This window comes from Glycine max, chromosome 4 (assembly GCF_000004515.6).
Source record: "Glycine max cultivar Williams 82 chromosome 4, Glycine_max_v4.0, whole genome shotgun sequence".
Taxonomy (NCBI): domain Eukaryota; kingdom Viridiplantae; phylum Streptophyta; class Magnoliopsida; order Fabales; family Fabaceae; genus Glycine; species Glycine max.
Genome location: NC_016091.4, coordinates 43,061,431 through 43,127,660, shown reverse-complemented (window position 1 = coordinate 43,127,660; position 66,230 = coordinate 43,061,431). Strand labels below are relative to the sequence as shown.

The 66,230-nt window shown below is 31.9% G+C and overlaps 6 protein-coding genes across 14 annotated transcripts; 4 read left to right on the top strand and 2 right to left on the bottom strand.

Annotated features, from left to right (window-relative positions):
- The first annotated feature begins 7,424 nt into the window (after window positions 1-7,424).
- LOC100780801 (mannose-1-phosphate guanyltransferase alpha) lies at window positions 7,425-13,152 on the top strand. The gene is made up of 15 exons (XM_003523011.5): window positions 7,425-7,734; window positions 8,105-8,202; window positions 8,371-8,471; window positions 8,559-8,637; window positions 8,770-8,830; window positions 8,994-9,040; window positions 9,130-9,222; window positions 9,334-9,424; window positions 9,591-9,639; window positions 10,584-10,700; window positions 10,782-10,929; window positions 11,194-11,286; window positions 11,366-11,434; window positions 12,667-12,709; window positions 12,840-13,152. The coding sequence occupies exons 1-15, from the start codon at window positions 7,677-7,679 to the stop codon at window positions 12,938-12,940; spliced, it is 1,248 nt and encodes a 415-aa protein (XP_003523059.1). The 5' UTR covers window positions 7,425-7,676; the 3' UTR covers window positions 12,941-13,152.
- A 2,247-nt stretch (window positions 13,153-15,399) lies between these two features.
- Window positions 15,400-21,560, bottom strand: LOC100776170 (E2F transcription factor-like E2FE). Of its 9 annotated transcripts, XM_006578544.4 has the most exons (10): window positions 21,048-21,560; window positions 20,854-20,973; window positions 20,660-20,737; window positions 20,406-20,569; window positions 20,120-20,339; window positions 19,659-19,726; window positions 19,524-19,584; window positions 18,935-18,996; window positions 18,421-18,814; window positions 15,400-15,592 (listed from the first exon to the last, which is right to left on the bottom strand). In XM_006578544.4, exons 5-10 carry the CDS (start codon window positions 20,154-20,156, stop codon window positions 15,519-15,521), a joined length of 696 nt encoding a protein of 231 aa, XP_006578607.1. In that variant the 5' UTR covers window positions 20,157-20,339; window positions 20,406-20,569; window positions 20,660-20,737; window positions 20,854-20,973; window positions 21,048-21,560; the 3' UTR covers window positions 15,400-15,518. The 9 variants fall into 9 exon arrangements, with proteins under 9 accessions (XP_006578607.1, XP_006578603.1, XP_006578604.1 ...); XM_006578540.4 differs by having other exon boundaries at window positions 18,421-18,996; window positions 21,048-21,559; XM_006578541.4 differs by having other exon boundaries at window positions 18,421-18,996; window positions 20,406-20,493; window positions 21,048-21,559.
- Window positions 21,561-23,437: 1,877 nt separating this feature from the next.
- On the top strand, window positions 23,438-25,193 carry LOC113001430 (replication protein A 70 kDa DNA-binding subunit A-like). Its single transcript, XM_026128134.2, has 7 exons — window positions 23,438-23,578; window positions 23,663-23,930; window positions 24,030-24,114; window positions 24,205-24,346; window positions 24,438-24,526; window positions 24,605-24,755; window positions 25,179-25,193. Exons 1-7 carry the CDS (start codon window positions 23,438-23,440, stop codon window positions 25,191-25,193), a joined length of 891 nt encoding a protein of 296 aa, XP_025983919.2.
- An 8,068-nt stretch (window positions 25,194-33,261) lies between these two features.
- On the top strand, window positions 33,262-34,146 carry LOC113001429 (ATP-dependent DNA helicase PIF1-like). Its single transcript, XM_026128133.1, has one exon. It carries the CDS (start codon window positions 33,262-33,264, stop codon window positions 34,144-34,146), a length of 885 nt encoding a protein of 294 aa, XP_025983918.1.
- Window positions 34,147-53,243: 19,097 nt separating this feature from the next.
- On the top strand, window positions 53,244-57,995 carry LOC100500565 (SQR/QFR domain-containing protein). The gene is made up of 6 exons (NM_001249255.2): window positions 53,244-53,530; window positions 53,668-53,698; window positions 53,818-53,831; window positions 53,929-53,979; window positions 55,376-55,437; window positions 57,543-57,995. The coding sequence occupies exons 1-6, from the start codon at window positions 53,318-53,320 to the stop codon at window positions 57,817-57,819; spliced, it is 648 nt and encodes a 215-aa protein (NP_001236184.2). The 5' UTR covers window positions 53,244-53,317; the 3' UTR covers window positions 57,820-57,995.
- A 4,433-nt stretch (window positions 57,996-62,428) lies between these two features.
- On the bottom strand, window positions 62,429-64,049 carry LOC100500534 (uncharacterized). Its single transcript, XM_003523010.3, has 3 exons — window positions 63,772-64,049; window positions 63,580-63,668; window positions 62,429-62,744 (listed from the first exon to the last, which is right to left on the bottom strand). The coding sequence occupies exons 1-3, from the start codon at window positions 63,796-63,798 to the stop codon at window positions 62,591-62,593; spliced, it is 270 nt and encodes an 89-aa protein (XP_003523058.1). The 5' UTR covers window positions 63,799-64,049; the 3' UTR covers window positions 62,429-62,590.
- Between the last annotated feature and the right edge of the window lie 2,181 nt (window positions 64,050-66,230).

Below are 66,230 nucleotides of genomic sequence, written 5' to 3'. Positions count from 1 at the left end.
AACCGCCATGACTCTTATTGTTTTTTATCTTTAATTATGATTAATGATGAAGTCAATTTATCTAAAGTCTTTTAATGTGCATTATGATTTATGTAATTATTAAATCATAAAGTGTTATGGCATCACAAGAGTCAAGTGGGAGAATGTTAGGGAAAAAAATATTAAATAACATGATAATATGACTCATTTGAATTAAGGATCTAAACTTGATTTAATAAATTAAAGGGACCTATTGACAAATATAGAAAGTTAATAAACTTCTGATAACTAACTTGATGGAAGTTTGCTAATAAAAGGCAAAGGGTTCTATCTCTGTCATAAGGGTTTTTTTTCTCTAATTACCTATCAAGAACGTGAGAGAAAAATAAAAGAAGGAAAAAGATAGATTTGGACAAAGAAGATTGAAGAATTTATGTCTTTCATGGATCAAGGTAAATTCTACTCACTTTCAAATTGTATGAGAGAATCATAGATTCTAAGATCCTTACAATATGTAATAGATTCATTGAATATAAATATATGAAATCTATAACTAACATCTTCATGTTAGTTTTTTTTTTTACAAAGTTTAGATGCAAATTCTTATATGCTTTTGAGGTGTTTTCTAATTAAAATTGGAATTTCACTTAAGCAACCGATACTCATTTATAATGCATAGTTTTAGTGAAGTAAAATTTCTATTATGATTAGAAAAATAATACTAAAAATTCATAGTAAAACATTGTTACTAAATTGAAAATTTCCCTAAAAATGAAATAATTTGTAAAAGAAGTCCATAATTTGTTTTATTAGGCATTTGCTAAAAAAACAGGAGTCTCCACCGACTCCATTCAAAAGATGGGGTTAATTTTAGGGATGTAAAGTGAATTGTGCTCGACTTACGATCTTGCCTATTCCAATCTAATTTAGGATTGGATTGAGTCAATTAAGTTAGATTGAAATTTTTATAGGTACACTGTTACATAACAGGTTCGTGAGTTTTAAATGTAATGAATCCAACTTAACCCGACTAAAAAATAATATATGATAAAAAAAACTATGCATTATAAATGAAGGCGAGTAATGTGTGGGAAAAGGGTAGTTGGAATTTGGCTAAGTTATTCACCAACATAACGGAGGTTGTCGTAGATGCTATTCATCTTGTTCGTCCCATGATGGTGGAGGGCATGAGTAATGTGTGGGTCTGGGGAAATGAGATTTCAGGCACTTACACTACCAAGAGTGCTTATAAAGGTCCTTGATTGTTTTTCATCAATTCTGTAATGAAATAATCCTCATCAAGAAACTCATGGAGAAGGATTGGATTTGCACTTTGGAGCATACTTTAAGGGAAGCGAATCAAAGTGCAGATGTTCTCACAAAGATGGGGGCGATGATGGCGAACCCTTTGGTTATAGTGCATGAAGCACCCCAGTTGCTGAAACCTAAGTTGCATACTGATGCCCTCGGAGTTTTGTTTCCTCGCGGGTTTTAGCTAGTTTATTTTTTCTGCCTTTTTTCTTTTTCTTTTCTCATATGTAACAAAAAAAAATAAACATGTTTTGAGATAATTATAAGCATTGAAGCAATAATGATTTTATCCAACATATGTTATCTATTAATTCGGTAATATATTTTGATTATGTAAAATAACTTATTTTATGATTTTTTTTCTATTTTTATTTTGAATTTTCAGAATAAGGTAAAAAGGTACATGATGTGACAAGGTAAAAAGGTGATGTACTTTGATATTTTTTTAACTCTTTAATATGTGTAGTTAGCTTAACCTTGTAATGAATATTCATATGAGAGTTACAAGGTAAATTTAAGGTATCTCAATTTGAAGCGTCATTTGATTATCATAATGAGATACATATTAACGGTGCATATTTTAATAATATTAGTTGATCATCATATCAAACAATGTACATTAAAATAATAACTTAGAAAGTCACCCCTTTTAAGTTAAACTTTTTTGGTATTATGTTGGTTATCACTTGAATTAGAAGATAAAGAGAGTGATATTTAAACACCTCACTATTTTGAACATATCATTAATACTCCTTATCTTTTATATCTCTCCTATCACATCATGTTATCTATTATATTATACTTTTCTATTTTTTTTTCTTTTTCTTTCTCTAAAATGTCAACTAACATTTGAGTGTTCAAATATATTTTTCTAAAGATAAATTAACATTTCGTTGAGTTTGTAAAGAGATTGTGAAAATATTGAACTTTCACCCAATACTAGAGTCAATGGTTAATGAATTTATCCCTTTCATGCACAGATAGGAAACTTTGTGATACTATTGCAATGAAATATTCCTTAAAGAAAGTAGTTTACAATAATGTTGTTCCTTGTGAGGGTCCATCTAAGTGAAGATACAAATATCACTTTATTTATTCTTTAATTAGCATTTTTGTCATCCCAAAATGATTAATATTTAAGATTTTTTCACACAAACTAAGAAAATAAATATTTCAAGAGAATTAGCATTTATTAGGAGACAATTTTACTAAAATATTATTGTTCTCTCTCTTAATTTCAATAAATGTATTATAGCCTTTCAAGATAACATTATTTATTACAAGAAAAAATTGAAATAAATATTTGAATATCTCATTAAAAGATGAGAACATCAATCAATTTAATTTTATAAAAAAAAACTAAAACTTTAATTATTTTGGAACAGAGTGTTTTCTTTTATGTGAAAAAAATAATAATTTCACACATATTAAGAAAATTAGTTAACTTCGTCTAAATCTAAATTACATGAAAACAAATATTTTCCCAAATTATCCTATATTGAAATTTAATATTAATTATTAAACATAATAAAAGGTATTTTAAATGTAATCTCCGTTAAATTAAATAAAAGTAATCAATAGTTGATTATAAAAGAGAGAGAAAATTGTTTATAAGAGAGAATGGAGGGAGGAGGGAGTATTAGACTTTTGGGTCCACAGAAATGAATGCTACGTAGTTTGATGCTGTTAATGCAATCCATGGTCGTTTCGTTGCTTATTCAAGAAGAAAGAAAATTCCAGTTATTATTCAATCACTATTTTTCCGCTAAAGTAATTGATTGCGAGGTTGGGCATTAATGTCACATGAATGGGGTAACAATTTGTCTTTCTCGAGATTTAGAATCCGCACTTTCCTTTTCGCCATCTCTCTCGTGAAAACAACTTCATTAATAACCTGGTTTTCTTGATCTCTATGGGCTAGCTTAGCTAAAGCCTTCTCTTTCTCATTATTTCCCCCCTTTAGGCAAGACATTGCATGTAGGTATGAAAATGAGTCGAGTTTTTTATTAAGGGTCTGTGGCTCGACCTATTTAAAACTCGGTTTGGCTTGACTTGTTTATTATCAATATTAAATTTAAGCTTTTTAAAAAGTTTTTTTTTAAATAAAAAGGCCAAAGTCAAACTATAAAAAAAACTTGTTAAGTTTGACAATCCGACTTATTTAAATAATAATAATAATAACATTATGAATGACAGGATGAAGTAGCATAAAGTGTTTAGAGAGTTAACTTGTATGTGAAAAATTTTCAAAAAGAAAAAAAAATGTTAAAAGGATAATGCAACCAGATTAATACTTCCAAAGAAAATAATATTTTGTAAAGACATTTTCAGACAATTTAAATATTTTTATTTGACTATATTAGTATAAATAATCTCTAATTCATATATTTTTTTTAATATTATGCTCTCTTTTTTCATTTTCTTTTGATATACTTTGTGTTTTAATAACTTAAATTTAATATGATTTTGTTTATCAATTATTTTTGAATTTGTACATTACTTATACGAAATTTTATAAGTTTCTTTTTTTTAATTAGTATTTCACTAGGTTTTAAAACAATTAATTGATTAAAGACGTCTTTAAACAGACTTTTAAATAGACTCGTAGACCAAACTAGGCTTTTATTTAAGTCGAACTGAACCTTAAAAAAAACGATAATGAGTCAAGCTTAAACTTTAGCTATTCAATTCAAGTCAAGCTCAAACCTAATAAAGTTTGACTTGACTCATTTTTATCCCTAATTTGCATGGCATGGTGTGCTTGTTATATAGTTAACCATAATATTTTTTTGGTTTCTAGATAAAGTTAACATATATAATATGAAACAACTTTCATAATTTGACATAGATTGTTGAATTATTATTGTTATTATACGCACTTCGTGCCTTAACTATAAATACCTTCTATATTTTAGTTTTTTAATTAAAAATAAAAAGATGCATGGTTCAGAGATGTAAGATAACTATTATGTCTGTGGAGTTATTTTTTATAACAACATTTTGATACAGAATAGTTTTCAAAATTAGTTAAAAGATAAAATAGTCTAAAAATTGTGTAAACGAAAGATGGGATATTCTCTCTGTTATTAGTGTAAATTATTATTATTATTATTATTATTATTATTATGTCTGTTTACGTGTAATACTGTAATCTATGCCATAAAATTCTCCGGCATAAATTAACGCACTATTTTAGATTTTCATGGATAAATTAACAACTATACTCATAAATTTGTGTCGCACTTCAGAGCAGTTTAATTAAAAGAAGATTTGTTATAATTTCACTTTTTTGTCCTCTCTCTCTCCCTCTGAAATTATGAAGGATGATGGCAGGAAAATGTTATTAGCCGTTACTAGCAGGTAAGTTGTAAATTAATTATTCAATTTCCCCTTTATCCTTTTGTACGATACATCGAGACAGATTATTGCTCCTTCCTTTTCTTGTCCTAATCATTTGTGCGACTTCATAGCAAAATTTCAACCAATGCAATGATGCTATGTTAGGTTGAACTCAACTTCTATGAGTATGACCTATTGTGGTTTAATTAATTAATATAATGAACAGGAGAGAAATCGGCCCTAAAACCATATGGCATACAAATTAAGGGGTTTGATTCTTTAAAGCAAAGGAAATGTGTTTCAGAAAATAAAGTATAATAAATATCTAGTAATGAAAAAAAATTAAAAGTTGAATTTATAACTAATATTAAATTTTGTTATATATGCGTATTTAATTTTATTACAATTTTTAATTATTAATTTTCCAATCAGAAAATGTGAATTTAATTTATTTTTTTTATCATTTTAAAGAGATAAATATAAAATTAAGATTATTATGTTGGTAACTTACCACAAGTATAAAAAATGTACGGGATTGTAAAATGTGATTTTTTTTCCTACAAAAATACATAAAGATAAGATCCAAAATTAACCAATATGTCTATGGGCTTGTTTTGGATGAAAGACTAGCTGTTTTGGATCAAAGACTAAAAAGTCTTTTGGGGGGGTTTTGAGGATTCTTCTAAAAACAAGTTCTATATTTTTAATAAAAAAAACTCTAAAAACACTTATATCATGTAACCAAAAAGATCCTATACTGACAGCTTTCTAAACTTTTCACATTAGAGGATTCATTCCTGTATAAAATATCACACCCTTTTAATTTACTTAGAATATGTATATAAATAGGTTTTTTAAGAGAAAAGAAAGAGAGTATTTTTATTTTAAAACTAAGAGAGTTATTTAATGTTTATAAAAACAACAATTATAACATTAAATTTATGTTAAATAATTTTTATTTCTTTTAATTAAAAATATTAAATTAAAAAATTATTTAGATAAAAGCAATTGTGGAAAGATGGACAGAACCGTCTGTGGCTATATGTTCATTAGCCTCTGCATTGAAAAGCACTTGTGGTAGCTCTCTCTTGTTTTCTTCCCTAAGTCCCCAGTCCAAGTAAAAAGTGAGCTATATATTTTTATTTAGATAACAGTGAAATATAATTTTAAAATGTTACTATAACTCAATTAAAAAAATTGCATATATGATTATTTTCAAATACTTTCATCTTTTTGCATTATAAATATAATCCATTTCTTTTTTTTAGGAGAATATAATCCATTTCTGAAATTTTTAGTTTATTGAACACTTTATTTTATTTACACAAAAAATGAATTAGGTGACATACGACGATCAAAACATTAATAATGATATCACTATTTGAACACAAGATTTTGCAGCTCCTCAATGCAGCAAGGATAATTGTGAAAGAAATAGTAAACCATGTTTTGTCAAGATATGATAGGATATATGATAAGTTTTAATTCTTTTTAATTTTAGTACACAGGTAATAAATTAAATAATGATAATATATAATATAAATTTTTTTCAAATAAGAAAATTATTATTTCATTAAAATTACATATAAGTTTGCTAAAAAAATAATTTATTTTTAAAATTATAAAAAAATTAGTTTTAACTAAATTATACAAAATATATTTTATTTATGCAGTTAATTTTCGTAAAATTATAAACAAATTATATAAATTTTTTGAAATTATAATTATTCAAATAATTTTACTTTAAAAATATTACAATAATAATAATTTAAATTTAAATTTTGCATGTTAAAAATAAATTTTTATATTTTTTATGAGTGAAAGAAAGTTTAATATATAATTGTTTTTGATAAATATTTTTAATTATTATTTTCTCAATTAGTGTCACATCACGTTACACATTATCAGAAAATAATACATGTATTTAAAAATTTATTTATAATAATAAATTTTTGTTATGCAAACATTTATCAAATAAAATTATAGTTGAATGCTCACCTTTTATAAGAGTTTTAAGATAACTAATGTAAAAATAGTAAACTTATTATATATAATAATTTGTAATTGTGGGATTGTGTGTCATTGTATAAATTTTTTCATATAATTATTTAAAAATAAAATTTAATATAATAAATATTTTTAATTATTATTTTCTCGATTAGTGTCTTGATTAACATTTGCCAATAACTTATTCTTGTGATCTGGATTATAATCTGAGAAAAATTTTGTATTTAATAACTTTTTCAGTTAATTATTAGTTAAGGAGAATCTAATATATTAACTATTTAAAATTTAAATTTTAATATAATAAATGTTTTTAATAAATATTTGTAATTATTTTTCTCAATCAGTATCTTGACTAATATTTGCCAATAACTTATTAAAATGTTGTATGAGTGTTATACAGCATAAGTGTAACACTGTCAAAGTAAATAAACTCAGTGAAAAGAAACAAAACCAAAGGATCTACTCGAGTTTTGTAAACAGACATAATATCTGTCTTTTATTCTTTTTTTATTTATGTGATATTGTCGTAAATAAGACTTTAGGTTTAGTGATATCACAAAATATTCCTACAAACTTTTGGATTGGTTATACAACTAATCATTTATCAAAATTTAGTCAGATTCAAAAATGAATTTTGTAAGATTCGAACTGATATTTTCCACAAATTCAGTGAGCTTACCAACTCAATTACAAATAATAAAAAAATAAGCAGGAAATGAAACACGCAAAGCTAACAGTGTAATTTACTGAGTTGTGTCATTATGTGCTTTATATGTACCGACAACGAAACTTGTGATCTGATGTACAAATTCAACACAACACAACCTCATCTAAATCTAATCTAAGCCCCGAAAAACGAAACTACATTGCAGTTTCAGATATTTTGTTCGTCACTATCTCCCTCTCTGTGTCTCTCTGCGACAAACCCAAATTCCAAAAATTCCAATAAACTCAAGTGACCTCATTCTGAACTCTGAAACTCAACCTTCTTTCTTCTCTTCTCTCGCGTCTTAACTGTTAATTTCTCTCTGTTAGCCAAAATGGTAGCTGCAAATGAGAGGGTCGTCGCTGTGATCATGGTTGGAGGACCCACTAAAGGTAATTACATTTCATTCATAGCACAATTTTGCTTCACTCAATGCCACTTCACCATTCCACACTATTCACTAATTTCACTTCCCCCTGTTAGTCTCTTCAGTTGAGACCACACGCATTGACAAAATTGATTTCGAAACGATGTAATTTATGTTTGGATATTTTGGTTGTAAAGGCAACTTAGCAGTGAAACTCAGTTAAATTTTTTTATTCAATGCAAAATTTCAACTCAGAATCAATTCTTGAAATTAAATTTGTGAACATTTACTTAAAATCACGTTAACTGGTATCTTGACGTGATTTTGGAGAATGCTTCATTTATCTATGCTTGATAATGATTCCATACTTCTTGTTGTTATGTTTGCATTCACAGGTACTAGATTCCGGCCATTGTCGTTCAACATACCCAAGCCACTTTTTCCATTAGCAGGACAACCCATGGTTCATCATCCAATTTCTGCTTGTAAAAGGGTATACACAATTGGACACCATTCTGAATTTTTTTTTTTTTTAAATATAACAGTAATAATAATAATAATAATAATAATAATAATAATAATAATAATAATAAATGATGTCATGTCATGTCATGTATTTATATATAATCTGGCAAGTAACTAACTGTTGTTTGTGTACCAGATTCCTAATTTGGCTCAGATTTATCTGCTTGGTTTCTACGAGGAACGTGAATTTGCCTTATATGTATCTTCTATCTCAAATGAGCTTAAAGTCCCTGTTAGGTGTGTTGTCTTTTCTTTCTAATCATCTTTTTCAAACTTTTTTTCACTTAAGATTGGTCACTTATGTCATTTGTGCTGTAATATTAGATACTTGAAGGAAGATAGGCCACATGGTTCGGCAGGTGGTCTTTATCATTTTAGAGATCTGATCATGGAAGAGGATCCGGTTCTTTTCTTTACCTATGACTTTGTCCATGCTTGATTCTAAGAAACTTTCTTACATGTGATTGTGTGTTCAGCAAGTTTTGCTGTTGTGTTATATGTGTTTTTATAGTGTTGATCATGTTTTGTATGGCAGTCACATATTTTCTTGCTGAACTGTGATGTATGCTGCAGTTTTCCACTGCCAGATATGCTGGGTAATTTCTGTTCTGAAATAGATTATATTTTCTTCTACTTGCAACTGTTTGATGCCGGAGTTTCTTTGCTGAATAGTAACCTTGAGGTTCCTTGATATCTCTTAACTGTTATGTGACTACAGCAACAATTAATTGCTGCTTTTTCTTCCATCAATACTTGCAGATGCTCACAGAAGATATGGTGGGATGGGAACAATACTAGTTGTGAAGGTTGGAGAATACATGCACACTGTATTTTTACCATTAATTTTTATTGATTAGCATCCAATTTTATTTTTTATTCCTTCCCCCTTTTGAAGGTTTCTGCAGAGTCAGCGAGCGAGTTCGGGGAATTAGTAGCTGATCCAACCACTAATGAACTATTGCATTACACAGAGAAACCTGAAACTTTTGTATGTTAATCATGTGGTTATGCCTTGAGTTACTTAACTAAAATTTGAAAATTTATCTTCTCCTCCCTGTTATTGTTTACTGTCTTTCACTTTTAGCTTACATGAATGTAGGTAAGTGATCGAATAAACTGCGGTGTGTACATATTTACACCCAATATCTTTACAGCCATTGAGGGTGTTTCTACTCAACGGAAAGACAGAGGTCAGTTAGATATCTTAGACTGGACCATATGGATTGTTTTCAAAAAAATTGACTTGACATTTAACTTCAAAATGTGAAAATGTTCATTTTATTTCATTATTCTGGATATAAGTAATTGAAGATAACTGGAGTTTGTCCTATTGTATGTTAACTCTTTTTTTGGCAGCTAATCTAAGACGTGTCTCCAGCTTTGAAGCAATGCAGCCAGACACAAGGTTTGTACTTATGAATAGTCAAAAGATCATTAATGACATCTACTAGAGAAATTCATGCGATGAGCTGAAGCTTAAATTCTAGTCAAGGAACCCTGTAGTATGCATACACTTGACTTTTCGATATATTCAATATATAACATTTATTGAAGCTGACAAATAATTGTTGAAATTAATTGCTGATCAATAATGGTCTGTTCACTTGGTCAAGCTCGTCATTTGTCACAGAAAAAGCATTTGAGGATGAGCTTCCTGCACCTATTGACTCCCAACATAAGCAAAGTTAAAATTGGAAATTATATCACTTGGAAATATTTCCAACATGATCCTACCTGAATGAAGAAATAAAGTATGAAAAGGAATTTTAAAAGTTATTACTTCTAACCTAGTTGATCATATGGTCTATTGCCTTGAGTTTATTTCTGAAAATTTAGCATACGTTACATATTTGGTCAGAAATAGTATTTCTGATATGAAGTTATAATATGCTTTCTTGTTAATCATGCATAATAGTATTGTGCCTTTTGGAACTTGTCTTTTTTTGGGTGGATTTTACTTGCAATGCAGAGGGTTCAAAATCCACCAGAAGCAACTTGTGACCAGGGCGGCAACGCCCAAATAGTGTGAGGATAACTTGTGATCTTACCAAAAGTTGTCAAAAAACTATTAAATTAGGGGTTTAATAATTCTGGTCTTGCATACCTAAGTCATATTTTCAGGGCCACCTCAGGATCCATGTTGCTTTTCCTGCATCTGAAGAATTGTCTTTCTTCTTATTTCAAAGCCATTTATAATTATACCTTGCATATATATTGTGTGCTTTTGGTGCAACTTAGAAGCATTTGGAAGAAATATTGATTTAAATAAATAAATACACATACGGCATGAGAATAAGGGTACTTTACAAGGTTTATTGTATCAGCTGATTCTGAAGAGTTCTGCTGCAGGAGTCTTCCAGTCAATTATGTCAGATTGGATCAAGATATCCTCTCACCTCTTGCGGGGAAGAAGCAGTTGTACATTTATGAAACCAATGACTTTTGGGAACAAATCAAAACTCCGGGGTAAGCCTGAGTAATATGTTACATATTTTCATCATTTCCTTCATGAGCAATTATCTTCATGTGTTGACTTAATGCTTGTAGGATGTCCATAAAATGTTCCGGCTTGTATCTTGCCCAATTTCGTTACACATCCCCCCATTTATTAGCAAATGGAGATGGTATTAAGAAAGCCAGCATCACTGGTGATGTTTATATTCACCCATCAGCGAAAGTGCATCCATCTGCTAAGGTGAATCTGTTTTTCCTTGATTACTAACTAGAGGTGTTCACAATCATCTTTGTTTCTTTGTTTCAGTCATGATATAGTACTAATTTTAAATTTTGCAACAGCTTAAGGATATTATTTGTACTTTTGATGCATGATGTATGCAATTTTCCTATTGAATTTTATTCATGTTGGTCCCCAAAAAAAATGAAGAAGAATAAGAGAAGAAATTGTAGATGACATTTAGATACCACATGATAAATGACTTTTGTAAATGTTATTGAACAGATTGGTCCAAGTGTATCAATATCTGCAAATGCTCGTATAGGAGCTGGTGCAAGGCTCAAACATTGTATCATCCTTGATGACGTTGAAATCAAGGCAGGTGTACAGTTAATTGGTTTGAAATGCATGAGTATTTTTGGAGCTCAATTTTTTATATTTCTATTTCATCTTACAGGAAAATGCTCTTGTTGGTCATGCAATTGTTGGATGGAAATCATCTATTGGTCGATGGGCCTGTGTTGAGGCAAGTTTAGAAATTTTAATATTTAATTAAACTGTTCCACCATCTAAAATGCATGTATTGTATTTCCTGCTACTTATCTATAGCTCTCAAGATTGCTCAGAAACAGTTATAATGATGCATTCCCATCTCATTAACTAGAAAACATGTATTTACCTGTATGACTAGCATTTTATATCACGTCTATACATTTTTTAGTATCACTTGGTCTATTATCAGATCATATAGCAATATACCATTATGCATAGTCTTAAAGCACACACTTGGAGACTTAAATGTCAATTAATTAAAAAAGAATCCTTGGCTGATTTGGTTTTCGTTTTCATCAAAGATATATTTAAACTATTGGCATTATCAGCATATAATTTTAATATGAATTTAACCATCACAGTTATTACTAGTTTGACATCAGAAGAAGATAAAAATCTGAGTTTGGATGAGTTTATTCGTCCCATCTATTCTTCAAATCATGGTTGTTGTCACTGCCCTCGATTTCAGTTGTTGCTTGTTGTGCTTTGGGAGTCATCTTTCATGATGAAAACTAGGAAACTATACTCTCACTGTCCACTTTTATCAGTCCCATTAGAAAATTTTCATTGTCCCATTTTAATGTCATTATAGAAAATTAATGAGTCATTAATTACTCTTTTTACTAACTTTACGCTTGATTTTAATAAGTGAGAGAAGATTGGTATGATTTTTTATTTTTTTTGAGCCAAGATTGGTATGATTAATTTACTTAATAAAGGGTTATATAGTTCAATACAATTACTTTTTGACAAAATAGTGGTGCAAGGTGTTTTGGGTGTTGTTTTTCTATTAGAATTAAAGTTTTTCCTCAGTAACCAGTGCTGACTTTAAATGTCAATCTTTATTTTGCATATTACCAAAATAAAACTCTAATTTAATGAGAGAATAACCCAAAAACTCCCAAAAAATTACACCTAAGTTTTGTCTATTCCTGTATATTTCCCATTTAATTACTTTCTTAAGTATTGTATAACAACCTTGAGGAAGTAAACATATAGGCCCTGAACTGGCATAGATTTACCCTTTAGCAGCCTCTTACATTTTCACCCATCTTGAGGGTAATGTCACCAACTAAAGCATTTATCAATTATGCTACTTGTTGTGCTTACATTGTCATTTTCTATCTTTACATTTGATTTCTTTTTTTTGGTAAATACTTTGATTTTATTGGCAATTTGTTTGCTAAATTGGATAAATTAAATCAGGCTAGTGGAGATTACAATGCAAAGCTCGGGGTCACAATACTTGGTACCTTTCTTAACCTTGTCTACATTTTGTCTCTTATTTATTTATTACTATTTTGTATTTTTATGGAGAAGTATGAAAAGGCAAAGTTAAATTACTAACTACGCAATTCTTGTTCTCTTGCTGAGACCAGGTGAATCTGTGACTGTTGAGGATGAGGTAGTGGTTTTTAATAGCATTATTTTGCCACATAAGACCCTAAATGTGGGTGTTCAGGATGAGATTCTTTTATAGAACCTCCACAGCTCCCATTGTTGGCTTTCTATTTTCCTTTTGATTGTATTTGCAGTGACTTATGTTTTAATATCTAGTTTGGAGGCCCCAAAACAGTGGATATAATCGATTTTTGTCTCAAAATTGACTGTTTTCGGAGCAAAATATTCATTGTTGTACTTGTACACACACATCAACATTGCTATTTTAATAAAGAAATGAAAGTATATCAAGTATTAAGTGTGGTATAAATATATTCTATTGTGCAAAAGGGGCATATATGAGTATATGACATCATAACTGCCAAATTAGCGTAAGAAACACAACAGCATCCCATACGAGCCCATGAGCAGTTCAAGGATTAGATTTAGTTATTTACAGAATTTAAAAAAACAGTTAATTATGTCTTTTATCTCACTTTTAATTCCTAAATAAAAATTTTAGGAACAGAAAGTGAAATTTCTCTTTTCCAACTAAGGCTGATCCTTGAATAAAGAATAATTGCATTATGATCACAAGCCTCAATTGTCAACTCATCAGCAGCATCTACATTCAGTTGTTGTTCCTTTGAAACTTCAGAACAGTCTCTACAATTTCCTTCTGAAGAACTTTAGAAGCATCTTCAATGCCTTGTTAATCTTTTATTTTCTACAAAGATGGTGATGGGCTGGATTCTTCAATTTTTTGAGAAAGTGTAAGCTGAGCCAATGCCTCAATAATTATTTCAATTCAAGTATCCTTGTTCTGAACTTCAGAATGCTATTATTTTTCTGGGGCTTCATCAGCAGGTTCTTCAGAAAGCAATTCTGCAGAGTTTTCTGAATAAGCATCTCCTTCAAATACAACTTTATGAAGCTTCCTATGGAGTAGTGAGGGGTTTTCCCTCCTTATCTTTGTTTTCACCACAGATACTGGCTTCATCCATTTTGTGGTAGATTTGGCTTCTCAAGTTCGTCTTCTTAGACTGCTACATTTCACTTATTCCATCAGAACATGTCATTGTCCCAAGTGACACGTCCACCATCATTCCATTTTAGATGAACTGGAGTTGCTTTAGTTTCTCGTCATAGATATCAAGCAGCAGCCACTCTCCATGAACATGAAGCATTGTCCTCTTTTCATGTGTCTAACAAATAACCCTGCATCATAATATAAAATATTTTGGTGGCAAAGTCATATTGGGTCCTTAAGGGTTAGTTTTCCTTCCTCTTAGAATATATGTATTCATATTGTAACACTTACTCAACCATGTTACACCATAAACATTTATCCTAGGCCTTTTGAGCATGAGTGAAAAATTATAACTATTGTTTCTACTCAAAGAAAAATGCATTTGATTGTGCTTGTGATTAAATGTTCATTTAAATTGAGAGAGAAAAAAAGGTTGTACTCATTAAATACAACTTACCCTATAATAGTATTTTTTTTTTTTTTTACAAAAACTACATTAGTTTGATATTTTTAAAGTGAATTACAACAATTTAGTAAAAATAATCCCTTAGATTCAAGCTACCACTTTAAGCAAGGCAAGTTAGATTGACCCACGGTTAAAAATGAGTTGGAAGACATAAAATAGTGAATTGACCCACCAAACCCGTCAAATATTTATTAAAAAAAATACTAATTCATTCATCCATAATTTATTATAAATTTCTGATCAATCAATCTCAATACAAGTTATGAACAACAATGAAACCCTAATAAAAATTTTAAGGTAAGATATGTTTAAAATACATATAAAATTTGAAAAATATTAATTTTATCTTTAAAAAAATTTATATCAATTTGATTTCTGTAAAAATAAAATATAATTTTACTAATCTTTAATGATAGTTTGGAGGAATCCGTCTGAGGAGTTCGCGTCTGATTAGCTAGTTGGCGAGACAATAACTTTCCAAGGCGACAATCTTGATCCAAGAGACCAAGACGATGATCAGCCACACTGGAACTAAGACACAGCCTACACTCCTACAGGAGGCAGTAGTGAGAATTTTCTACAATGGACGAAAGCCTGACAGAGCAATGCCACGTGAAGGTAGAAGGCCTAGGGTGAATTAAACAATTTGTTAGACTAAAAATCACTCAAAAAATTGCAACATTTGCATCACTTTCCGGGAAATAGGTTCCGGTGTCTTAGAAAGGTAAACAAATTTTTAACAAAAAAATGCATTGGATCAACCAACCACAACCTACCTTTGACTCACCAACTTGGTGTGTTAAGCAAGATTAGCTAGGCATATGAATCTAGTAGGTTCATCATGCTTTGTTACCCCTAATTCAAACCTTTTAATACCCCACAAACTTTGTAATCCAAAACAACTATGAATTGAAAGTGTAAACATACAATCAGAAACCATTATTTATGATCAATTATTAATTATTAATTTTAATAAAATTATCTTAAAAGTCATGTTAACAATAATTTATAATTTACAAAATCGGCATACGGCAGCAATACGCTAAAGCATGGAGAACATGCATTCAACAATGGATCCTTTTCTATTGAGAATACACTAAAGCATGTAAAACACACGTTCAGTAATGGATCATTTCTTTTTTTAGAAAGCTGCAATTATCTGACTGACTTTGGACAAGTCAATTATAAAGTTTTAGCAGCTTCAGAGTACCAAGATTTCCATGCTTCCATGTAGTGAGAGAATAGATCTTTCAAAGCTGCATCATAAGAAACTCAATCGTCAAATTAATTGAATTTTGAAAAATAAATTCAAATGATGGTAAGATGGCAAATAGAAATGTCATATAACAACCAATTTTCCTACCATAATTTGTCAATACTACAAAAAGTAGAGATCTATACTTGTACACCCAAGCCCAAACTTATTTAAATGTATTTCCCCGAACTAAACTTCAATCTTAAAGTCGGTAGATTGATTAAGCTAATTCGTTGTGGAATGTTAGGATCTTTGTAAGGTGTAGGACTTAGTCTTACAACAACTAGGTATTCCATTTTCAATGTAGAATTTATAAGGTCTTGGACACTCCAACTACAACAACTAGGTTTTGTTGTGTGATTCTTCGTAAGTTTTATCAATCTAGTTGTAGAAAGAATGACCATGCAATTGATTAGGTCTATTCCTCTTCTAACATAACTAACTAACGGGTAATATCATATAAGAAAATGGAATACAGGTAAATTATTGTGCAATCAAACAATTGAATGTCATAACCTATGTAAGAGTTTATTCGAAAAGGGCCAAAGTACCCTTGGGAAATGGGAATAGCTTAAGTTTGATCTTTCAAGCTATAAACTTGACCCTTTCTACAAAGGTGAGATGCCTACAGTTAGAAATAACAATATTTCTAGCTTTGTTGAGTGTGATGGAGATGGCACTTGAGTTGTTGTAGCGTTTGGTCCCTATCAAGTAGCACCTTAGCCACTATTTCCACCATAGTTTTGCCAATAAAAATATTTCAACCATAGTTTTATGTTTCACCAACCTATCAATCCTCCTGAAGGGTGATGCAAGTCATCTTTATTGAATCAAGGGCACAATGAATGTTACTACTTTTTGAGTTGAAAGTTGTATTTTTTTAAAACTGAAATCGTAAAATATTTTACAACTTCAATTAAATTTTTATTTAAATTTACAACTTCTAAGTCGTAGGCTAATTGCTTTTTGTTTTTACAACTTTAAAGTCATTTAGGTTTTATTTAATTTTTTATAGAGGTCATAAATTAATTTACAACTTCTATTTTTTTAGTATATTTTTTAAAAAATTAGAAATAATTTTGTATATATTTTTTTACATAGTTTTATTTAATATTGTTTTATATTTTTTAAATATTGTTTTATTTAACATGTTTTCTAAATTTTTTAAAATGGTTTTATTTAAAATTTTCTTAACTTTTGGTATATTATTTTATTTAATATATTTTTTATATTAAATTTTTTTCAACAATGAAAAATATTTTGGTACTCAATTGACTGCCATTGCACATCAAAGTACCATCTTGTCCCATCATTTAAATTTAAGTCTTTTTAAATTTGGGGTGTCTTTTGCATTATTTTTTTAATTTACAAAACAAATAATAATCCTTAAGTAAAAAAATATAGAAAATATTAAATACAATAAATATATTAAATAAAATAATATATAAAAATATAGATAATATTAAAAATATATATATATATAGAAAATATATTAAATAAAATATTAAATAAAACCATTTAAAAAGTTTAGAAAATATATTAAATAAAACAATATTCAAAAAATATAGAAAATATTAAATAAAATTATGTAAAAAATATATACAAAATATTAAATAAAATTAAAAAGGTAAAATAAAAAAAAAAGATTTCTTTAATAAATAATTAAATTAAAAATTTATTTATAATTTTTTTATAAAAATATACGGAAAAAAAGAAGTCATAAATGAATTTACGACTTCTATAAAAAAAATAAAAAAAACTAAATGATAAAGTCGTGAAAACAAAAAAAAAATGGCCTACAACTTATAAAAAAATATAAAAGTCAAAACAATCCCAAATGATAATTAACAAAAAAAAATGCCCCCATTTGGTCGTTCCCCCCCACAGGAGGAGGAAAAATTAAAGGTTAGCTTATCTAATGGTAGTAAACGAATAGACAGAACAATTTTCAAGAAATAAAAATTAGACTTTAGTTATAAACATAGTACATATATAAATTTGATTCTATTTCAAAAGGTTAAGCATGATTGAGATGTCACGCAGATTTGTGATTCTGAAATATGTAAGTAAATTTAAATGAAATTTGGAGAAACAAGAAAGCATGTTTTCACTTTTCAGAAGAAAATAAATACAGTATTAGTCAAGTTGTAAGCTTTGTTCCACATTGGCAAATAAAATTGCAACTTTACACTTGGTAAGTCACACTCATTGTCATAATCCACACAAAACACATAATTGAGCCTACAAATTTCTTTCCCAAAAAGAATATGTAAATGGAGTGGAAAACATTTACATCTAGTACAATTACACTTTGTTCCACATTGGCTAATAAAACTTGGTAAGTTACCTTCATTGTCATAGTTCAAACAAAACACATAATTGAGCCTACAAATTTTTCCAAAAGAATATGTAAAATGGAGAGGAAAATATTTACATCTAGTACAATTATCTTTGTTCCACATTGGCTAATAAAATTGCAACTTTGCACTTGCCAAGTCATACTCACATTCATTGTCATAATTCAAACAAAACACATAATTGAGCCTACGGATATTTTTTCCCAAAACAGTATGTAAATGGAGGGGAAAATATTTACATCTAGTACGACTACACGTTGTTCCTCATTGGCATATAAAACTTGTTAATTATATTCATTGTCATAATTCAAACAAAAAACAAAAATGAGCCTACTAATTTTTTTCCCCAAAAGAATATGTAAAGGAAGGGGAAATTATTTACATCTAGTACATTTACTCTCATGCAGAAATACAAATATATACCAAACAAAATTCCATATCTAAGTAATGCAGAGAAGGAATTACCTCTAACCTTGGTTTTGATATTGAGGACGATGCTCCTGTGCGAGGCTTTCCCAGTCTTGCACCTGTTTCACACTATTATTTTCAGAGGTTCCAACTTTGTGCACATAAGCTGGAGCGAAAGGGCCAAACTGATAGCTCATTGAAGTCTGTTTTGCATCTTTTTTTAAGCTTTTTTTCTCCAGCTGAGCTCTGGGACTAATATTTTCCTGTTGGTTTTGCGTTTTAAAGTTCTGGCCATCCATGGACAAATCAACTTTCCTTTTAAAATTTATGTTTGTTATGTCAGATCCAAACATCCTTTTCTGTGACTCTTTAACATTTGTCTGAGCTGATTCACTCCATGTTTTCCCTCTCACACCCAACCACCTAAATGCTGGTTTTCTTGTGTTTGTTGTATGGGTCTGCAACCTTCGTAAACTCATCATAAGCTTACTGTAATTTATTAGAACAGAATACAGAAAGCAACACTTCCATTGTAATGCTCTATGGGGAAATTTAAAGTGAACTGAGGAGAATATCACCTTCTCAATTAGGTTCATGGAGGATAAAACGTTCGCAATATCGTATAGGCGTCTAACTTTTGCTGTAAGATAAAAATCATACAAGTAAAGACTGAGAAAGTTAAATGCTTCTTCCTCCATTGTCAATGAATAATGAACAGGTATAAAGGTGTATTTGGAAGAGCTTTTAGACTTATGACATAAGCACTTATGTAAGTGTTTGAGAAAGCTTATAAAAATAAGCCATGACATGTCCATAAACTGTCTTTTAACTTATTTCAATTTTAAGAATAACTTATAAAAAGGATTTGCAATTTATATAAAAGAGAAACGCTAGCCACACTCCATAACACACTCATGATAGTTTCTCTGTTGACTGAAATTTATTGAAAATCACCAAATTTTGTGAGTTCCACTTTCTATTTAATAAGCCTTGCTCATGATTTTGTAGTTCAAGTAAATTTTAACCAATAACAGTGTGTTGATAGCACTTCTCTTATATCTCTTATATAAAAATAGTTTATACATGAATATTTATAGGATAAGCACTTGTTCAAGAAGTGTTTTATTAAGCTATTACCTAAACAGACCAGAGTTTAGTATCACTCACTTCTATTATTGGCATTTCCAAGCAACAACTTTGCAGCTTCATCAAGGGAGATCATTTCAAACTGAAAAGTCGACATATTAACACGTTATCAAATTGGAATGTCCAAGAAATGTTCAAGAAATTGGTGATACTCACATTAGAGCAGACAAAAAGCTTGACAAAATTCTGTGTAAGCAATGCCAGAGATTTTTCCCTTCTGTTTTCTGCAAAACGTGAAGCAGTGTCAATACTCATAATATCACAATGCTCCATTTGTAAATAGCTCACCTGCCTTTTATGTTTCATATTTCAAAGAAAATGAATACTAATGAAATATTTTTTTACCAACTTTTGACAATTTTTTTTACTTGCAAAAAAAATTTTATAATGTCAATAATCAATATCTCTCCAACTCGCATGTCATAGATTTAAGACCTTTGTTTCCAGCTCAATGCTTCTTCTGTTATTTTTCTTCAAAAAAACAACACAATTTGTATGTTTCACCAGTACATATGAATGGTCAGTAGTAAAAAAAAATGCATGGATCTAAACCATTATAATTTTAATTTTAATATATAAAAGAGGGAAAAGCTTGCATGAAGGGTGAGATCAGTAACTGTACAGCGTGCAGTTCTTTCTCAAACAGAAGAACATCCATCCATTCACAATCACAAATCAAGACTTAAAACATATTAACTCAACCATTGCTCTTTAAGTGCAGGTCTGGAAATGGGTTGGAATGGTGCTGAACGGAAGTTTAGTACTTTTGAATGAACAAACGGAATAGTATTGTGAATGATGATGAATTGAGTCCAACATGGGATCAATTAGACGTAACTGTAATTCATGCACACCATGAGTCAGTTACATATTCCAAAGTAAAGGAAAAAATTTGAAACATACCATTCTTGGAGGAGGATTTGACCATAACATTCTGACTCCCAGTATTAATGTTGGGAAACGTTTCTTCTTCGTCCTCATCATCATGTACCTAAAACGGTTAATACTAAATTAATGGATGGATTGGAGTCATCGGATGATCCAGGATTCTCCTTCAAACCCTCATCCTATACAAAATCAGAACCCTAGGATCAAAGTTAAATCTTAAATTATTTTGGTGTCAAATAAACACATTTAATCCTTCAAACAAGAAAAACCTTAAGTTCTTGCAAGGCTACATGAATTGCAGAAAACCCTTTCCAGGTACATTGATTCTTAGCTTTTCTAGCTAGCACCTGAAAAAAAAAAAGAAACGCCCACACAACAACATGTGAGCACAACATGTGAGCAATCCAATCAGAAATAGCATACTTAACATAGTCGTGTCTGAGAAGATAAAACAGAAACCTACCCCACACTCTCTAAAATGTTAACGATGTCGTAGATCCTTCGTCTTTCTACTCCTAATCGTGAAGCTGCATCATCCAAACCGATTAATCGCACACCTTCCTTGTTGTACAAACTCAAAAAACTGCAATATCAAGAGGCGCGTTAAAACTAGACGATCGATTAAATTGAACTAAAAAGAGAAGGAAAGAGAGAGACTTGGTGCACAGGAGGCCGAGAGATTTTTGCTTTCGGCTATAGGTGTGATGCGTAGACAAAGAAGACATGGAAGTGCAGGGAATCGATGGATTTTTTTTCGTTTTTTGTTATTTTTGAGTCAGGATAGATGGGTTAGGATAGAGATGGAGAGTGAAAGAAACGTCGTTTCCCTAGGGATGGGGAAGCGGCAGGGTGACCTATTTCAATTGTTGAAGAGCGGGAATTGACTGAGGAGGCGCTAGGTCATCACATTTCCCTAGGGATGGGGAAGCGGGCCCGACCCAACCTACATGAGCCTGAATTGACACCAAATTGGATCAACTCATCTCACACTCTTGTCTGTATCATCTATCATTATATAAATAAGGTCCTGGATGGCCTACGTGTCGCGCTGTGGTTAATTCACTTTCCCGTTCAAAAATGTCACATCCTAGAATGGCCTACAAAATGATGTGTTTTCAATAAACCTTTCGTATACCAATGCGTTTTCATTACCCATGCTTTTCGAATACCAATGCTTCTCGAATATCGACAACAATTATGACCAGTTGACAAGACGTTTGCTTTTGCAGATGAATGAAGGGTTTTGGTTATACGCTTTGTTTCATTTGTTTTATTTTCCTCCTGGGTTTATACGCTTGGTTTCCTTTGTTTTCGTTTCCTTGCATTTGGCTCCTACTTTACACATGATGGAAGCTTGCTTGTGGGGCTTCTATGGAAGCTGGATCTTTGAGCTTCAATGAGGTCCTTTAATGGTGATTTTCCACCATGGAGATGCAGCGGAAGACAAAGGAGAATAGGTGAGAGGAGGCGCCATCCACTAGGGAATAAGCCATGGAAGAAGGAGCTTCACCACCAAGATGAGCCTTGGATAAGAAGCTTGGAAGGATGCTTCAATGGAGGAAAAGAAAGAGGGAGAGAAAGAGAGAGGGGGGAGCACGAAATTGAAGGAATAAAAGAGGGAGAGAAGTGGAACTTTGAAGTATGTCTCACAAGACTCTCATTCATCAAAGTTACAACAAGTGTTACACATGCTTCTATTTATAGACTAGGTAGCTTCCTTGAGAAGCTTTCTTGAGAAAACTTCCTTGAGAAGCTTCTTTGAGAAAACTTCCTTGAGAAGCTAGAGCTTAGCTACACACACCCCTCTCATAACTAAGCTCACTTCCTTGAGAAGCTTCCTTAAGAAGATTCCTAAAGAAGCTAGAGCTTAGCTACACATACCTCTCTAATAGCTAAGCTCACCTCCTTGAGATGATAAGCTAGAACTTAGCTACACACCCCTAATAATAGCTAAGCTCACCCCCATGACAAAAAACATGAAAATACAAAAAAAAAGTCCTTACTACAAAGACTACTCAAAATGCCCCGAAATACAAGGCTAAAACTCTATACTACTAGAATGACCAAAATACAAGGCCCAACCGAAGGAAAAACCTATTCTAATATTTACAAAGATAAGCGGGCTCATACTTAGCCCATGGGCTCGAAATCTACCCTAAGGCTCATGAGAACCCTAGGGCCTTCCCTTGGATCTCTAGCCCAATCTACTTGGAGTCTTCTACCCAATGCCCTTGCGGGATAGGATTGCATCAACACAGGTGCATTTGAAGAAGAAAGATTCATTTGAACAACAATAAAGGTGCATTTTTTCTACTTTCCATGTGTTAGATTAACATGTATATGTTTTCTTTTTTCTTTTTTGTTTTGCTTCGACTTTACCTGTGAAAAAAGAAATTTGTTGCTGCATGTGTATGATTTCATGTTTTGTTTTTGCTTCTTCTTTGTTCTTTGGATTTTTTTCCTACTTTACACAGGTGCATTTCAAGAAGAAAGGTTCATTTGAACAAGAAAGGTGCGTTTTTTCCTACTTGCCATGTGTTACATTAACACGTATTCGTTTTCTTTTTTTTTTTTGGTTCGCCTTTACCTGTGAAAAAAAGATTTAGTTGGTGCATGTGTATGATTCCGTCTTTTGTTTTTGCTTCTTCTTGGTTATTTGTTTTTTTTTCGTACTTTACACAGGTGCATTTCAAGAAGAAAGGTTCATTTGAACAAAAAAGGTGCGTTTTTTTTCTACTTTCCATGTGTTAGATTAACACGTATTCGTTTTTTTTGTTTTCTTTTTCTTCTACTTTACCTGAGAAAAAAAGTTTTTGTTGGTGCATATGTATGATTTCGTGTTTTGTTTTTGCTTCGTCTTTTGGTTTTGGTTGTTTTGGTTCTTCGTTTTCTTTTGTTTTGTTCGTTACCTGTCTATCATTTTCTTATTTGTGTGTGTATTTTTTTTGCTTCCATGTGTTTATTGGTTTTTTTATACTATTTTTAAAAAAAAACTTTAATGCTCTGTTTGATACGTGGTTCATGATGTTTCTTTTGACATTGTAGCGATGTCTCGAAAAGAAAATCTTATATCTGAATTGCATCCAAGGAAAGGGACATGGAAGATAGCGGTGTGTATAACCGATATGTGGGATGTTAAGAAGCACAATGGGAGACAAGCGATTGACATGGTCTTAATAGACCAAATGGTAATTGTTATGTTATTTGCTTTCATTTTACTATGTAGCTAGTGAAGAAGGTATTTGTAGTTATGGATTGTTTATAACTTTCAGGGTGTAAAGATTGGGGCAACGCTATGGCAAGAGTTGTTCCCTGAATTTCAACCGAAGTTAACTTTAGGTTGTTCCTATTTGATCCAAAACATCAAAGTTGTGGACAATCAATCTGAATATAAAGTAAGTCCAATTCCATATTTGCTTTACTTTGTGAAAACAACATCTGTGAAGGAGGTTGAAAGACTTGAAATTCCTGCTAATGTACACGTGATAACTGAAATTGCTGATATTATTTCTGGCATTGCACCGCGACATACTTTAGTTGGTAAGTATATTATAATGTTTTACATTACATATTAGTTTATATATTCAACCTATGTTCAACACAAGTTAATTCTATTCATTTATGTTGGTTTGAAAATAGATTTTGTGGGTGTTGTCGCTGAAGTTATTGAACGAAAAATAGTGAATCCTGCATACAAGGTTACGGTGAAGTTGAGAGATAATAGGTTATTTTCATTATATTTTTAAATATTTAGAAAAACCATAATAAAATATGTTAAATCACAAATTAGTATGTATGTGTTATGTCCTGTTAGTGATGCTGAGATCCTCATGACACTGTGGGAGGATTATGCTCTTCAGCTAGATGATGCTATTGAAAAAAACCATTTTGTTAGGGAGTCGTTGGTGCTTATGTTAACATTGGCTAAGATCAAAGATGCCAAAGGTGAATATAATGTATTTTTTTATTACTTCTTACGTTTGCGAATCAATGTTATTTGGGACTGCATATTATTTCATGTACCTATAATGTTTTTTTGCATACAAGTATCCCCTCAGTGTCCAAAATATAAAAAATGGTTCCAAGTTGTATGTAAACTCCGATGATATTGCTGAGATAAGGAAATTTCGTGATAGGTATGATAATTGCAAACAAATTAAGTTATATATTTTGTTTATAATAATACTCTAATGTTAGGACCTTCCTCCTTGCAGTTTATGTGTTCCATTTTATGTTGGTGGACTAACAGAAGAAGGGAGTGGTTCGCAATCCCAGTATACCAGTAATTCACAAAGAGGTGATCGTGATAAGTTCTTGCATAATGCTCAGATGACCAGCTTAGGTGACATAAGCAGACTGAGAGAGGTAAGAACAACAAATTTTAAATGAAACACCATTTGGATTGGATATGGTGTGGTTCCCGAATTGGATTTGGTGTGGTTGCCGGTCGTTTATGGTGAAAGTATTGTTGTTGTTGTGTATGATTTTTTTTAGTACCTTTTAAATTTGTGTTGTTGTTTTGTTACAATTTTTCCGTTATTTGTCACTTATTTGATGTTATATATGCATGGTTGGGCAATTCAATATGTATTTGTGTATGATTATGTATTTTTTTTATTTCTTCGTTATCTATGTATGAGTCCTTTTAAATTCGTGTTGTTGTCATTTTACAATTTTTGCAGTTTTACCATTTTTGCCCATTTAATTTTTTTTGGTTTGATCTGTCCACTTTCATTTGTTATATATTTTAATTCAATTAGGACTATTTCTGTTTGACCGTTGCTACAGTGGATGAAATCCTAATTGATACACCATGGAGTTATGATAGTTGTCCAAATTGCACTACAACGTTTGATCCATTAAAAATAGTGGGTGCCTGTCGTTCATGCCAAAACCAAGTTAGTCATACAGTTCCCAGGTAAAATGTATTTATTCCCAAATGAGTTATAGTGTACTTAACATTCGAGTCTTTACTCACATGGATATTGTTGTGTTAGGTATAAATTAGTTGTGAAAATGGAACACAATGGAGAGAAAGCTAACTTTCATTTTTGGGATGCAACGTGTATCAAAATGTTTGGTAAGACAACCGAGGAATGTAGACAGGAATTGATTGCGGTATGTATTGTAACATACCCTGATGGATGACATGACAATTCAATATGAATTTACTATATTACAATTAAATTTATTTGTTTAAATTTATTCATGATAATAAAATTTATTTGTTTAAATTTATTCATAATAATTAGGGTGGTGACGAGATCAAAGTGTTCCCTGAGTGTGTGGATGATTTGGTTGGTAAGACATTGGCACTCAGGTTCAAGTACCGTGTAAACATGCGCCAGTCTTCTGTGATGGATGTTAGCCAAGAAGAACATCATATCCAGACATTGACTTTCAAAATTGTTCTACAGGTAATAGTTAACTTATTGTAAGGGTGTATGCGGAAATTTAAAAACATTTGATGTTGCCTCTTAATGTGGTATATGCAGGATGAACAAACTATAAGGAAGTCACCTGCATCGTGTGATGAGACTTCATCAGGGGATTACCATCCGAAGGTATGTAAATTTGTTACACCTTTCATTAAGTAATTAAGTACAAATTTGGTCTAAATATGTTATTGAGGCGTCATAATAATACTTTATATTTGTTTTGCAGCCTTCATTGTCCCAGTCAGCTAACTATGACCCTGGGAACACTGCCTTCATCACCCCTGCCAAAAAATTGAGCGGTCAACAAGCCACAAATGAATTTGATTCTAAGGATACTACTGCGTATGAGCTATCCACAAACAAACATATTAAAGCTGAGTAATCAGTTGACAATTTAATTATATATTGTATGCTTAAATTTTATATACGTTTGTTGGGTTATTTTGGTTTAAGTTTGTTGGGTTATTTTGGTTTACGTTTGTTGGGCTATTTTTTGGTGATGTTGTACCCACTTAATTAGTCACGTATGGACAATGAATTCTATCGACATTATTTCGTATGGTTAAATTTGATATCAGTAATCGTTGTCCATTTAAGATCGTGATGGGAACTATATTGTTAATGATTAAAACGGTGTCTTCGAATTAAAATCCAGACAACTAACATATGACTAAATTTTGTCACCAATGGTCATATATTTACGTCTTTGAATTTGAAATTATCAATTGAAAGAAAACAAAGTTTTTATCAATTCTTTAAACCATATTATGCATGTTTACTTAAGGTACATTGTAATTGTTGTTCTATACACATGCATAATTAGTGGGGTTAATTTGCTAAATTCAAATAATGTCATTTGTATTTGTGAAAAAGTAAAACAGTTGTATTTTGTAATTAATGATAACATTTAGTATGATTTCTTGCAGGTTGACAAGCCAGGATTAGCTTCTGGACTTACGACGGCTTTAGTACAGTACATTGTAATTATCATTTGAATTTGTAATTACATCTTTCAATTTGTAATTATCAATTATCAATTGAAAGAAAACAAAGGTTTTATGAATTCTTTAAACCATTTTATGCATGTTTCCATAACGTACATTGTAATTATTGTTTTATACACGTGCCAAATTAGTGGGGTTAATTTGCTTAATGCAATTAATTTCTTTTGTATTCGTAAAGAAGTAGAACAGTTGTATTTTCTAATATAATGATAACATTGTGTACGATTTTGTTGCAGGTGGACAAGCCACTATAAGCTTCTGGACTTATAACGCCCTTATGACGGTAACGTATACACTTATACAAAATCACTGTCATATAAATTGTTAGAATTTGTGCCAAAGCAGATACTATTTAACCTAATACTTTATAGTATATTATTTGCCATATTAGTGTTAGATTATACTGTGGAGTACCTTTCACATATAATACAAATATATATTAGGTATTAGACATGACCTGACCTGCATATTCCCAATACCCGGTACATCGAAAAAATTAATATGTGATTGAAAGGAGGAAAGTAATGTATGATTGAAAGGATTTCACCAAAATGTTAATATGTGAATAATTAATATCTAATGCATTTAATTAAGGGTTATCGGAAGAGTAAAAGGGTGTCCATTAATATACACAGTATTCGAGTATATGTTATGTGCAGTTTCCAATACCAAGTAACTGCTACGACAATTACATTAACTACTCATTACCTATTTTTGTTAAAATAATTGAATCATTATCAATTGCAATATATACAATTTGTATGTGGTAATTACAAAATCTTCATTTGTCTCTCCTTCTCTTTCTCCTCTCAACATGAGTACACAGACATCTATGAGCTCCAATGTTGTAAGTCTGTCTACTTTTGCTTTCTTCTTCTTTTGCTTTTTATATGTGAATGTTGAATGTAGTTTGATCATTCATGTTGGTGATTGTCATGCTCTCAGGTATGATGTTGATGCTTATCTGTGTCATATTTCCAACATGTCATTATGTTATACTTTTCCAAAGTTTACACTATTGGGAACTTGCAATGTGTATGTATAGAATGCTTTCAACATTGAACTTCATATTTGTCATGACAATCTGGGACGACATATTTGTGTTTTTGTCTTCATCTCATTTTTATGTTGTAAGTCTGTCTACTTTCGCTTTGAGGATTTTTTGTTTTTTATATGTTAATGTTGAATGTAGTTTGATCATTCATCTTGGTGATTGTCATCCTCTTGGCTATGATATTGTTCGTACTTTCATCATTTTTCCAACATCTAAGATTGTTATACTTTTCCAAAGTTTACACTAATGGGAACTTGGAAATGTATATGTTTGGAATACTTTCAACATTTTTGTGTTTTTGCCTTTATCTCATTAATAATTCTGTGAAAAGGGTATAATTTATAATATTTATTTGGGGAAATTTTGTCATTCAGGCCCCACCTAAATTCTTGGGATGCACAGTCATATATCAATTTCAGGCTGCATTCCATGTTGATAGAGTAAGTGTTTCCCCACGTAATTATTTTATCATTCCTGTAATTTATATTGCTATTGTGATATTGTTGAATCTTTAATTGCAGAAATACATTGAGATACCCTCAAAATATCATGAGCAATGGGCTCCTGATTACCCACCTAATGTTCTATTTGATTACAACGGCCACAAGCACATTATACAGATTAGAAAAGATAATAACAAATACTATTTTGCTGATGGGCTTAAACAATTTAGAAGACAGTTGGATATATATGAAGGTGTCATGGTTCATTTTATGGCACCCAACAATAATACAACTTTTCATCTCCATTTCACTCCACCATTGGAAAGACAGACATGTGGAAGGCCTCATAGATCCACCAGAAATTATGTGTTCACCATAGACATTACCCAACCTATGATCTCACATGCTACCCCATTGGTATGACTTTATTGATGTCATAAGTGTTTGTTTTGTTTATTAATATCATAAATCATAAATGTTTGTTTTGTTTATTAATTAATAATGACCTTGCAATCATTAGTGATTGCTTTGCTTTAAATGTAGTTGCTTTAAATGTTGTTGTTGTGTTTAAATTATGTCAACTTCCCAATTGTTATATTTAACTTACGATGTATTTGAGTTACTTTTTTAGGCAGACACAATTTATTTTAGATTAAGCAAATAATTTTGGTGTCATATAGATTACTCATTTGACGACCCACCAACAGAGGATGATGCAACAACTGATAAAAATGGGAATATGGACACACCATATGAAAATCAAAATACAGGTTTAGGCAATCAACTTTCCACTTTGATGGTGTTTTGTTTAATTCCTTTTGGTTGATGGTTGAATGTAAACTTACACATTAATGTACACGTATAGGTTACAAAGATGTTGGAGATCCAGTTTGGCAATGCAGACATTGTAAAGCTATGATATGGTATGATGAGAGGATTAACAAAGACAAACAAACCAAAAACCCAAAGTTTGCATTATGTTGTGGTGATGGAAAAATACAAATGTTTGTGTTAGAAAATGCTCCACAACCGTTGAGGCAACTACTCTTTGATTCTAACGACTCTCAAGCTAAGAACTTCCAGCAAAACATTCGATCATATAATGTAATGTTTGCATTCACATCACCCGGTCTCCAACTTGACACAAGGTATAATACAGGAAGAGGGCCTCCTACATTCCGCGTACATGGTCAAGGTCATCATCTTATTGGAAGCCTCCTACCTTTGGCAAATAAGTCACCAAAGTTTGCACAACTATATATTTATGATACAGACAACGAAGTTAACAACAAGCTTTCGCAAAACCCGTAAGTGTTACAATCCAACCAATAAATGTTACATTACATATTTTTAAATTATCTTTTAACAATGTATACCATTACCACTTGCTTTTACTCCTTCATCAATGTATAGCAACAAAGATGTTCTTGATGAAGACATTATCATTGCAACGAAGAATATGCTAGATAATAACAACCATTATGCGCAGAAGTTTAGAATGGCAAGGGATAAACTACAATCTTCAATAGTCTCTGACCTAAAGCTTAAACTGATTTATGATAGACAGTCAGATGGAAGATTATCCAATTTGCCAAATACTGCTGAAGTTGCTGCTTTGATTGTTGGTGACGAGCACACAGGTAACCACATGGATATCATAATAGAAAAGCAAACAGGATTGTTGAAAAGAATCAATGAACTTCATCCTGCATATTTGCCTTTACAATATCCCTCTGTTGTACCCTAGAGGGGAAGATGGCTATAGGCCAGATATTCCTCATAAGGATCATCCAAATATCCATGCAGCAAAGAGAAAAAAGGTTACCATGCATGAATATTTTTGTTACAGGCTACAATCAAGGAACAATAAAGCTCAAACAATACTGCATTCAAGAAGATTGTTTCAGCAATGGATTGTTGATGGTTACTGTATGATTGAGTCGCAAAAACTAAATTATGTTAGGCAACATCAACAGCAACTCAGAGTTGACAAATACATCAATTTGAATGACTGTAACAATGCCACTGAAACACTTGGCAATGAAAAAGGTAAGAGAGTTATACTACCCAGCTCCTTTGTTGGTAGTCAGAGGTATATGGAACAACTGTATTTTGATGGCATGGAAATTTGTGGCCATATCAAATTTCCAGACCTATTTTTGACATTAACGTGTAATCCCGCATGGCCTGAAATACAAAGAAAGGTTAGGAAATCCAATCTCACACCTCATGACTGCCCTGATGTTGTCTCAAGGATATTTAAATTGAAGTTAAATCAATTAATGAATGATCTCAAATGTAGACATGTCTTTGGTCCTATTCTGGGATGTAAGTAATTACCATTTCAATCAATGTGTTCTTACAATTGCAATGTTAAACTATAATTACAATTATTCATTATTAATGTGGCTACTAATATTTTATGTTCATTGCAGTTATTTACACTATTGAGTGGCAAAAAAGAGGATTACCTCATGCTCATATTTTAATATTTTTGCAACCTGCAAACAAGTATCCAAATCCATAAGACATTGATAAAATTATTTCTGCAAAGATACCAAATAAGTACACAGATCCATAATTGTATGAAATTGTCTCTAAACATATGATTCACGGTCCATGTGGACTCCCAAATAGAAGTGCACCATGTATGGCTGATGGGAAGTGTATTAGATTTTTCCCTAAGAAATTCAACGAAGCCACAATTGTAAACCAAGATGGATTTCCAATATACAGGAGAACAAATGACGGACGTATGGTTCAGAAGCATGATATTGAACTTGATAATCGCTTTGTTGTACCATACAGTCCACAATTGCTACTCAAATATAGGACACACCTTAATGTCGAATGGTGCAATCAGAGCACATCCATCAAATACATGTTTAAGTACATCAACAAAGGTTCTGATTGAATTACAACATCTATTGTTAATGTGTAGAACCAAAATGGCAGACAACATCAGGTTGACGACGAAATTAAACAATATCTTAATTGCCGGTATGTGTCAAACATATCTTCTTAAATGCATAACATTCATCTACACACAACACACCCTTCGTATGCTTTTCATTGTCTGGATAGTCTTCTTTTGCTTTTTATATGTTCAACTTCCACATTTTTGTGTTTTTGTCTTTATCTCATATATTATGGTGTTCTCTAAAAGGGTATAAATTACTATATTTAATTCAGAACATTTTTGTCTTTATCTTTCAACTTCAACATTACTCGGTAGAAATTACAATATCAACCATATGTTCATTAAATGCATAACATTGACCTATGCACAACACATCCTTTATTATTACATTAATTGACCTACTTCTTATGTGTTTATGTTTTACTAATCATCCTCTAGGTATGTTTCGCCCCCTGAAGCATGTTGGAAGATTTTTGCGTTCCCTATGCATGGACGTGCACCAACAGTTGAGAGTCTCTATTTCCACCTGGAAAATCAACAGCCAGTTTAGTGGACAGACAACCAACAAATTGGGATAGTACTATCTAAAAGTACCATCAAAGAATCAATGTTTACAGTTTGGATGCATTCAAATAAAATATACCATGACGAAAGGGATCTTACTTATCCTGAATATGTGTCCAAATTCGTTTATGTTGCACACAAGAGATGTTGGCAGCCAAGAAAACAAGGAAATACAATAAGGAGGCTGATATGGGTACCCCCTTCAACTGGAGAGTTGTTTTACATGAGGATGATGATTTCCTCTGCTAAAGGCTCACAATCTTACAAAGATATCAGAACAGTAGATAATGTTGTCTACCATACTTTTAGAGAAGCATGCTTTGCAAAAGGTTTCCTAGGAAGTGATCAAGAATTTGTTGGTGTTTTGCAAAAGGCTAACACGTGGGGAACTCCACACTTCCTTCGAAAGTTATTTGTCAACCTGATATTTATCAATACAATGGAGAGACCAGAATATGTGTGACAATAAACTTGGCGGTGGATGGCAGATGATATTGTATTTAATCATACAAGTCAAGGTAATTTCATAAATCCTAAATAACTATATACCATTCATAGGAAACAATCTAACAATGTGATTATTTTACTATTCATAGGCATTCAACTCACTGACAAAGAAACAATGCATCTTTGTTTGACTCAAATTGAAAACATGCTACAAGCCAATAAGAAAAGTCTACGAGATTTTCCTTCAATGCCATATCCTATAGGCTATGTTGCCAACCCACACCAAAATAAGCTCATCTACAATGAAATGGCTTATGACAAGGAAGTTTTGACTGTCTAATTTAACAGATGTTATCACTCAATGACAGGTACGTACACCCCATTTCAGTTTTAACTCACAAAATATTCATTCCCAGCAATCCTTACTATTAATTATAATTTTTACATTACTAATTTCAGATGAGCAGACTTCTATTTTTGATAATATTATGCGTGTTGTTGCAAGTCAATTAAGGGGAGTTTATTTTCTCTATGGATATGGTGGGATTGGCAAGACATTTATGTGGAAAACTTTATCATCTGCTGTGTGCTCTAATGGAGGCATTGTTTTAACTGTTGCTTCCAATGGGATTGCTTCATTATTATTGCCTGGAGGTAGAACAACACATTCTAAGTTTGCCATACCTGTGCCTGCAACACAGAATTCAACATGCAATATTCATCAGGGGAGTGACTTAGCTGAATTGTTGCAGAGGACAAAGTTAATAATTTGGGATGAAGCTCCAATGTGTCATAAATTTAGTTTTGAGGCACTTGACAAAAGCTTAAAAGACATGATGCACAATGACAGACCTTTTGGGGGTAAGGTTATTGTTTTTTGTGGTGATTTTTGACAAATATTACCTGTTGTGCCAAGAGTTAATCGCTCTGATATTGTCCATGCATCTCTAAATGCATCATACATTTGGGATCATTGTCAAATTCTAAAATTGACAAAAAATATGCGCTTGCAATCCAATCCTTCTAACCATAGCAGCACTCATGAACTCATACAGTTTTCTGATTGGTTACTAGACATAGGTGATGGCAAACTTGGCCAACCTAACAATGTACATTGCGAAATCACCATCCCAGATGAGTTTCTTATAATGGTTTTTGAGGATCCTATCCAAGCAATTGTTGATGCAACGTATCCAGATTTATTACAAAACTACAACAATGCAGATTTCTTGCAAAAGAGAGCTATCCTAGCCTCTACAAAAGATGTTGTTGACAAAATAAATGACTATGTCCTGTCTTTGATTCCTGGTGACGAGAAAGAGTATTGTAGTGCTGATAGTGTTGACAAATCTGATGAACTACTCAATCCTACTTTTGGAGTACTAACACCTGAGTTTCTTAACACCTTGAAAACATCAGGGATACCTAATCACAAGCTAAGAATCAAGATTGGTACTCCCATCATACTACTCCAAAATTTGGACCAGGCAGATGGTTTATGCAATGGAACTCGACTAATTGTCACCAAACTTGGAACCAATGTAGTTGAAGCAGAGGTAATAGCTGGACCCAATATAGGTCATAGGACATACATACCAAGAATGAATATGTCTCCTTCCGATTCTCCATGGCCATTCAAATTAATTAGAAGACAGCTTTCATTCATCGTTTCATTTGCAATGACTATAAACAAGTCTCAAGGACAGTCCTTGGCACATGTTCGATTGTATTTGCCAAACCCAGTATTTTGTCATGGCCAACTATATGTTGCACTTTCACGAGTGCAAAGTAAAAAAGGACTACGTATTCTTATTCATGATAAACAAGGCATTGCAAAAAATACTACCATTAATGTGGTATACAAAGAAGTATTTGCAAACTTATAAACAGGTATGCTTACCAAATTGCTATACTTACAAGTCCTACATCTTTTGTTGCTTTTTCTAAACATATGTCAACATTATTATCATACAAATAAACATCGTTATTGAACTTTGCACATGTGTTGGTAATATTGAAATAGGAGTATGAGCTCGGGCGTCGGCACGGGCAAAAGATTAGTTAGTGTTAGTTTTGATCTAAATTTTGAAATTAAATTAAAATGGTCCTAATTTTTTCACTTAATCCTTTTGTTGTCTCGGTCACTTGATTTAATCAAATCTCGTAACAATATCTCAGTTTTAATTATAGTTGTTGAGAGTATATTTACATCTTAAAATTGTGGGATCAATTTTTATGATGGATAGAATATAATCTATTATGGCATAGAGTCCTTAGTTTAAACCCATCTGAAAACAATATTCATTCCTCCTAGAGTGAGTGTGTTAAAGACTATAAGTATTCATTGTAGTTAAAACTGAGTGTTGCCAAATTTATTTGTTGAATCATGGTTGGCTGGAGGTTAGTCATTCTAATTGAATTAAATATAATGTCATGTTATTTGTGGTGTACAAATTTATCATTTGTTATCAGAGCCAAGTTTGCCTCTGCCTAGCTGATTGTACGAATTTATGACCATGTGTGTCCAAGAGGAAGGGAAACTTGCTCAGAGATTAGTGAAGGTGCTCCCACCATGATATCTAGATAAGGGGGAAAAGGAAAGGAAGAAAAAGACTCATACACCTCTTATTGCCAAAATTAAGAATGAGTCTAGTTGTTTTTTCCTATAAGAAGAAAGGGGCACATGAAGAAGGATTGCTATAAACATAACGCTTGGCTTGGAAATAAGGGTAATTTTCCTTTGTATGTTTTGAATCTAATATAGCTTATATTTGTCCTGGTACATAGTTTATTGACTCTAGATCTACGATTCATATTTCTAATACCATGCAGGGCTTCTCAAGCCAAATGAAGGTGAACAGTTCATCTGATCTGGGAATTAGATGCGTTCACATGTGGCGTCTATTGGCACATGTAACTTAATTTAGGATCTAGATTTGTTTTTGAATTGAATAGTCTTTTATATTCCTAAATTTTCTAGGAATTTAATTTTTGTTTCTAAACTTGTTTCTTTGGGTTATTCAATAAAGTTTAACGCATTTGAAATTGATTTATTGTTAAAGTCTACTATTATTAGAAATGGTGTGCTGAATAACAGTTTGTTCAAAATTAATTTATCTAACAAGACTCCATATAGTTTGATGGCTATGCAAGAAAACGTTGGTATTAAATCTTATATCATGGATAAAAAAATCATCAAAATTATGGCATAAGAGACTAGAACATATCTCCATAGAAAGAATTAAAAGGCTAGTGAATGATGGAGTACTTAAGACTTTTGACTTTACTAATTTTAGCAATTATGTGGATTGCATAAAGGGAAAGCAAAGTAACAAGACAAAGAAAAATGCTAAGAGAAATTCAAATATATTAGAAATCATACATACTGACATTTGTTGTCTCGATATGGACTCGCATAGCCAAAAAATATTTCATCTCTTTCATAGACAATTACTCACGATACATGTATTTTTACTTGTTTCATAATAAATATGAAGTGTTGTATGCCTTTAAAGTTTTCAAGGCAAAAGTAGAGCAACAATGTGAAAAACAAATAAAGATTGTGAGGTCAGATAGAGGAGGCAAATTTTATAGCAAATACACTAAAAATGGACAAGCACATGGTCCTTTTGCAAAGTTTCTTCAAAAGCATGGTATTGTGGCCCAATACACCATGTCTGGCTCACCGAATCAAAATGGTGTGGCTAAAAGAAGAAATCGAACATTAATAGACATGGTAAGAAGTATGCTTAGCAATTCCAAACTTCCTTATTCAATATGGAATGAGACTCTTAAGACAGTTGCGTACATACTAAATCGGGTTCTAACAAAGGTGGTCCCTAAAACCTTATTTGAATTATGCCCAACTAAAGTTAGGATTTATAATCCAAATGAAAAGAAGATGGACCCAAGGACCATTAGTACATATTTCATTGGTTATGTTGAAAGGTTTAAGGGGTATAGATTTTATTGTCCAACTCATATCACTAGAATTGTTGAGTCAAGAAATGCAAAGTTTCTACATCAAGGCATTGGTCTTAAGAAAAATCAATGTGAAGGAACAATTCCTACATCAAGTTACAAGCTAGTGGTTTTTGGCGATACTCACCAAAATTGAGTAACATGAGCTCCACATCAAATTGATCATATTCTAGAAGATCCAGTTGAACAACATCAAACACAAAATGTTGAGCAACTTGTTGAACAATATCAAACACAAGATGTTGAGCAACATGTTGAACAACAACCAGAAGGTCAAAATGTAACATTGAGAAGATCAACTAGAATAAAGAAACCTGCAATTCCTAGTGATTATCAAGTGTATTTACAAGAATCCTAATATGAATTTGGAGTTGAAAATGATCCTGAGTCATTTTTGCAAGCGATTAATCATTGTAGTTCTAAGTTATGGTATGATGCTATGAAAGATAAATGGGAATCTATATCAAATAATAAAGTTTGGGATTTTGTTGAGTTGCATAATGAGATAAAGCCTATTGGATGTAAATGGGTTTTCAAAACCAAGAAGGATTCGTTAGGTAACATTGAGAGACACAAAGCCCAATTGGTTGCCAAAGGATTCGCTCAAAGGGAAGGAGTTGACTACAGATAAATCTTTTCTCCTATATCCATGAAAGATTCCTTATGCATCATAATGACATTAGTTGCTCATTTTGACTTGGAATTACATCAAATGGATGTGAAAATGACTTTTGTAAATGGTGACTTAGAAGAAGAATTTTATATGACATAACCTGAAGGTTTTTCCTTTAATGATGGGGCTCACTTGGTTTACAAACTCAAGAAATCAATATAAGAACTAAAACACGCATCACATCAATGGTATTTGAAATTCCATAGTGTCATCTCATCATTCAGTTTTGCTGAGAATAGTATGGATAAATGCATATACCACAAGGTCAGTGGGAGTAAAATAATATTTTTAGTCTTATATGTGGATGATATACTTCATGCAACCAATGATTTTGGGATGTTACATGAAATGAAACAATTCCTTTCTAATAATCTTGACATAAAGGATATGTGTGAGTCAACATATGTGATTAGCATAGAGATCCATAGAAACCTATCTCAAGGGATTCTCAGGTTGTCTCAAAAAGCCTATATTAATAAAGTTCTAGAAATTTTTCAGATGAAAGATTGTTCACCCAACATGGCACCTATTGTGAAAAGTGATAGATTCAATTTGAATCAATGTCCTAATAATGAGCTTAGAAGTGAACAAATGAGAAACATTCCATATGCTTCCGTTGTAGGAAAATTTATGTATGTGTAGGTGTGTACAAGACCTGACATAGCTTTTGTGGTTTGAATGCTTGAGAGATATCAAAGTAATCTATGAATAGAACATTGGACAACTGCAAAGAAAGTGTTAAGATATCTTCAACGAACCAAAGATTACAAGCTTTATCAAAGATTTGATAATTTAGAAGTTGTTGGCTACTCAGACTTGGATTTTGCTGGTTGTGTTGACTCTCGCAGGTTGACATCTGGATACATCTTCATAATGACTAATGGAGCAATATCTTGGAGAAGTGCAAAACAATCATTAGTTGCTACTTCTATCATGGAGGCTAAGTTTATTTCATTATTTGAAACAACATCACAAGGTATTTGGTTAAAAAGTTTCATAAGTGGTCTACGAGTGATTGATTCCATTCCTAGACTGTTAAAGATATATTTTGATAATTCAGTTGCTCTTTTTTTGGCTAAAAACAATAAAAGTGGAAGTTGAATCAAGCACATTGACATTAAGTATTTAGCCATGAGGCAACGTGTCAAAGCAAATGAAATAATCATTGAAAACATTAGTACTAAACTAATGATTGTAGATCCATTGACAAAAGGCATGCGAACAAAGTCATTTAAGGATCATGTTAAGAGTATGTGACTTGATTATGTCATATAAAGTTCCTTTTGTAGTGAAACTTTAGTTATTTGTTTGTTTTCTCATTTTGCTGTATACATTTTGTTAAGAAAGACATGTAATTTGGACTCAATAAATATTGAACATTTATAGAGTGATTACATTGTTGTTTTTACTAAGAGTGATTACATTGTAATACATGGAAGGTAATAATCATTTTTAGAGAACATACTGACATGATTCATGTGGTTAGCATCTTGGGTGTGAGCTTAAAGTTATTAGTATTATAGATATCATAAAGTATGAGAAACATTGGACCAAGTGTGAGAAACATTGATTGAAATTTTGAAATCAAATTAAAGTGGTCCTAATTTTTTTTACCCAATTCTTTTGTTTTCTCAACCACTTGACTTAGTCAAATCTAGTAACAACATTTCAGTTTTAATTATGAAGTTGTTGAGAATATATTTGCATCCTGAAATCGTGGGATCAATTTTTATGATGGATAATAGGCACAGAGTCCCTAGTCTAAATACATCAGAAAACAATACTCATTCCATCTTAAGTGAGTGTGTTAAAGGCTAGAAGTATTATTTGCAATTGAAACTATGAGTGTTATCAAATTCATCTGTTGAATCATGGAAAGAGCTATGGCTGGAGATTAGTAATTCTAATTGAATTAAATATATCGTCATGCTATTTGTGGTGTACAAATTTATCAACATGAACTTAATATATTGGTCTGTGTGGACCTCTCGAGTCATACAAGTTGGTTCGTAGTGGCGGTAGCATAGTGGTGGCACGATGGTGGCGCGGTAGTGGCACAACGAAAAAGATAGATCGAGTTGTGGTGAGGAGATTCGCATGGGGAGAACAAAGCGTGAGTTGCACATGTATGAGGAGGTGTCAACGCTGATGTCACGATGGTTATGTTCGTGAGGCACGATGTGCAACGCGAAAGTAGTGACGGAGAAGAAGGAACGACATAGAGGGAGTGAGGAGAAGAAACGACATAGAGGGTGGGAGTGAGGTACAACTATGTTGTTTTGTTTTAGAGCATTATTGTGTTACGCGTTTAAGATTTGGGTGCATTGCCGTGTTGTGCGTTTAGGACTTAGGTTGGGTTTGGCTAGTGGTTGTGGGTTTACGGGCTAACCCGTGGACCACACGATCCAAACCTGCACAACCCGTGAATTAGGTGGGATGGGCCCAAAATCTTGCATAACCATGGATTCTTAAAAGATTTTTGGTTTGTAGCTCGCATAGACCACAACTCCCGCGAGCAGGTCCATAGACTTGAACCTATTTACCTACCCGTATATTTCACATTTTTTTACTTCCACTGTTACGTCTAAAATTATGAGCAAACTTCTTCTGTTGATCAACATCATCCCTTACGCCTAAAAACATCCTTTTATGTATGTATACACGCAGCCACTGTCGTAAGTACTATGGTGTTTTTGAATAAATGATAAGAAGTGTCATACCTTCTAGTCTTTCACGACCACAACCTATACCCATAGTTATGCTTAACCCACCACCAAGATATAGTCTATGTTCTCCTCGTTTGATAAACATTCATTTAAGCATAACGGTGTGGTGGGTTAGCCCATCACCTTAGGCCCTCTGTTTTTCTCCTTTTCAATAGTTACAATGTAATTTATATAATGTATGGTTATGATGGAAGCTTGCTTGAGAAGCTTTTGTGGAGACTGATTCTTTGAGCTTCAATGAGGTCCTTCAATGGTGATTTTCAACCATGGAGATGCAACAGAAGATAAAGGAGAAGAGGTGAGAGGAGGCACCATCCACTAGGGAATAAGCCATGGAAGGAGGAGTTTCATCACCAAGAGAGTGCCTTGGATAAGAAGCTTAGAGAGAAAGCTTCAATGGAGCAAAAGAATCAGAGAAAGGGCATGAAATTGAAGGAGAAAAAGAGGGAGAGAAGTTGAACTTTGAAGTGTGTCTCACAAGTTTCACATTCATCAAAGTTATGACAAGTTTTACACATGCTTCTATTTATAGCCTAGGTCACTAACTAAACGAAAGCTTCCTTGAGAAGCTAGAGTTTGTTGGATCAAGTGGCCTTGGAATAATTAAGAAGGGGGGGTTGAATTAATTATTAATGAACCTTTACTAATTAAAAATTTATCCTTCTTAATGTTACTAAATTCAATTAGGTTTTTACTATAATGTTAAGAAAGTAAAGAACAAAAATAGAAACTTAACCAAAAGTAAAAGCGATAATTAAAGTGCACAACGGAAATTAAAGAGTGTAGGAAAGAAGAAGACAAACACAAGAATTTATACTAGTTCGACAATAACCCATGCCTACATCCAGTCCCCAAGCGACCTGCGGTCCTTGAGATTTCTTTTCAACCTTGTAAAAGCCTTTACAAGCAAAGATCCACAATGGATGTACCCTCCCTTGTTCTCTTTGAACAACCAAGTGGATGTACCCTCCACTTGAACTGATCCACAAGAGATGCACCCTCTCTTGTTCTCAGTTACAACAATCCAAGTAGATGTACCCTCTACTTGTACCACAAAGGATGTATCCTCCAATGTGTTAAGACAAAGTTCTTAGGCGGTTAGTCCATTGAAACTTTGTGAAAGGGAAAAAAAAGATATCTCAGGCGGTTAGTCCTTTGAAATATTTTGTTTAAGGGAAAGGGAAGAATCAAAAGAATTCTCAGACTGTGTCGTTTTGAATTCTTTGAAAAGGGAGAAGGGAGACACAAAAGAATTCAGGCGGTTAATCCTTTGTTCTTTTGGAAAAGGGAGAAGAGAGACACAAAAAGAATTCAGGCGGTTAGTCCTTGTCGAATTCTTTTTGGCAAAGGGAGAAGAGAGACACAAAAGAATTCAGATGGTTAGTCCTTTGTTCTTTTGAAAAAGGGAGAAGAGAGACACAAAAAGAATTTAGGCGATTAGTCCTTGTCGAATTCTTTTTGGCAAAGGGAGAAGAGAATGAAAAAGATGAATAACACACTTTTGTTTTCTTTGAAAGAACAAGGTTTGGAAACCAGAAAACTTAGAAAGCTTTTGGCAAAAGAAGAAGTTCAAGAAGATGTTCAAAAAGTTGTGTAAAAAGTTATATCAAGTCCATTAAATGCAAGTCAAGGTCTTGCTTTTATAGACTCTTCATGTCTGGTCAAGAAAACCATTGGAAGAGTTATAACCTTGAGAAAATCTTGAGAAAACCATTGGAAGAGTTACATCTCTTGATTTTTATTCAAAACTTGTCACTGGTAATCGATTACCAAAACCATGTAATCGATTACACAAAGCATTTTATGAAAAGATGTGACTCTTTACAATTGAATTTGAATTTCAACATTCAGATACACTAGTAATCGATTACCAATATATTGTAATCGATTACACCATTTAAAAACAATTGGAACATTGCAAATTCAGTTAAAAGCTTTTGAAATCAAACTTTGCCACTGGTAATCGATTACAGGAAACTGGTAATCGATTACTAGAGAGTAAAAACTCTGGTAACTTAGAAAATTTTGAGAAAAACTCTTTTGAAAAACAAAATTGTGCTATGTTTGTTTTTTGAAAAATCTTTTCAATACTTCCCTTGTGAAGTCTTCTTGATTTCTTCTCTTGAATCTTGAATTCATCTTCTCTTGAATCTTGAAATCAAACTTCTCTTGATTCTTGAATCTTCTTGATTTCTTCTCATGAAACTTGAAATTAAACTTGATCTTGAACTTGTTGACTCAATCTTGAAATCATTCTCTTGGGCTTTTTGTCATCATTTTTGTCATCATCAAAACTACTTGAATCAACTTGATTCATCATCATGAAGCTTGTTTCTATAGAGTTTAGCTACACACCCCATCCAATAGCTAAGCTCACCTCCTTGAGAAACTTCCTTAAGAAGCTTCCTTGAGAAGCTAGAGCTTAGCTACACACACCCTATGTCAAAATACATGAAAATGCTTAGCTACACACACCCTTCTAATAGTTAAGCTCACCCTCATGCCAAAAGACATGAAAATACAAAAATGCCTCTACTACAAAGACTACTCATAATGCCCTGAAATACAAGGCTAAAACCCTATACTACTAGAATGTTCAAAATACTAGGCCGAAAAGAAGGAAAATCTATTCTAATATTTACAAGGAGGAGCGGACCCAACCTTGGCCCATGGGCTCAAAAATCTACCCTGAGGTTCATAAGAACCCTAGGGCCTTCTTTAGTCGCTCTAGCTCAATCCTCTTGGAGTCTTCTATCCAATACCCTTGGGGTAGGATTGCATCATTCTCTCACCCTTGGAAAGGATTTGACCTCAAATCTAGAGGTTCTTGGTACTCTGGACTTCTTCCCTCGACACCTGTAAAAAGAATAAAAACATATATATTAGTGGTGTTGGATATGTTAGAGTAGGATAAGGTCTGAAAACCCCTTTCCTGGGTATCTTCCCATGAGGCAACATGGTTCCTCACCAAATTAATTAGGGGTGCTACAAGTATAGAAAAATATGGGACAAACCTTTTGTAAAAGTTTGTTAAGTCATGGAAGCCCCAAATTTTCCTTATACTTGGTGGAGTGGGCCACTTAGGAATGACCTTTATTCTCTTAGGGTCCGTGGGAACCCCTTGATCACTATTTAAAAAAATTAAGGAAAGTAATGCAATAAAACATACCTTTTTATGTATTTCCATGTTGATTATTCCTACAAAAAGGTATGATAAACCTAAGGTGTCCCATATGAGCACCTAGGTTTGTATTGAAACCAAAAATAAGAACAAACATACCTAATGAGTCCTTATGTACACAAATCATGAAGATGTTAGGTGCATGAGTGATTTTAAAAAAGAGGGTTGCACCACTCAACACATTCATCATCTCACCTATTTTAGGGATTTAGTGCCTAATAATACCTATTATGGCCACCAACAAAGCACAAGGATTTAAGCTTTTACAAACTAAACCTTCATCCAACAACTCATTTACTTGAGGAATAATCTCAAGCCCAAGAGGTGTGGCAGTGCTAACAAGTGTCTTTTTACAAAGGAGAAGATGTGGAGGTTTTCCAAGAGGGAAAGTTTCTTTAATGTTTGTATTTATTGCAACATGACTTTCCTTCTTAACTAACCTCTTAGAGGAGACACTTACCTCCTTACACTCCTCCTTAACCATTAAAGGTTGTCCTTCTTCTTGGGGGTAGATTTCTTCACTAGATTCTTCCCTTTTTGCTTCTTAACTTTCACTAGAGGAAGGTGATGTAGTAGCCTCATCTTGGCTATTATAAATGTTTTGACCCCTCATAATCATGGTTTTCTTGGTGGGGCATTAAGAAGTATTGTGTTATTTTCCTAGACATTTAAAGCACTTTATAGAGCTAGTTTTCTTTTGCATACTAGCCTTAGGGGGTTGCTTTTCTATTGTCTTCCCCTTATCACCTTTGGGATTAGAAGGTGTCACCCCTAAGATGCCTTGACCTTGGTCTTTCTTTGGATAAGACTAAGAGTCATAAGATTTTGAAGTAAACTCCTGTTTAAGTTGTTGCTCTACCCTTATTTCTCAATCTAAGTAAACCTCTACATTTTTCTTCCCATGAAAGTATGGGAGGTTAATGTTAGCCACTTAAGGCATTCTTTCATTTTCTCTCCTATGGTAGTGAAGTCTAAGATGTGACCCATGCCTTCCTTCATAATAGTCACGAAGTTCTTCACTTAGGCTCTTGCAAGAGTCATGACTACTATAGGAGACATATTTTTCATTTCTTAACTCTTTTAGTATTTTCCTTCTTTCTTCTTCCCTTATTTTTTCCCTCTCATCTTGATTTATTTTTACCCTCTCTTTTCCTTTTTCTTTTCTTTCTAGTTTTTCTTTCCATAACTTGAGGGAACTCAACTAATCTAAGATTCTAGATAGAGGGTCCTTATGAATTGTACCCTCACCATTAACACTAGATGGATGATGGATCATGTTGGTTCCTAAGTTGTGATTCTTACTTATTGGGGGTTTGCAAAAGGTAAAATCTAGGGTTCCAAAAGAACTCTCAAGATAAGCATGATAAGCAAGAAGAAAGTATTATGTAATAACAAGATAAACTAGGCGTGACTAGTAAAGAAAATAAGCTATGAAAGTAAACAAGAAATTAAAGTGCAAGAAATGTAAACTAGGAAAATCCTAAGAGTGTTTGGATGACTACATTTAAGGTTCCCAACAAAACACTCACTATCTTAAAGGAAAATTGCCTAAAATTATTACACACAAATGAAAGTTTGGTAACCTATTGGAGGCTCCCAACACACTTCCAATGAAGGACCTTTCTGTTACAAAATTTGAAAGCAATGAAGGTATGTAAATTGCCAATTACAAAGTTACAAAAAAGTCTTCAATTTTGGTGGTTGTTCTCTCTTTGATGTTTCACTCAATTTGGAGTGCTTCTTAGTCCAATAGCTCTTAAACAAGCAATAAACAAAGACCAAAAAATTAAACGAAATCTAAACCAATACATTTTTAACAAGACAAATTTTCAAGGATTATTCAACAATGAAAAGCACATAAAAGCAAACTAGGACTCAAATAGAAACCTAGAATGGCTCTAGAGTAGAGTAAAAAAACTATAAAAAAAAAAAGACTCAAGAAACCTCTAGTTTTGGCACTTGTTTTCACACTAGTTTACAATTGAAATTTCAGAACTAAGATTGGCATAAATGAGCCATAATTATAGAACAAATTTTGAGCCAAAACAACAAGTATACTTCTCTTTCACTTCTTTTATCCTGGACACTGATTTTCCTGCCAACTTGTGTGATTTTTATTATTTTTTCCTTTTATCCAAATCCTTGGTTATTTTTTTCTAATTTTTTTCGAGATGTTTAGAAACTTCAGTAAATATTTCAGCTCAAAATTCACAGTAACCAATTCCCAGTAATTTTTGCAACACCAACGATTTCAGACTTTGAATTTTTTTAAGCATGGTATATTGATTGCCTTAGGCTTACTTTCAACCTTCCTATGTATGTTGAAATCACTAGGCTTGTTTACCTCAATTTTAGGAGTTCAATATTCACTTAGGATCAAAATTTCAGCCAGCAATTCAATCACCAAAACTCAAATTCACAATAGACATAATCATAAGGAAACCTAAAAGTTCAAGAAAAGGTTCACAATCAAATGCTCTCTAAGAATTTTGCATGAACATATTAAGGACTAATTAACATTCAAGATTTGACTCAAATCAACTAATAGGCTAAAAGAATTTCATACACTCATGAAGAAATGAGTTAGACAAAGAAACAAGAAAAATAAAATTCAGCACAACATAAGGAATCTTATGTGACAAGTTTCATGACTAGACATGACTTCTATGACAAAACTATAATAGGTGAACAAGTCACTCTAGATTTTTGAGGTTTTATTCTACTTTAATGTTTTTGTAAGAATTTTATGTTTTAGGTTTCAGCCACAAAAAATAGCAAAACAAAACTCAAAGGAACCTAAACTCAACACAATTCATGGTTCAGGAACAAGAACAAGAAATTTGAACCATAGAAAATCAAATATAGCTTCTATAGCAAGTTCAATTGGTGGAAATTCTAAAGAATCATGTTAACAACATTTAGCACAAGACATGCAAGGAGATACATGAAGAAAAATGAAGAAACAACAATGGAGGAGAACGTAAAGCTGAAAGTTAATGGAGGTTTAAGAAGCACCTACTTGAAGTTCTTGTGCTCTGATACCACTTGATGGAAGCTTACTTGAGAAGCTTCTATGGAGGTTGGATCTTTGAGCTTCAATGAGGTTCTTCAATGGTAATTTTCAACCATGGAGATGCAGTAGAAGATAAAGGAGAAGAGGTGAGAGGAGGCGTCATTCAATAGGGAATAAGCCATGGAATGAAGAGCTTCACCACCAAGAGAGTGCCTTGGATAAGAAGCTTAGAGAGAAAGCTTCAATGGAGGAAAAGAATGAGAGAGGGGCATGAAATTGGAGAAAAATAGGGGAGAGAAGTTGAACTTTAAAGTGTGTCTCACAAGTTTCACATTCATCAAAGTTATGACAAGTGTTACACATGCTTCTATTTATAGCCTAGGTCACTAACTAAATGAAAACTTCCTTGAGAAGCTAGAGTTTAGCTACACACCCCATCTAATAGCTAAGCTCACCTTCTTGAGAAGCTTCCTTGAGAAGCTAAAGCTTAGTTACACACACCTCTCTAATAGCTAAGCTCACCCCCATGCCAAAAGACATGAAAATACAAAAAAGTCCCTACTACAAATACTACTCCTAATGCCCTGAAATACAAGGGTAAAACCCTATACTACTAGAATGGCCAAAATACAAGGCTAAAAAAAAGGAAAACCTATTCTAATATTTACAAAGAAGAGTGGATCCAACCTAGGCCCATGGGCTCAGAAATCTACCCTAAGATTCATCAGAACCCTAGGGCCTTCTTTAGCCACTCTAGCTCAATGCTCTTGGAGTCTTCTATCCAATGTGGAAGCAATGCCTTCCAAGGTTATTTTGATGATGCCAAAGAATCAAGAGTTAAGCAAAGTTTCAAGTAATGATTCAAGAATCAAGTTTCAAGTTTCAAGATTCAAGATTCAAGATTCAAGATTCAAGAATCAAGTTCAAGAATCAAGAATCAGGAAGAATCAAGATCAAGATTCAAGACTCAAGATTCAAGAATCAAGAGAAGACTCAATCAAGATAAGTATTAAAAAGTTTTTCAAAACATTGAGTAGCACATGAAGTTTTCACAAAATCTTTTACCAAAGAGTTTTACTCTCTGGTAATCGATTACCAGTAGCCAACATTGTTTTTCAAATTGATTTACAAAGCTGTAATCGATTACCATAATCATGTAATCGATTACCAGTGTTTTTAAAATGTTAAGATTTTCAAAATTCAAAATGAAGAGTCACATCTGTTGATGTGTAATCGATTACACCTTAATGGTAATCGATTACCAGTGACTGTTTTCGAAAAATTCATTTCCAAAAGTCACAATTCTTCAAGTGACTTGTTTCTGAAGATTCTTTCAAAAGTCACAACTTTTCTAAGTGACTAGTTTTAAAAGAAATTGCCAAGAGTCACAAACTTTGACTTGAGTCATCAAAAGATTATAAATATGTGACCATGACATGAATTTTAAAACGATCCATCATTTCTTTCAATCATTCTATCTTTCAACATCTTCTTTCATTTCTTTCAACAGAACTTTCTGATTTCATTTCTCTTCATCCTTCTAAAAGTTTTTTGTTCAAAACTTTCTCTTCCAAGAAAAGTTCTTTGTTCAAAAACTTGTGCTATTCATCTTTTTCATTCCCTTCTCCCTTTGCCAAAAAGAATTCGCCAAGGACTAATCGCCTGAATTCTTTTTGTGTCTCTCTTCTCCCTTTTCCAAAAGAACAAAGGACTAACCGCCTGAATTCTTTTGTGTCTCCCTTCTCCCTTGTCAAAGAATTCAAAACGACATAGTTTGAGAATTCTTTTGATTCTTTCCTTTCCCATAAACAAAAGATTTCAAAGGACTAACCGCCTGAGAATTCTTTTGTTTCCCCCTTCACAAAGTTTCGAAGGACTAACCGCTTGAGAACTTTGTCTTAACACATTGGAGGGTACATCCTTTGTGGTACAAGTAGAGGGACATCTACTTGGGTTGTTGTAACTGAGAACAAGAGAGGGTACATCTCTTGTGGATCAGTTCTAGTGGAGGGTACATCCACTAGGTTGTTCAAAGAGAACAAGGAATGGTACATCCCTTGTGGATCTTTGCTTGTAAAAGGATTTTTATAAGGTTGAAAAGAAATCTCAAGGACCGCAGGTCGCTTGGGGGGACTGGATGTAGGCACGGGTTGTTGCCAAACCAGTATAAATCTCTTGTGTTTGTCTTCTTCTTCTCTACTCTTTTAATTTTTGTTGTGCACTTTAATTATTGTTTTTACTTTTGGTAATATTAAGAAGGATAGATTTTTAATTAGTAAAGGTTCGTTAATAATTAATTCAACCCCCCTTCTTAATTATTCCGAGGCCACTTGATCCAACATCCAATACCCTTGGGGGTAGGATTGCATCAGGTTAGCTATTATGTGTTGTTGTAACTTAGCCCTAGGGTCGTTTGATTGGACATTGCCACATTAATAAAAACTAATATAGCAATTATGATTGTCTACTAGTGGATTAGTTTTACATAATTAGACAATATTGTGGCTATTGTTTCAATGCCTTAAAAAGTAATTAATTGAGTTGTATCTCTTAGAAAGTATTGATAACATATAGGATATCTAAAAAAATTGTAACTTTAATTTTTTCAGTTCTATTTTTTCTTCTTCTCATTCTCATATTCTTTTAAAGACTTAAAGTATTTTTTAAAGAGGATAGTTGATGCTAAAGTATTTGAGTAGATAATATCAATGATAATGTACAACTCATTTTGTTTTCCGGTTCTATCATTTTATTATTATTTTATTTACTTTACAAAATTCTTATATTTGAATTATTTGTTATTAATTTTTTGCTTTTTATTTTATTCTTATACTTTGTAATGAAAAGTTAGCATATGACTTGGACACTGTCTTCCAACAATTGTAATTTGCTTCTTTGTTATTCTCATCGATGATAACAAATAATAAAAAAAAGAACATACGAGAAATTGGCCATCAAAATGAAGACCAAACCTACATTTCTTGTGTTATATTAAGTCTTTATAAGTTTTTTTTTCTAAGGCCCCAAAATTTATAAACACGGCCACAAAGACAACTACATATTGCAATGCTCCTTCGAAATCAAGATCAATATGAAATATGATAAAAATGTGTTCATCTCAAAGTGCAAGTATCCTCCTACAGTGAGATCTTATCGATGACCATGAATAGAAACTCATTCATATGGTAGATGCTGCTTTTTTAACTATTTAACTAAATAAAAAAATAGTGAATAATTATTAAAAAAATAGTAAAAATTTAAAAACTAATTTTTTTAAAAAAATTATGATCATCAAAAGGAAATATTCCTTTTGTTAATAGTATAAAATGGATATTAGCGCACGACGCTGGCTAAGGTGGGAGAGTCAAATAGGACTCCCACCATGGGAAGATAAATGTACAACATAAGATATAATAATTTGTTTAATCAATGGATATGATTTTTTTTTCATTTTCTTTTTTCTCTCTCCTTTCTAGCCCTCTCACTTAGTTTCTTTTTTTCTTTCTTCTTTACCACCACCGTAGTAGTCGCTGGTGACATCTCACCTGAAAGCCAACGATAATGGCGACAACTGCGTATCATGCAGTAGAAGCAACTTTGGCATTGCATTGTTTGGGTGAAATTTGTGTCGTCGTTGTTGTAAACACAATAGAGGAAGACATGGCCAAGGTTGCGGCCATCGGAGGAGACTGTGGCCATGGAATACCTTTTAGACATTGTTGTTGGAAGCGACGAGTGGTAGCATCATGCACATGGAAACCTAAATATGCTTTTTTTATGAGCGGTCTGAATTTTTAGTTGAAGACTATGGCAATGAAATACCTTTTCGACGTTTTTGTTGGATGCAATATTGTTTTCCCAAGGACCTTGGCTATGAAATTAGACAACTTCTATCATGGAAGACTTTGTTTTGTCTCCCAAGTTGAAAAAGTTTTATAAATCGTTGGATGAAGAGTACAATGATTTGTGGTCACAATGAGAGTAGCTAAGTAATAGATTTATCCTTTAATAATGTTGGTTAAAAACAAAAAGAGTAAATAGTCATTTTCGTCCCTGGATATGTAAATCGTTGACAAATTCATTCTTAAAAGATTAAAACGTGACATAAAGGGATGAATTTGTCACAAAATTAATTGTCAATGTGGCCATGCTAAATAGATTGGAAGAAAATGTCAATAAGCTATTATTATTGAACCTAAATATTAGTAATTTTTTGTTGGACGAAAATGTCACTAATTTTTTGTTGGATGAAAATGTTAGTAATTTTTATTTTAGACCAAAATGTCAGTAAGTTTCTATTGGACCAAAATGTTAGTAATTTTTCATTGTATCAAAATGTTTGTAATTTTTTTGTTGAAATTAAATATCAGTATGTTTCTATTAGATTAATTTATTATGTCCCAAATTTTGTTTCATTTAAGAGTAAAATATAATTTTAGGGTAAAATTTTCCCAAATTTTGAATTTTAATCTTTTAGGGACAAATTTCTTAGAGATTTACATATTCATGGACAAAAATGACTATTCACTTCATTTTTATTGTTAACTCAAAAGGTGTGACTCATTTAACTTGAATTTATGGAACTGATACGATGTATACTAAACAAACTTGGGAAGAAATGAAAAACCTTAATTATGACTATATTTTAAATAGAATTGTAAGGTTATTTTTTAAGAAAGAATATACTTGTGTATAAAAAAATGCCTAAAAAATAATAAAAAAGAAAATAGTCTTAACAAATTTATGTTATTATCATTTAGAATGTAAACATAATCATTTATTTCAAGTAAATTAAAATGATAATTAAGAAATTATAAATTTAAAGAAAAAATTTAATATACACTTAATTTATGAATTTATTTCATTTTAACTCAGTTATATTTTCTTTTGTAATATATATATATATATATATATATATATATATTTTAAAAGAGTTATTTTTTTATATTTAGTTTTAATATTTGCATACATATCATTTAATCTGTTTCAAAATTTACAATAATATAAAATATCCAAAGAAAAGTGTTTGATGATGTTAATTGAAATTTTATTAGAAGTCTCTTATTTAATGTTTATTATTGTATCATGTTTCAATTTTGTGCTTTTTATTTTTTTAACGTTTAATATGATCTTATTAGTATATTTGTTCTACCAATAAACATTTGGTGTCTAATAAAAATATATTAATATTTATGTTCAACAAAAAATTATTGACATTTAAGTCTATTAATAATAATTTATTGACGTTGTTGTTTGATCTATACAGTAAGACTATATTAATAATCAATTTTGTGACAAATTTATCCCTTAATATCACATATATTATTTTATTAACGATAACGAATAAAAATGATCAGATAAATTTATCGCATTTTTTATATTTTTTGAGGATTAAATTTTAAATTTTAATGTTTTATGAATAAATTTATTCGTGATTTACCCATGAAAGAAAATATTATTTATCTTAACAAAAATAATGTTTAATTATCTTCTACGTCTCCCACTCCCTTTCCTACAACCCCCACTTCCCGCAACCCTCCCCAATGATTTCCTCTCCTCCCTCCGAAACCCGAATTTCATACCTCGCCGCCATGGCCTAACCTCATGCACCAGAAAATCTACATCCATAGTTGTTTGGAACTACTCCTTTTCTTTCATTGATTCTCGCTCTTGCTTATCTCTCTCTTGCTCAAGAGCGTCGAGTTTTTGGCGCCGAAGAATGATGAGGACTGCAAATAGCCTTTAAGTGCAAGTTTACAGTCTGATTTCGAAGTCAGTTTCGACTTTCGAGCCTCGTGCAATTGCAAACGTTGAAGATTCTTCGAAAGCAACAGCGTCGACGGTGGAGTCAGTGCGAAGAAGCAAGTGAGCAAGGTCGACCTTGCAAATCTTGCGTGGAAGAAGCACGTTTAGAGAACGGATGCAGATTTGAAAAACAGAAACAAGATCAAATCTTAAAAAGAGAAGCACGTCCAAAGAGCGAAAATGAGAGGGGAAGAAAAAGAAAAAAAAAACTAAATGAAAGTTGTGGCGGTTGTCATTGTCATGACGATGGAGGAGGTGTTCGTCCGAGGTGTTTCCGACGGCGACCACAACAACAAAATAAAGATTTAGTTTTTGTTTTTAACCAACATCATTAAGGATAAATCATTTACTTAGTTATTCTCACTGTAACCGTTGGATCATTGTGCTCTTCATCCAATGGTTTATAAGAGTTTTCCAACTTGAAAGACAGAATAAGGTCTCCCACAGAAGAAGTCGTCGGAAAATTAACAAAAGTGGGTTCAAATTAAATAATTAAAGCTCACTGTTAACCCCTTAAACTATTTGAAAATTTTCAAATAGCACCCTAAACTAAAGAAAGATTTTAATTGGGTTTTTAACAATGTAATTTTCTTTAATTGAACTCCTAAGATTTTAAAATCATTGCTCATTGTCATCATATACTGACAAGCAATATAGACTTTCAAGTTTATAGACTCAATTAAAAAAAATAGTTTAGAAATCTATCTGACAATTTTCAAATAATTTAGGACCAACCAATTAATTTTATCTTGAAACAAATTAATTAGTAAGGTGAAATTGAAAAACAAAAATAAAAAAAAATTGAGGGAGAAGTTGGCTTTATCTCAATGCTCATGAAATAAAATTTTAAAAATGATTCATTGATAGGAAATATTAATCCATAAAAATTAGTAATATTTAGTTGCAATAGCTATACTTTACTACAAAATATTGGTGAGTTCCTTTTATTGATCAGTTAATCAAACTCAATTGAGATCAGATTATCTCCAGCAATAAACACCCACGATATATAGTTGGTTTGAAAATGAGCAGAAAAACTAATTGGTTTTTCAACTTCCAGATAGGGTTTATGAGAGAATCTCAAACCAAATAACCAAGTTTGCTAGAAACTGATTTTCTTCAACAGCAGCTACTCTAAACACTTCATCCAAGATTCTATTCGAATATGCAATTCCTTAACTGAAATCTTAGATCATAAAATACATTCAGAAGATTAAATATCTGAAATCTTCACATGTGGATTCAATAAAATATGCAATCAGGATTCTAGAGATAGAATGCAAAGATAATGTATTAGACGCACAAGGTCAAGTTAACAAACAACAAATACTAAATTTTCAAGGATTGATTAAGAAGTTAGTAATTAGAAACCCATGAATGGGTGAAAACTCATAAAACTGGATGGAATGATTAAAAGGTCGAAGAAGTTGTTCAAATTGTAACAAACCAGGAACGAGTTAAGAAATTCCCGTTGATATGATTTTTATTATAATCATTACAGTACTATAAAAATTATTAAATTTATTAGACACGAGAATTTATTGAATGAAATAATTAACTTGTAATTCACAAAAAAAAAAAAAAAAAAATACTCATAGGCTCGTGTAAGAAGTACCGATCCTGCATAGTATTAACTTGGCTTGACTCCTCTCATCAGAAGAAAGCGAAAAAAGCAAAAATGCAATCTATGTCCCTGACGCTGAGCAAGAGGCTCTCCAATTCAAAGCCTCTCTTCAGAATCTCTTCCAACCTCGTCGCTCACGCATCCTCCGCCACAACCTCTCCGCCGCCACCTTCGCCGCCAGTCCCCTCTCCATCCGCCCTCAACAGCCTCCTCACCGCTCCGTGGTCCGCCACTCAGTCACGCGGAATCACGCTCTCTGGATCTGATGTAAGTTCCTCCATTTTCTCATATGATTATTTATTACGCTTCGATCTCTCGTCCGTACTACTTTCGTTGTGATTGGATGCTTCGCTGATACTTTTAGGGCTCGTAAGTCGTAACTGTTCCTACTTGTGTTGTTGCAGGTTCGAGTCGGGAATCTCATTGGAAACCGAGGTTTTTTTATAAGTTTTTTGCGTTTTGCTTTCATGATTTGATTTTGATGTGTCTTTAGTTTCTAATGAATTCGCCTTCTGCGTTGTGATTGTGCTGGATGTGGGTGTTTTGCTTTCCAGGACGCGCTCACGAGGTAATTACGAAATGCTCTGGAATTTGGTTGTGGAATAGTTCTCATTGAAGTTGGTTTGGTTGTCTAACTTCTTGTTTGGTTATGTGAATCATGTTAGGTTCTCAAACTGTATCGCCCTCTTGAAGGAACGGGCAAAGCCACTCTTGAGGTTTATTCAAGATTCTCTCTCTCACTCTCTTATATAGCTCTGCTTGAATACTGACCTTTGCAGACATCTTATTCAATTTTTATTACTGTTGCATCTTATGTATCTTTCTGGTTTAAGTATTCATCGTTATTGGAATTCGTTTGTGATTATGCGTGATGTTTAAGGATGTGTTGTTTGCACATATATATATATTCAACTGCCTTAAGCAAGGAAAAGAGAATTAGAATAGCGATTATCAACAAGTAGTTTTTGTCATTCAAAGGAACTAGTATTTCTAAAGGCTTTCATTTGACATGATCTTTTAAGTGAAGTAGAGGCTCTTTTTGGCCGTCATGTGTAAAGAAAATATTCTTTGTAATTTTTTCACACCTTTAAGATACAACATAATGAGCCAACTCCTTGTCTCTAGTCTCCACACTATGGTTTTGCTTATATTTTACTGCACCCCATGCTCCTCTTGTAAGAAGAAATTTCTTAAACAATTTTGTTTCATTTTGTTCACTCATCATTTGTGAAAAAGTAAGTTCTAATGTTGTATAATATTATGAAGATAAGTAGTTATTTTCTTTTGTAGTCTTAAATTCTCTCTTGTGTATTTGTTGTTATAAATAATTGGAGACTAACAAGTTATTCATCATGATAATTAATAAAAAAAATATGCTTAACCAGAGGCAGTGTTGTTAAATAGCTGCTACAGTGCTATTGCATTGCAGAATTTCTTGGACCTGCAATTGTGGTTCCCTCCGCTATCATGGCTGCCATCAATGTTGTGGTTGTGGCATGCATCCTGCATCCTTGCGAGTCTCCAGCCAATTGAACTTTTGAGATGATATTATGCTAATTTTTATGTATTTTATTGTTATTTGCAATTTTGCATACAAATACAACTTAATTTTCATACATATATAATTGATATATATCATATATTTCAACCGTTATGTGACTTGCGCTATATGCCCCCGATACTATCCACTATATGATATAGCAGATTATTGGCTTTCTGCCATTTTCTGCAATCCGCAGTTGACAACACTGACCAGAGGAACTTTTTTTATTGATTTATGTACATATTTACTGGCTCACCAGTGTTAGAGAGATGTATTTATGTAACATATACTTGGATTACATGTAAATAACTAAAGAATAGAAAATAATTTTCCTGTAGAAGCAGCTGCATTGAATAATTTGATTCAAATACTAACTGTTGATTTTTCATGACATTTACCATAGATGTTCAATACCTGGGGTCACACTGTATGTTTTGATTTAGTAATATTTCATTTTAATGACTGCACTAAGTATTGGATGCTGGATGGAATGAATTCTATATTTGGTACTGGTAATGCTAAATGCTCAAGTCTAGTTCATTTGTGTGACCAACAACAATGGCTCCCAGGTTCCGCCTCAAAGTGTAGCTGGTTATGCCACAGTTGCTACTACAGAGGATGGCGCCGAAAGGTTAGTTGTTGCAATACGATTACAGCTTTGATGGTAAAATTGATTGTGCTTTCTATCTCGTTAAGTGTCATCCATTATTGCATTGACTGGCTTGATTATTGTTGAGTCTCTTCACAATGGTTAGGTGCTGTGTATAGCTAGAAATTTGAAAGTTTTACTGTACATCTAATTATTACTGTCATTTATGTTCTAGAAAAAGAAATGTTATTAGATACGAAGGGGAAAATAAAAAGAGGATAAGGCATCCTTCAAACCACAATACAAACACGACCCAAGGAGAAAATCCCAAAACTCTACTAGGAAACTCCATTCACAAAATACATGCAACAAAAGCGATAAACTATTGCTAGAAACAACTCAAAACAATACTCCCCTTGCTTCAAGCAAAGAAGATAACTTGACAGCTTGAGAAAGCCTAATTAAATTAATCCTGCTGATTCCTTCACAGTTTATGCTCTCCACAATGTACTGTTGTTAATCTCATTTGTTGGTAAAATTGATCATGCTTTCAACCTTGTTAAGCATGATTACTGTATTGATTGGTGCTGTGTATGGCTAGAATTTTGAATTTTGATTGGACATTTAATCATTTCTTTCATTTATCATATTAAAAAGAAATATCATTAAATAGGAAGCGGAAAATACAAAAAGGGGATTAGATAACCTCAAAACAAACCAAAAAGGTCTTGGAAAAGAAAAAGTTAAAAATCCTAGGAAACCACAAACAAACACAACCCTAGGAGGAAAAAACACAAAATGGAACCACAAATGTTCCAAAGGCCAAAACTGTACTAGGAAATTCATTCCACAAAAAAGCTGCAACAAAATGGATAAACCAATACTAAAATAAACTCAAAACAAGATCCCCTTTGCTTTAAACAAAGATAACTTCAAAGCTTGAGAAAACCTAATTAAGCCTGCTGATTCCTTTATGGTCTCCGTAATTTACTGTTGTTGCTACCTTCTTCCACTTGTATTATATGCATTTGGCAAAAGATCACCTTTACTTCCTTTACCCAACAGATTAATCAGAAAGTGATTGTGGATCAGAAAATCAAATCACTTGTATTGTGTACTGATATAAATAGCTTCCTCATCAAAATCCGGTGCCCTTCACTTTGGCCAAAAGGTTTCATCTGTTCAACATCTAGGCTAGGCAGAATTCCCTTTTCAGAACAAGCATTAATAGAATGGCCTCCTAGAAGATTAATATCGTTCTCTATGGGATATGGGCTGCCTAAACTTATAACTATTGTTAACCTCAATACTTTGTTGTTGAAAAAGCTTCTTTACTTCTTCTAAGTTACTATCAAAATCAAGAAAATCTTCCTGAACTTTTTGTTGATCAAAAGTTCAGGAAGAGTGTCATCACTTTGATCAATCTGGAGATCATCTTTGACCCGTAGTTCATCCTCAAGCAGACCTCTCTCATCTTCATAGAGAAGAATCAAATTATCTTCATTATGCAAAAACCCACTCAATTCAATGCCTGCAAATTAGAATCTTCTCCAACCTCTTTAGTAAAGTGTAAATGTTGATTTAAATTACTAGGGCACTGTTGACATTATTTAATTGCACTCTATCTAACCCAACTAAGTGTGGAAGATATTCTTTAATTTTATGTATTACTATGAACAATATTATGTAGCTTGATGTTGCCAAAAGTTGTATTACCTTCTCATTTCCTGACCAAGGCTTAGTATTTGTTTAGCTGGAATTTGAGCTGATAGCTGTGTGATACAAACATCCAATACAAGTTAATTGAGTTTTGGATCAGATGTGTGTTTTCTACTCCCATTTCTTGTTTCTTGATAATAAACCTGTTTCAATTTTTTCATTGCTGTTATTGCTTATATCCATGGCCTATTAGTTCCAATGCTTTGGGGGTATATAAATATATACATGCTCTAATTGTTGTGCTTATACCTTCCTAATTGTTGGTTTAGTTTATTCAAGATTTAAAGGGGCATTGGATTGGTCTTAATGCTTGAATCACTGTTTGATAATGAATGAAACATTAAGACACTCATGAGTTCCATGAGTGGTATTTTGTAGATATGGTTTGGTTAATTCCCATTTCCCGCTATCTATTGGTTGGCATATAGGAAGGAACGAAACAGTGGATTGAGTAAGGCAACGAAGACAAAGAGAGAGCAGCTCCTAAAAGCTACTGCAGTTGCCTCTCTTCTTCTAATATACCCGAACACTTATTCATTGCTCTTCGCAAATTTCTTTGTGTTCTGGCACTTATATGCAGGGATCGGAGAGATTTTGGCAGACTATGTTCACCATGAAATGACCAGAGAATTTGTCATGATTTCTCTCAGGTTGTTCTTGATAATGGCATTGAAGGATGTATGCTTAAATTTTGTATTTGTATAATCAGATAGTGCATGGGTTGTGCTGACATTACTTTCCAATAAGAGGCCATTTAGGGTCAAACTTGGCAAAACCTTAATTTGTAGTTTCTAGTCGTTTTCTCAAACTTAAGAGGCGAGGCAACGTGATAACTTGATGATTTATCATGGTAATGGATGAATTTTAGCGTGTCTTGCATATATCTTTTGTTGTTAAGTAGTATTTATGCTAATTAGTATCATATGATTGTAGTTACTAGTTAGGGGTGTTCAAGGTATGAGTCACCCCCGTACCTGAGTTATCCAACTAAACCCAAAAAGTGTGGGTTAAGTTTTTTTTGTGTTTAGGTCAAATTTAATCTAACTCATTCGAATATGTTGAATTTTGGATTGGGTCACAGGTTGTAGCATTTGGACTCGTTGAACCATTTTTTTGTATTATTATTTATTTTTATATAATATATATTTTTAAATTTTAAAAAATGAATTTATTATTACCAAACTAAGAGTAAGATCTCTTCTTTTCTCATTTTTCACGATTTTACTTGGTCAATCACAAAATTAAGGTTTTAACTCCTAGTTAGTTGTAGAACATTTATTTTGTTTTTTAATTTGTTTTGTTTTAAATTTAGTTGAAGTTTCAACTCATTTGACTATTTGAAAACATTAGAATTTTTTAACTATGTTGTAATAATTTTAGTTTGAGTTTTTAGATTTTGTGGATTTGATTCTTGAACTTATTTATTATTTTTTAATTTTTAAATCATGTTTAACATAGTATGTTAGTCTATATGATGATAATGTAATTTTTTTCTTAATCTTTTCTTTCACTATTTGATTACTTGTAATTATTATAAGTAATGTATTTAGTATTCTATTTAATAAAAATTAACTTATTAAAAATATTGAATTTTTAAAAATAATAGATAATTTGAAATGCTTTGACCTATTGACCTAACCTAATCCGTTTACAAAATGAGTTGGTTTTGGTTGAGTTTTATTTTTTTAAAAAAAAAAACCAACTTAAATCAATTCGTTCAAATTTAATTGGATTGGTTACGTGTTTTGTCAAATCCAACCTAAATTGATCTATATACACCCCTAATTATAGTGTTGGATAATAAATATATGTTTTGTTTTTTCTTCATGTTTTTGAAAGAAAAAATGGTATGCATATTTATATTGCAGCATGTGTTATGGACTTTTTTGCTTAAGGTGTGATTAGCGTTTTTTGATCTTTGGACAGTCTAGGATACATTGTGTTGTAGAATGTAGATTTATACTAATAGTTAGATTTAGGTTCAGATAAATGTTAATGTGGATTTTGAAATTTTTTATACCCTTTTAATTGGTGGATTAATTTTCACGTTGATTTTGTTAAATAATTTATGTTCGGTGATTTTGTATTGTTATCATGTGATTCTACTTATATAGGTATGGCAATTAGGTGAGTTGGGATCAGATTTTGCTTATTCCACCCCCGACTCCCCATTCCTACCCGTCTCTCCCCCGAAACCCAATGGAGGTATATATTTATCCCATCCCCACCCTTGATCGGGTCGGGATTTTTTCCTTTCCGCGCCTAACATGTTTATAAAATTTTATAAAAAAAATATAATTTTTCATAAAATGAAAAATATAATTTTAAATAATAACTATAATATATTTTTAGATTGTATATGACAACAAAATCCAATCAAACACTAGCATAAAATTCAATCTAATAATTTCATGTTTTAATGTGTTATATATATGTAATGATATTTTTGTAAATTAATTATTGGCGGGGCGGGTTCGAGGCAAGTATTAATAATCTCATCCCTGACCCCAAATCCGACTTTGACTATCGAAAAAAATCTAAACCCAACCCCAGTCAACTCGAATTTTTCCGTCACAATCGAGACGGATCTGGGGCAAGCTCCACGGGTTGGGACCCTGTTGCCATGCCTATGCTTATAGCGACCAAAGGAAGAATGTTAAATATGTTACTACTAGTCTTTTATGTTTATCTTCCCATATCTTTACTGTCACTATTTTTTATGGTACCCTTTTTTTAGTTAATTTACATACACAAATTATAAAACTTACCGCAGCCAACTAATTTGTTGAATATTGGTTTGCACAACGTTAACCTTCAGCATGGAGAAATACGACTATTTTTATTTTCGTACAAAAGATTTACGTAGAAAATAAGTTTAATTTAATTTATTGCACAAGCTTCAATGGTAGCGTATATTATTACTTACAAAATGACTTATCAAAGAATTACTAATAAAAATTGAAATTGATGTTTGATTCTTCGAGTCCAGAAATTAGAACTTGGGACTTTTTTCCAATTAATTGACGCACTAGCTCCTCCTACTTTAAGTCAATAAACAGAATGCATTATCATTTTATATTAAACAGGTAAATTTTAAGAATGACAATCGAACTTGAATTGAACTAATGTTCTTAAAGATTATTTACAACGAATGAAGTTTTTATTTGTCAAATGAGTCTCAATTCAGACCTAAAGAAAAGTCTGAAAGATTTTTAACTTTTTAATTTGAATTACACGCACATCCTATATAACGCATCACATTACACACATAATATTATAGTATAAATATATATTTTTTACATTATATAATTAAAGTCTGAAGATTTTTAACTTTTTTTTTAATTTGAATTAGATATTTTAAAATTTTAATTGGTGTTTTTATTTTTATTAATTTTTATTTTAAAACAATACTAGTATTTTAGTTTTACTAGTCTGTAAAATAAATTACATTAAACTGAAATTTGAGAAATAAGTTAGGATATAAGTATAAAGATTCTCCTTAGTTATTACCACCACATACATTAAAATTGTTACTCGTGTAAATACATGAATATAGTTTTTTTCTCTTTCTTAAATCGAAATATAGAAACCAATATTTAGGGGTCACTAACATTTATGTTTAAAGTGAATTTTAACAAGAGACTTTATTAATTAAATTAATAAAAATATTTTTTTTTTCAATTCATTTATTCTTAATCGAAAATTTATGAATCTTTGGTCATATTTCATCAAATTTGTTTAAAAATAATGATTAAATGATAGTATATAATATAATTAAGTTAATTATATTCAATTTATGTTTCCTCAATTATTAGTGACGTGGTTCAACGTTGACTTTGAGTGAGTTTCAAGACATGTAATTTTCAATTAGCTCCCTAAACTAAAAAAGATTTTAATTGGATTTTTAACCACGTAATTTTCTTTAATTGAACTCCTAGGATTTTAAAATCATTGTTAATTGTCATTTTTTTTGGATTTCAAGACACACCATATTGACTCTAGAGACTTTTAAGTTTATAGACTCGATTAAAAAGAGTAGTTTAGAAATCTATCTGAAAATTTTCAAATAATTTAGGAGCAATTGATTAATTTTAACTTGAAACAAATTAATTAGTAAGAAGGAAAAAAATAATTTAATATTACTTTTAATTTATATTTTAGAGTTATTTTATTTTGATACGTTAAATTTCAAAAGTATCATTCTAATTTTGTGTTAAAACTTAATGTATCATAAGTATAAAATAAGGATGAAAAGTAATGGTCAAAATTAATATTAAATTTTTTAAAATAATTAACTTTACATAATAATAATTAAAAACCATCATTATCTTTATTTTAAAAAATAAACAACTAAAAAAATAATCTCCAATCTCTTCCAAATCTAAAAAGATAAAAAATACATCATACAAATCAAATGACGTCAACACATAATTTCTCCGAAAATACAAAAATTTCTTATACTCCTTACTGAAAAATCAAAACTTTCATATAATTATGCTATTGAAAATAGAAGAGGAAAATCAAACCCAAAGTTGTCTTGGTCGAAAGATAAAGACATGATCTTAACTCCAATTAATCAAAACCTACAAGAGGATGTCATAATGTGACTCTTGTGTCAGATCTACAAAGAAGACCTCAAGCGACATGATTACATTGGACAAGTAAAAGATTTCTCATCCAACATTTATAACTGGATCAAAGGAAGACAAGTAGCACAAAGAGGTGTCACCGCTATGTTAATTATTTTAAAATTTAAAACCCTCACAAACACTAATGTTTCTAATAGAAAATTAAAAGAACCAAAACAATATATTTCAAAACCATAAAAGATTAAACTTTTAAAATATAATATATCAAAACAAAATAATTAAGAAACATAATGAACTAAAAGTGACATTAAAACATTTAAAATTTTAAAAGTTATCAAAACACTAACATTATTAACAAAAAATTAAAAAATGATTAAAATGATACATTTCAAAAACATAAAACACCATAACAAAACTTTAAAAACTTAATATATCAAAGTAAAACAATTGCAAAACATAATGGACTACAAGTGACATTAAGAAAAAAAAATTGAAGGAGAAGTTGGCTTTATCTCAATGCTCATGAAAAAAAATTGTATAAATGATTCATTAATAAGAAACATTAATCCATAAAAATTAGTAATATTTAGTCGCAATAGCTATACTTGACTGCAAAATATTGGTAAGTTCCTTTTATAGATCAGTTAATCAAACGTCAATTGAGATCAGATTCTCTCCAGCAATAAACACCAACAATATAGTGGGCATTGAAACAGCAGCCATCATTAATGCATTAAAATCAGTATTATTATTCTCAACCACAGCAAACCCACTGTACGGCTAGAGAAAGCAACAACCAAATTTAGTTTTACAAATGCATGATAAAATCTGTTTGTAACCACAATAGAATTAATATCTCACATTAACCTTTGTTTATTCAAAGCAACTTAGTTGCGACTTGTGTCAGCGAAGAAGCTGTTGATGGAGGGCATAATCTCCGGAGTTCTGTTGCGCACATACTTCCTCAGGAAGTGCTCGGCATACTTCTCTCCCTCAGCAAAGTTCTCCAAAACTCCTGCCTTCCTTCCCTCCTTGTTCACCCTAAATACATGACAAGAACAAATGAATCATCCATTGTTTCCCATTAATAACCAAAACACTAATACAAATTAATTAAATTAACTAACAGAAACACCTCTTATGATGACGAAAAACTCAATGCATACAAAATATTTGATCCAACTTATTGTTAAAAAGAGTTAATATACAATTTGATCTTTGAAAGTGATATCCTATTTATTTTTTGTCCCAAAAGTGTTGGTGTGTGCAATTAAGTCCTCAAATCACATTGTTAGTCCTTTCATCACAAATATATAATCAAAATGTGAATAAATTGTGAGCAAAATTAATACATTAAGAATTAAATTGTACATATTTACACTTTTGAGGACTAATTAGTCTCTGAAAAGTCTAAAACATGATTAACACATTGAAGGACCAAATTGTATATCATTCTGATTCCAAAGATTCCGAATTGAATTAATAAAAATCAATATTCACCCTGATTCTTCGACGTGCTTTTTGACTTGGCTGGTCAAGGAAGAATTCTAATTAATAGTCAACACCTCCCCACTTTCCTATCCTCTTTTCCCCCTTTCCTTCACCATTTTATCTTCAATGCACATACCAATTTATCATTTTTTTATTATAAAAAAAGTAAACAATTCAGGTAATAACAATTCACAAGGAGTCGAAGACTAACAACTGAGAAATTTAACAAAAAAACGCAACAAGTATTAATCCCAAATCCCTAATCATTCATTACGATCCCATCCAAACAACAAAAAACCCTCACAGCATGAAAACTAATTTCAAAGATCAAAACCTAAAAGAAAAAGAAACCAAATTCAATTCAGAAAATGAGGGAGAGAGAGACCTGACTTCAGGGTTGATGCAGATATTACGAACCAGTTGGAATCCACAGATCCCAACAGCAGCACCAACCGCAGCGAACAGTGGATACACCTGAAAACAAAAACAAAAAACAAAAACAAAAAAAACAGTGAAACCCTAAAACGAAAAAAAAAACGGTCGAATACGAATATTCCGATGATGGATCGAAACGCACCTCGGGTCTGAGCCAGCGGTTTGCCATGGATAGTTGGAGCGTTGAAACCTGAAAAAGGGTAAGGGAAAGAGAGAGTGCTTGTGCAATGCGAAACGATGGAGACAGAGAAAGGAGTGGGTAGTGACAGAAAAATTATTATCAGAAGAAACTATGTGCGTTATAAAATAGTGTGAGAATTTTTCTAGACGCAACCCTATTGGTTGTTACAAGTTACAACTTGCAGCCACGTTGTGCCCGTGCACGCAACTCGATGCGCTGCAAACTAACAGCCCAAGTAATAAACGCCAGCTCAACATTGTTTTATAAGCGATTTGTTTTTTAGAATCTTATAAGCGATTTTTTGTATCATTGGTGTTTTTTTTTTTTTCTTAATTATAATATATTTTTAGTTGTTCAAGATTTGGAGTATGTGCTTTTTAGTAGCTCAACTTAATAATATATATATATTTTTAGTCTTTGATTGATTTTGGTAGTTTAGATGCATAATTTGTGATGAGTTTTTTACTTTATTATGGATTAAAAATAAGTATTTTGTGAATTTAAGAGACTAAAAAATATAAATTTTAATTTGAGAGCTAAAAAAATATACTTACAAATTAAAGAAACTAAAATCATATTTAATTTTTTTAATTACTCGTTTAATTTTTATAATTGTGCAAATTTTAGTTTTTAATTTTTATACATAAAAATGATCTTTTGTAGTTTATATATATATATTAGTAGTATTTTTTAAAATTTCTTTTAGTTTATGAATTCAGATAGTAAAAATGATATGTATAGAAATTAAAAATGAATGTGTAAGGACTAAAATTAATAACTTTTAAGTATAGAGGTTAAAAGAGAAAATTTGAATAATTAGAAGAATTAAATGGATACCATGGCATCCTAATTGCCTGGTATATTTCAACCAATAAGCAAATCTTCCATCTAACATGCATTGATACATCAGTTAACATTCTTTCATTTCTTTCTTCTTCTATGCAAAAACTGGTCAAGGGCATTTTGTTTTTGTGATTGTACCTCACCACTATTATTTCTAACTTGAATCTTATGATAAACAACTCAGATTCACACAATCTCTTAATCGCTAAGAACTAACTGTTGAAAAGTGTTACCTTATTTATTGTCTCGACCCTTCCCACGCCAACGGCACAATAAATTATCAATAATGGCAAGAGTCTTCCAAAATTGTACTTATTTCATAAATATTTCTTTAATGAAATATCATAGGATAATTGAAAAAGTTACAATTGTTAAAAAAATTTAAATGTATAAACATGATTGATTCGACAAAATCCAATTTGTTAATGATCAAATTAGTTGGATTCAGGTTTGATAGTAAAATAATACATACACAACATAACCCAACCGGTAACATTTTGATGGGTTTGGATAACGGCTTTAGTTAAATTTACTCAAATCAACCCTTGAATACTATTAAAAATTAAAATGACTCAATCAATCTTTTTTAAAAAATATCCATTCAATTATATTTTTTTATGGTTCAGAAAATTATAGGATTAAATCATCTCAACTTTAACAATGGGATAAAATGACATTTTATTGTCTCCCGTATTTAATGACCTATTTGCAAACTTGTATGCATTCCTACTTTTATTTTGTAAAATACTTAATTAATAAGTCTAAATAATTTGTAGAGACCAACTAAAAATTGCATTATATAAATAGATAATTTATCATTAAAAATATTTATAAATTTTTTTGGTTGAAAACAGGCATTAACTTGAGTTAAATCAAATCCATTTAACAAACTGTTTTTTACACTAAGGTATTTTTCAACTAATAGTTGGAGGTTAAATTTTTTTAAAGCGTAAAAATCACTTAGATGACTTTAACCTTTCTTAATAAAATATTCTTCGTCCACATGATCAATAATCAAACTCTTAGTAATATGTTAAAAAATTCCAGTAAAAAAAAGTAATGTTTAAAAACCTGACGAGGATCAAGTTACTCCAGGAATAACTCTTTTAAGTCTTACTTCCAAGCCTATTTGTCACGAGCTAAAAGTCCTTATTTTGGAAGTTTGTCTAGAATGGAAGTGCATATAGAGATCTTGGCATACCATCTCTCGGAAAAAGTATTGTGACTCGAGAAAGTATAGGGGTCTGGGTTTTAGGAACCTCCATGATTCTAACAAAGCTTTCATCATGAAATTAGGGTGGGGATTGATTAATCAACTCGAAGCTTTGTGGGTTAGGGTGTTAAGAGATAAATATCGTTGTGGCAATAAGGTCATCCCCCAAATCATTAATAAGATGAATGTTTCAGCAACCTAGAGAAGTATTATGAAGGTGTGGGAGGAAGTTGAGAAAGGTGTGCATTAAAACCTTGATGATGGCAATGAGGTCTCCTTTTGGAATCATTCTTGGCTCCCCTTAGGAACCACTTTGGTAAATAAGGATATTACTACTATTCCTAATAGCATGTGGGATAGTAGT

Excerpts from the sequence above, each read along its gene's own strand:
- LOC100776170 (XM_026128260.1), bottom strand. The coding sequence starts at position 19,171 with ATGGACATGTCATGGCTTATTTTTATAAGCTTTCTCAAACACTTACAT. Across the intron at positions 15,593-18,420 it reads TCCTCAATATCAAAACCAAG|CTTTGAAAGATCTATTCTCT; the intron begins GTTAGAGGTAAT and ends CTTATGATGCAG.
- LOC100780801 (XM_003523011.5), top strand. The coding sequence starts at position 7,677 with ATGGTAGCTGCAAATGAGAGGGTCGTCGCTGTGATCATGGTTGGAGGA. Across the intron at positions 7,735-8,104 it reads GGTTGGAGGACCCACTAAAG|GTACTAGATTCCGGCCATTG; the intron begins GTAATTACATTT and ends TTGCATTCACAG. Across the intron at positions 9,425-9,590 it reads TACTCAACGGAAAGACAGAG|CTAATCTAAGACGTGTCTCC; the intron begins GTCAGTTAGATA and ends TTTTTTTGGCAG.
- LOC113001430 (XM_026128134.2), top strand. The coding sequence starts at position 23,438 with ATGTCTCGAAAAGAAAATCTTATATCTGAATTGCATCCAAGGAAAGGG. Across the intron at positions 23,579-23,662 it reads TGGTCTTAATAGACCAAATG|GGTGTAAAGATTGGGGCAAC; the intron begins GTAATTGTTATG and ends TATAACTTTCAG. Across the intron at positions 24,527-24,604 it reads ATAAGGAAATTTCGTGATAG|TTTATGTGTTCCATTTTATG; the intron begins GTATGATAATTG and ends TCCTCCTTGCAG.
- LOC100500534 (XM_003523010.3), bottom strand. The coding sequence starts at position 63,798 with ATGGCAAACCGCTGGCTCAGACCCGAG. Across the intron at positions 63,669-63,771 it reads ACCGCTGGCTCAGACCCGAG|GTGTATCCACTGTTCGCTGC; the intron begins GTGCGTTTCGAT and ends TTTTGTTTTCAG. Across the intron at positions 62,745-63,579 it reads TGCATCAACCCTGAAGTCAG|GGTGAACAAGGAGGGAAGGA; the intron begins GTCTCTCTCTCC and ends TCATGTATTTAG.
- LOC100500565 (NM_001249255.2), top strand. The coding sequence starts at position 53,318 with ATGCAATCTATGTCCCTGACGCTGAGCAAGAGGCTCTCCAATTCAAAG. Across the intron at positions 53,980-55,375 it reads CGGGCAAAGCCACTCTTGAG|GTTCCGCCTCAAAGTGTAGC; the intron begins GTTTATTCAAGA and ends AATGGCTCCCAG. Across the intron at positions 55,438-57,542 it reads ACAGAGGATGGCGCCGAAAG|GAAGGAACGAAACAGTGGAT; the intron begins GTTAGTTGTTGC and ends GTTGGCATATAG.
- LOC113001429 (XM_026128133.1), top strand. The coding sequence starts at position 33,262 with ATGCGCTTGCAATCCAATCCTTCTAACCATAGCAGCACTCATGAACTC.